Source organism: Dendropsophus ebraccatus, chromosome 8 (genome assembly GCF_027789765.1).
Source record: "Dendropsophus ebraccatus isolate aDenEbr1 chromosome 8, aDenEbr1.pat, whole genome shotgun sequence".
Lineage (NCBI taxonomy): Eukaryota > Metazoa > Chordata > Amphibia > Anura > Hylidae > Dendropsophus > Dendropsophus ebraccatus.
The window spans coordinates 29494256-29566344 of record NC_091461.1 but is presented as its reverse complement, the minus strand read 5'-3'; the positions used below and the strand labels follow the sequence as shown (position 1 = coordinate 29566344).

General features: G+C 46.1%; 3 protein-coding genes across 3 annotated transcripts in view; 1 reads left to right on the top strand and 2 right to left on the bottom strand.

The window, feature by feature from the left end:
- OAT (ornithine aminotransferase) overlaps nucleotides 1–4984 on the bottom strand; it is a 14494-nt gene extending 9510 nt beyond the window's left edge. Inside the window, exons 1-3 of the mRNA XM_069980085.1 lie at nucleotides 4673–4984; nucleotides 2758–2982; nucleotides 1960–2055 (exon numbers count right to left, since the gene is read on the bottom strand). Coding sequence (XP_069836186.1) covers nucleotides 1960–2055; nucleotides 2758–2982; nucleotides 4673–4871 — 520 coding nt within the window. The 5' untranslated portion in view covers nucleotides 4872–4984. The remainder of the gene's footprint in view (nucleotides 1–1959; nucleotides 2056–2757; nucleotides 2983–4672) is intronic.
- A 17948-nt stretch (nucleotides 4985–22932) lies between these two features.
- On the bottom strand, nucleotides 22933–41697 carry NKX1-2 (NK1 homeobox 2). Its single transcript, XM_069980084.1, has 3 exons — nucleotides 41676–41697; nucleotides 24464–24548; nucleotides 22933–23902 (listed from the first exon to the last, which is right to left on the bottom strand). The coding sequence occupies exons 2-3, from the start codon at nucleotides 24528–24530 to the stop codon at nucleotides 23310–23312; spliced, it is 660 nt and encodes a 219-aa protein (XP_069836185.1). The 5' UTR covers nucleotides 24531–24548; nucleotides 41676–41697; the 3' UTR covers nucleotides 22933–23309.
- On the top strand, nucleotides 41647–68269 carry LHPP (phospholysine phosphohistidine inorganic pyrophosphate phosphatase). The gene is made up of 7 exons (XM_069980080.1): nucleotides 41647–41811; nucleotides 65214–65401; nucleotides 65917–66070; nucleotides 66531–66594; nucleotides 66668–66760; nucleotides 67708–67799; nucleotides 67875–68269. Exons 1-7 carry the CDS (start codon nucleotides 41693–41695, stop codon nucleotides 67975–67977), a joined length of 813 nt encoding a protein of 270 aa, XP_069836181.1. The 5' UTR covers nucleotides 41647–41692; the 3' UTR covers nucleotides 67978–68269.
- Nucleotides 68270–72089: the final 3820 nt, after the last annotated feature.

The following is a 72089-nucleotide window of genomic DNA, read 5'->3' as shown; positions in this document are numbered from 1 at the left end:
CCTGTGTGCTACCCCAGTAGTATATAGACCCCCTGTGTGCTCCCCCAGTAGTATATAGCCCCATGTGTGCCCCCCACTTGGATATAAACCTCCTGTGTGCTCCCCCAGTTGTATATAGACCTCATTCTGCTGCCCCAAGTAGTATATAGAGCCCCTGTGTGCTGGCTAAAGTAGTATATAGACCCCTCTCTGAAGCCCCAGTAGTCTATAGCCCCCCTGTGTGCTCCCCCAGTTATATATAGCCCCTCTGTGTCTTCCCCGTTATATAGACCCCCGCTGTGCGCTCCCCCTCCCATATAGTATATAACACAATAAAACAAACACTTATACTCACCTGGGTCCGGGCATCTCCTCTTCTCTTCACTCTTGTGGCCACGCTCCCCTTGTCCTGGTGCCGATGCTCCAGTGATGTCACTGGAGCACCGACACCACAAGGACAGAGGGGCCACTTGTGACCGCAGGGAAAACACTTCCTGCGGCCACAAGAGTGACTGACAGGAAGGGAGCCAATGGCTCCCGCCCTGTCAGAGCTGCTGTATGTAATTGTGAGCGCTCATTATGAGTGCTCATAGTTACAGTTCAGATCACGGCAGCGAGCGGGGCAGTGGCCCTGTCTAGCAGTCTTGAGCACAAGAGAAGAGCAGGGCGTGGGGGCCCCCCTGGATGTTAGGGTCCCCAAGCGATTGCTTGGGGTGCTTGGTGCCAAAGACCGCTACTGGCTGCTGCCCCCTATATCGATGTCCCCCTGCAATGCTGCTGCCCCCTATATTGATATCCCCCTATATGCTGTAGAGGGGGAAAAACAAACAACTAATGACAAATAATGAAAAACTTATGGCAACGGATATTACTTTTATTAAGTAAAAAAGGATCGAAAACCTGACAACTGATGCCTTTTTGGCATCAGTTGTGACATCAGTTGTAGGCAGGTTCCTACAAAAAAACTAAAACGGACGCAACTTATATATGTAAACTAGGCCTAAGGGCTTAAAAGGTGTAATCTATAATTCAAAAAACACGGCATGTAGCAGATAGGATAGAGGAGTGTGTCTGGGGTGAGAATTCAGGAGGGGGTTCAAAGCACCAGGCACTACGCTAACACAGGACACATTTCGTCAGCCAGTTAGGCCTTATTCACATGTTCAGTGGTTTTTAAGGTTCAGTGGTTTTTAAGGTTCAATGGTTGAAGTCCGCTCTATACTGCCACAGTCTGAAAAAACATCTGTGTCAGTGTCTTTCACTGATCTTTTTAAAGGTCTGTCCTTGTGGTGTCGGTGCTCCAGTGACATCACTGGAGCACCGACACCACAAGGACAGAGGGGCCACTTGTGACCGCAGGGAAAACACTTCCTGCGGCCACAAGAGTGACTGACAGGAAGGGAGCCAATGGCTCCCGCCCTGTCAGAGCTGCTGTATGTAATTGTGAGCGCTCATTATGAGTGCTCATAGTTACAGTTCAGATCACGGCAGCGAGCGGGGCAGTGGCCCTGTCTAGCAGTCTTGAGCACAAGAGAAGAGCAGGGCGTGGGGGCCCCCCTGGATGTTAGGGGCCCCAAGCGATTGCTTGGGGTGCTTGGTGCCAAAGACCGCTACTGGCTGCTGCCCCCTATATCGATGTCCCCTTTCAATTGAACCAATGGCATCAGTGTTTTTCATGGATTGTATGGACATACACAAATGTCGGATCCGTACAATCTGAAAAACACAGATCTGACTTATGTGTTGACCTGTGTCTTGATTTTGACCTAGTTATAACAGGTCCTATTTTTGCTCAGAACAGATTGTGGATCAGTGAAAAACAAGGAACGTATGCATAGCCCAATAAAAGGCAATGGGCTATAAAATGGTCTGTGGTTACGGACAACTTCACGGATCGTGTGAATAAGGCCTGAGTGTTACAACTAGACCAGTCAGCTTTGCTTTGTAATGCACAATTGTAGTCGTAGTCAGATGATTTACCTGCAAAAATAATCTGAGCCTTGTACTTGGGTACTCCTTTCACTGTGTATGCCCACTTTCTTGCCAATTTGCAGGCAGTTTCTCCACCTTCAACACCTAAAGAGAAAAAGTCACAGGCTTAAATCAGTGCCAAACTACCTGGTCACATCCGGAGGCCCAATACATTCAAGTGCATGGCCGCTCCAGTCAAGTCTGCTCTTATTTTACATCTAACGTTCTGAGCCGTCTCAAGAAAAATGTAAGCACTTAAAAAGCTGCACAATATTGCAGTCTATTTCTTGCAGAAATCCAGACAACTAAGCAAATCTTGGCTCAGAGGACAAACTGCAATGCAGGGGTCCATAGCGCTGAAATACGACACAAAGGTCTGAAACTTGTATCCTAAATAGTTAACAGGAATATAATACAGTCTTATGAATGAGTTGAAACTAATCACTGTCTTATGCAGTGATGATCACCCCCAACAAAGTATTTTGCAAAAAACGGATGAAAAAAGGATGCATTTGCAAAAAAAAAAAAAAAAAAAAAAAAAAAAGGATCAAAACTGATCCATTTTTATTGACTGACACAAACGTAGCTGACACTAATTTTGTGTCCATTAAAAAAAAAAAAAAAAAAACGGATCCATTTTGATCCTTTTTTACAAAGAAAGTCAACGGAAAAACGGATGCACACAAATGCATCCGTTTTTTTAATGCGTTTTTCATCTTTCTTTGCAAAAAAACGGATTGCAGACACGCAGTGTGAACCTAGCCTTACCAGGAATACAGAAGAGTCATCTCTACTCTTTAATCTTACCTGTGTTCATTGGTAATACTTTGTTATAATTGAACAGCTTTGTGATATATTCCTCATACTCCCCCAGGACGTCATTGTAGAACGCTCTAGAAGTGAGGGTCAGCTTCTCCGCCTGAGACTTTAGAGCGCCGACTATTTTAGGATGACAATGTCCCTGGTTCACAGCACTGTATGCGCTCAAGAAGTCGAAGTATCTCCTGCCTTCCACATCCCACACGTATACACCTGAAAACAAAGCCACATGTTTAGCCAAATACTCATGAACTTAACAGAACTTGCCCAACTCATACATGCCTGGTCCCATATCTGCCATTAGAGAACCCCTATGGAATGAGCCATTGTCACCAAAATCTGTGGGTTTTGAATTAATATGTATAGATGCCTCCCCTCCTGTGTGTTAATAACTATTCATTTTTTATTTTTTTTTTGTATGGGGAACAAAGGCTGGGTTCACACTGCGTTTTTGCTGTCTGTTTAAGGCATAGCTTTAAAGCTATAACTTTGGCTGTCCAGGCATGATGGGAATTGTAGTTTTGCAACAGCTGGAGGGCTGAAGGTTCCCCATCCATGGTTTAAGGTCAGGATGTCAAACTCAGGGCCTCCAGACAGCAAATGTTTTAAAAATACAATTCCCATCATGCCTGGACAGCCAAAGCTAAAGCTTTGGCTGTCCAGGCATGATGGGACTTGTAGTTTTGCAACAGCTGGAGGGCCTGAGTTTAATACGTCTGGTTTAAGGGATACATTTATTGGAAAAAACGGATGCATGTGCGCATGTTTTCCCATTGACTTCCGTTTACATTTAAAAATTAACCAAAACGCATCAGTTTTTTTAGTGTATGCATTTTGATCTTGGGAGGTCAATGGAAAAACAGATACACACAAATGCAACAATTTTCTCCATTAAATAGTTTGAACCCAGCCTAATCCTGGCACATGCTTTCATACAACTCTGTATTGTGATCATCCCTCAGTAAGGCCTCCTAAAAATTTAGGAATAAATGTATATTTGTGGGGCGTGCACACAAACTGTCCAATCTGTGTCAAACTGTAGGGACACACCAGGGACAAGCTTAGCGCACGCATCTATCGGCTTGTTCTCGCAATCGGTTCACCCAGACCCCAACCCGTCAAAACTCTTCACAAGTTTCTAAAAAGTGTCAAGTTCTTAAAGTGATCGTGCCAGATTTCGACCAAAAAAATACTTTAACAGATCGATTCTAAAGACAGCAAATCCTGCACCCCGATCTGTATACGAATATTAAAGGGGTAGTGCAGAGTTTAACTTTTATTCACTAAATAACACACATTACAAAGTTATACAACTTTGTAATGTGTATTATGTAAGTGAATGGCCCCCTTCCCCGTGTCGTCCCCCCCCCCCCCCCCCGGAAGTGTGGTGCATTATACTTACGTATTCGCTGTCAATTGCGGCTGAGCAGCTGAAGACGCAGCAGAGGGGCGCCGGCATGAGGGATGGCTGGAGCAGTCCTCCCGAAGATGATGTCGTCAACCCAAGATGGCGGCCGGGGTTGACAGCGAATAAGTTTAATGCACCACACTTCCGGGGTGGGGGGAGAAGGGGGCCATTCACCTAAATAACACACATTACAAAGTTTGTAATGTGTGTTATTTAGTGAATAAAAGTTAAACGCCGCACTACCCCTTTAAATAAGCTAACGGCCCAAATGGAACTGCTAGGGAGATTTCTTAAGTGGCCTTATAGGAAGACCATTCATTATTATCCATAGCAACCAGAGCTCAGCTTTCATTTTACCAGAGCTTGTTCATATTTGAAAGGAAAGCTCAGATTGGTTGCTAAGGGCAACAAAGGACGTTCTTACCAGACAAGTTGTGTTCTAAATTTTTAAGGAATTCAGGTCAGACATGTAACTCTAGATTATAAAGAACAAACCTTCTCCTCTCTCCAGGGCCACAGGTAGGGGGTGGTAGTTGTGGGCGCCATATTTTGCTTCTCTTTCATAGACATAATCTGAGGTTAGCGCCTCCTCCACAGAGCTCTCTGTAGCCGCCGGTCCTGCCGAGCTCATGGAAGCCCTCAGGTTGCTGCACAGCGCACCCAGGGTGCGTCTCTGGACGAGCTTGGAAAACATTGTCAAGAGTCCAAGAAGATCCTAGAAGATTCCTGTGATATAGAATAGAGTCAGAAGAGAGCAGTAAGGGCAGGTGAATCCAAGTGCTATCCCAGCCCAGATACGCCGGCCTATAAATGTCCATGAGAACAGCCGACATCGATCGATATCAGGCTCCACAGAGCATGTCCGTGCCAAATAGCCACCTTCCATTCAAGCGCAATGATGACCATGAAAACACACCCAAAACCACATAGATAACCTCGCTGGGTCAACACTGCGGCACACGGAGAACAAACTGACTGGATGATGAAAATCTGTTTTGCAACCTATATCTTGGTATCAGCAGGGTTATCTGACCCTGGGTGTTTGCTCCGAAGATAAAATATTATTCGAAGGCCTGCACGGTCATATTTCTATATGGCCGCCCGTTACCTATTACATAAACCAGCAACATCACCATAGATGTAGCAGAGATGGAGCGGTCATTTAACGTTTGGCATAGTTCATGATAATTGCATTACAGATAATATTAAAGGGGTATCTCATTTGAGCTGACCTAGTTAAACGTCTAGGACTTGACAGCTCATTGTCTAGGTTAAAGACCACTACTCTGCTCTAAAGCAAAGGTGTGGCTGGGGCATATATAGCTATAATATAGATGTATAGAGATATAGGGGAACATTTATCAAGACTGGCATACAGTCTTAGATAAAGCCCCATTCTCCTAGCCAGATTCACTAAAAGGCACATGCTGTACTATAGCTTATGTGCCAGCCAAACGACTGCTTTTAGAGCAGAGTGGTGGCCAGTAACCTAGTAAAACGAGGTAAAGAGCAGTATATCAAAAGACGGAGGAAAGTTTGCTAAATAAATGTATTTGCTAAAATATGTAACTTGACAAATCCAGTATATTAGCTGAGATTGAAGAACCCCTTTAAGAGGAGCAATGGCAAATGACAAACTCCTGTTCTGCTACATAAGCCATTAGGTTTTCTTATGAAAACTAAGATACCTTTTATCAGACGAGATCTCCAAAATCTGCAGTCAAAGCTTCCTGATTCAGTATCTAGAGGTCACACCCAGTCAGTCATTTCCTTTAAAGTGACTTTTCAAACTATTGCAAAAAACTTAAAAGGCCGTATTACACGTAGTGAGGTAGAGCACACGGCATACATTTCTCCTCGAGCTAGATCTGACATATAGGACACCTGTATTCTGCCACACCTGGCAAACGTGATAACGCTAAAGGGCCCTATTACACATGATTATCGTGCAGAAAATTGATATATCGTTCGAATTTAAATGATAATCGTTCTGTGCAACTGCAGGCAACAATTGAAAAATCCTTAGTTTGTTGTTGATCGTTCATTTAGATTTGACCCTAAAATAATAGTTACTCGTTCGCTAATATTCCACATTCATTTGCTGTAATCCCGCATTTGTTCACTAATCGCTCAGTGTAATTCCAAGTCGTTCCTTCATTTGTTGGGATCAGATAAAGTAAACGATCGTAGTAAGGCTAGGTTCACACTGCGTTTTCAGCATCCGTTTAACGGATCCGTTTTTTTTAACGTCCAGAAAAATAGGGTCAGCAACGTTTTTTAGTCCGTTTTGGTCCGCCAAAAAAAACGGATCCGTTTTTTTTATAATGAAAGTCAATGGAAAAACGGATGCACACAAATTAATACGTTTTTTGCAATCCGTTTTTCATGCGTTTTTTGCAAAAAACGGATGCGTTAAACGGATGCTGAAAACGCAGTGTGAACCTAGCCTAACAATGGTAAATATTGTTCTGTATAAATATAGTAAACAATTTAAGGTCAACAATAAACAATCTAGTTTGTGATCATTTATTGCTAATCGTTAAAAATCGCTTCGTCTAATAGGTCCCCAAGCTAAAGGGAAGAGTGGATAGGAAGTTGTGGAAAAGAAGAAGAAAAAAAAAAAAGAAAAAAAAAAGTGAGGGGAAGAGTTTCCCTTTGAAATCTGATGCCAGCCATATTTGCATTAGGGACACTGACATGGCAATTTAATCTCTGTAAAAACATACCATCCCCGCTGCTGGATCCTCGCCACGCAGCGTATATTCCTTGGCACAGACAACACAAGCACAAAACTGCAATTCAGATTGGATAAAAACCACCACAACCCATGACACACCTTATAAGTGTCACGCAGGGTCAAAAAATGCAAAACATCTAGAGAACGTGCCAGAGTAACCTAAACCAAACAACTTCTAATCTCTGCAAACTGCGAGTGACTGCCATAAGCAAACTGAGAATTAAGGTGGACGTACACTTCAGATAGCCATTGGCCATAAATTACCTCTCCACTTTTCAGCACTCTTGCATATATAGTCAACTGTGCATGTGTTCTGAGTGAAGATAGGGAGTAAGCCGCTGCCAGATACCTCCAGTAGCAGCTTGCCTCCCATGCATAAAAGGATCTGGCATGTTCTTTTCTCCCTGACATTTGCCATTGGGGAAAGGAGGGATGCCTCCACATACAGATTATATGGTTGCCCAATCTCACCAAAATCACCAGATTCTACTGACATTCATTTGAAGTCTATGGTTTATGCTAAAAACAGCTGTAAGGATACAGGTCTCCAACAAACGACAGCACCTAGAGCAGGGATGGGGAACCTTCGGCCCTCAAGCTGTTGCAAAACTACAATTTCCATCATGCCTGGACAGCCAAAGTTTTGCAACAGCTGGGGGGCTGAAGTTTCCCCATCTCTGACCTAGCGAGAAAAAATAAAAATAAAACACACACACACAATTCTACGTTCTACCCAAATTAAGATATAATAGAATGAATTTAAAGGGGTTCTCCAACTTTACTGAAGAGGCCCTAAATATAACTGGAGAACCCCTTCAAGATGCCCTAAGACTGGCCTGGAAAACATGGATACAGCCATTGGCTGTATTCATGTTTTCCCAGGACTCCCTAGGGCTGCATCCAATGATAATTAAATGCTGCATACTCTGGTTAAGACGAACCCGAGGGTGCTTGGGATTCGTTCATGTCTAATCCGGAGTGAAGACCTGTAATAAGGGACCCAAATGCCTCATTGATGCCTATTCTGCTCAGCCCCATCAGACAGTAAATGCTTTGTCAGTATCAGTAGCAAGTCTGGCATTTCTCCAGGTGCTGAACTCCTCTGTATTACTTGCACGGTTATCTGCTATTTCTATTTGCATTGCTCTTTTATTACGTATGTGCACTAGAGATTGCAAAACCAGTCTGACTACAGGTGGTGTCTACGTGTGCTCCCCCAGGCTGGGCCATTGGCTGATGCAGCCCTCTCCTCCATGCACTCCTCCGCACAGTAGCCAGTCACCGCACGGACCTCCACACACCCACCCAACACACTCTACCTTGAACTTACCAATGAGAAAGCAATAAAATCTGTAATCCCCGAAGTTCACAGAGTTGCTGCCAAAAAGAATTAGTCAGTACGTGGCAGATGTGGTACAGGAGTCTGTATAGTGGAACGTTAGATGTCAAGCTGGCTGCTGAGAGTGCCAGTCTGGTATACAGAGGTGCCAGGGTCTCACCTTACCCGCTGCTGAATTATATTATAATGAACATACAATGGGTAGAAGTGTCAGGGTGAGCAAAGGATTCCATGACTCAGACAGATTTACAGTCACAGGGCTAGCCCTGGCATCTGAATTTATTATGTATGTTATAAGTAATAGTCCTGGATTAGGGCCCAACTTCTGTCCAGACGTGTCGGACACCTTACAGCAGGGATGGGGAACCTTCCCGCGCTCCAGCTGTTGCAAAACTACAATTCCCATCATGCCTGGACAGCCAAAGCGAAGAATTGTAGTTTTGAAACAGCTGGAGAGCCAAAGGTTTCCTTATCCCTGCCTTTCAGGCATCCAGTTTACCCCCATTACCGACCAGGCGACCACCCAACTTTTCCCAACGAGAGCCATGAATGGCAATTCTACCCAGTTAAAACACATGGAAAATAATGTGTTTAAAGTAGTCCAACTTAGGGTGCCTTCACACCTACACCCGCACGCCCAATCGCAGCACCGCCCACCCCCCGCACGCCCGACCGCAGCCCCGAGCATACATCACTTGCTCAGGCCGTGGCTGTGTGATCACGGCCTAAGCAGGTGATGTAGGCTCGGGGCTGCAACTTATTCCCTGCCCACTGTGCTTATGGATCCCAACATAATAGCTGCTCATGCCCATTAAAGTTGGCAGAATCTGCCAACCCTCTAATGTGTATGGGAACCTCCAGATTCTCCCCTAAGTTAGCTGAATATATTTTTCACAGATATTTCTGCCAATCCCCCATACACATACATGTACCCTGCATGCAGACAAAACCACTGCCAGGCAACCATTAGAACATCCCAGAAGGAAGCACACAGATAAGCACTTCACTCCTCAACTCCCTGCAGGAGGCGGCCTCCAAAGACTTGCCATTGACCTAAACTCAGCTGCATGCTTCTCCCAGCTCGTTCTATCAGACCCTGACTGATCCAGGACACAACCAGCACTGAGCAGGTCACTACTTTAGCTGGAGGTTCTCCCTCTATACACAGGACACTAAGCTGCACCCCATATTTTGCAGACATGTAGAACAGGAGCAAAGTCTATATTAAACATCTACCCCCACCTGGATTCTAGCCCTGGGCACCATCACTGCACACAAGGCTCTAATGATCCTGCGAGCTGCGCATCAGATGTATAGGGATTTACAGCACATGTCCCAGGTTTGCCTTGTGCCCCGTATTACAGCTTTCACAGTAAGAATCTTGTGAATGGCTTATAATATAGTAGTCCTGTTTGTTGGCATCACCTTATAAACAGACATTTTCCATTGGATTTAAAAAAAAAAAAACACACATCACAAGACAATACACCATTAGGCTGGGTTCACACTACGTATATTTCAGTCAGTATTGTGGTCCTCATATTGCAACCAAAACCAGGAGTGGATTAAAAACACAGAAAGGATCTGTCCACACAATATTGAAATTGAGTGGATGGCCGCCATATAACAGTAAATAACGGCCATTATTTCAATATAACAGCCGTTGTTTTAAAATAACAGCACATATTTGCCATTAAATGGCGGCCATCCACTCAAATTCACCATTGTGTGAACAGAGCCTTTCTGTGTTTTTAATCCACTCCTGGTTTTGGTTGCAATATGAGGACCACAATACTGACTGAAATATACGTAGTGTGAACCCAGCCTTAGGCTGTTTGTGAACACGCACCTACTACACAACACCCACATTTACAGAGAACTCAAACCTCATGAACCAATATTACTCATCACCCTGAAATTATCAAGCCTCCCAATACAAAATTGTGCAATTTCTTGTCCAAGACCTTAGGGAACTTTAACAGGTGACAAAACACTGAAACCCCATCTGAAGAAAGACTTACCAGACACATCCCTATGGCATTAGAAGACTATGGAATTTTAATTGTAAGTTTAACGCTACTACAATAAAATTGGTTGTATAAAAAGCTATATAAAAGTGCATTACGCATTCTAAATTTTAGCCAGTGTTCTACTCCAGAGCTGCACTCACAGTTCTGCTGATTTCAAAGCTTAAAGGGGGTATCCAGTTCTACAAAAACATGGCCACTTTCTTCCAGAGACAGCCACGCTCTTGTCTCCAGTTTGTAATGCTGGGTTTACACGGAACGATCATCGCTAAAATTTTCGCTATAACGATCGCATTTGAACGATAATCGTTCCGTGTAAACACAGCAAACGATCAAGCGATGAGCGAAAAACTGTTCATTTTGATCTTTCAACATGTTCTCAAATCATCGTCCGTCGTTCGCTAAATATTCGCAGATCGCTTCATGTAAACAGTCTTTTCAAAGATTCACCCTATGTGAAAGATGGGCTTAAACGATCTTAAAAACGATCACAATAACGATTTTTCATACGAATCTTCTAACGATTTTTCTCGTCTAAACGCTGATCGTTAAAACCAAATTGTTGCTTTAAAATAGTTAATCGTTCGATTGGACGAATTATCGCTTCGTGTAAACCCAGCACAAGTCAGTTCCATTGAAGTGAATGGAGCTTAATTGCAAACCACACCTGAACTGGAGACAAGATTGGTGCTGTCTCTGGAAGGAAGTGGCCATGTTTTTGTAGGGCTGGATAACCCCTTTAAAGCTCAAATGCGTGATGCACACAAGTTACTAGAATAAACTAAATGACAGTAAATTATTGAAGATCCCCATACACTTTATACTTCTGCCAAAAGTCGTCAGGTTCAGACATCAGTATAGTGCATGGGGCTCTCCCAAGACTTCAACAGTTAATGCTGGAGGAGAGACTGCCTGTCCCTTTGTTCTCAGAGAGATAAGCTGCAGCCAGAACTGCCTGGCTGCAGCTTTCCCCTCCCTATAGAGAACACAGTAACGTTCAGCTGTGCCAAGTGTTCATGCGTATGTGGAGGACAGATGTAACTCATTTGAGATTCTCATGTGGGTTCAGAATAATTGGATCCAGCGCCGTCAGCTCTGTGCTCAGCACCATGGACAGCACATTGAAATAAAATAGCTGTGCATCACAGGGAAGGTTTTCAGTTGTTAAGGAATATTGCAAATCAAGGCAATCTATTCCTGAGTCTTCTGTGATACATGCTACATGACCCCTTTTCAGTGAAATCTTTTCCTTCCGCCGGCTCCATAGACACCATTCAATGGGCCGGCTCATTCCGCATTCTGCCGAAAGAACTGACATGTCACTTCTTTTGGCGGAACGCGGAATCAGCCGGCCCATAGAATGGTGTCTATGGAGCCGCCAAAAAGGAGCGCGTCCGTGAGCGCGTACAGCCGGCGGAATTCCTCAATGTGAACCCACCCTTATAATTGAGCCCAACTGACACAGAGCAAGGAGAGGACCATGCTTAGTGCGGTCTTCTCTCGGCTCTCTGATCAGTATGGATCTGAACACTCAGACCCAGACCGGTCTAAACTTTTGACACGTTTATATGACATGTGAAAAGTTTTGTGAAACGACAGGTACACTTTAAATGTTCCCTTTTGTTGCTGAAATTAAAGTGTCCCCTGAGACTTGATGCCTCCTGTATGTATATACTAATAATTTCTAAGCATTGCCTAGTCCTGAATGCAGCGGGAGCAGACTATGAATGCACGCTGCTCCATTCACATGGGGACAAGTGACCTCCAATCTCCGGGTTTGACTACCGCTGAGACCACCCAAAGGAGCATCCCCTTTAGTCCTAAATGTCCATATGAAGCTCCTAGTCTCAGCCACAACGTCTGTTTGGTATCCAATACAGACATCTGTCAGACAGTCATGAGGTCCTCATGCACTTTTAGGCCATATTCACATGGCGTAATATTCCGGCCGCTCTGTGACCCGGCCGGATCTTCATTTCTGGTGAATTCAGATGCGGGTGGAGACGTGGCCGCTAGCGATCCCAGACGGAGTCTATACACTCCGGTTGGGATTCCATTCATTGCAATCCAACGTAGGTTGCGTATAAGTTACGGCCGTTGTTGCAAATTGCAACAACGGACGTGATTTATACACAAGATACGTGGTGTGAACATGGCCTTATAGTACATCTACACAAAGATTCCATATAATCCTTCGGCAAGTCATCGAAGCTCTTCTTGACAAGGAATAAATGCCAATTTAACCCTTTATTAGCTACATACAGAATAAGTCCTGCTAAGTACTATCAACAACAAGACACATTTACTAGCTTGGAAGAAGCTTCTAGAGCACGCTGGGACTTGCCAGACTAATAAACGTTGCAATTATTATGTATCACTACATCACTATGCAGGATGAGCCATGGAGCCACGTCACTGCCCATAGACTGGCACCAAGCCACACGTGGGAACCTCTTATCCAGCTATAGGCAGGAAGGAAGTTATACTAACATACAGATGGAGCAAACTTGGACTTGACATTTAACACATCATATGACTTCTGTATGTAACATCTGTATGTAACTTATGGTGCTAATTATCGTTCAAATTTTGCAATAACGATGGCATTTGAGCGATAATCGGCTCGTGTAAACACAGCGAACGATCAAGCGACGAGCGAGAAATCTCTCATTGTGATCTTTTAACATGTTCTCAAATAGTCGTTGGCTAAAAATTCTCAGATCGCTGCGTGTAAACAGTCTTTTACAGATTCATCCTATGTGTGAGATGGGCTTAAGCAACCTTAAAAACTATCGCAATAACGATACTAACAAGTTTTCTAACTACTTATTCGTCTAAATGCTGATAGTTAAAAGACCAAATCGGTGCTCCAAAATCGTTAAAACGATCAATTGGGCGAATTATCGCTCCGTGTAAACGGACCATTAGTGTCAGAGGGTTCAGAACAGTCAGCACTCCCTAACCTGGGGGAACACTACTACAGCTCCCATCATACCCAGGCAGCCATGATAGGAGATGTAGTTTTCTAACAGCTTCGCTTTGGCTGTCCAGGCATGATGGGAATTGTAGTTTTGCAACAGCTGGAGGGCTGAAGATTCCCCATCCTTGGTTTACAACAGCAATCTCCACCATGCTGGGCTTTGTAGTTCTATAACAGCTGGAGAGCCAGAGTTTGGAGCTTCCTTCCCATAGATCTTATGCACCATCATGGACTGTTTACTAGTTATAATGTGGGGGAGGGGTCAGTCCTAGTCTCAGATGTATATGTGAGGAATGTAAGTGAAGCGCCAGCACAGCAGCTTCCCTCTCTCCCTCCCAGCAGCACATGGGGATCAGATCACATAGATGCAGCCTAAATTCCACTGTATCTCACTATGTAACCAGATGGCACCATGTAATATACATGCAGCATCAGCCAGTGATCACATGATGCCCGGGTAACACGATGCTGCCCACTGCAGGATGATGTAATGCCATGCCGGCAGCTCGGGCATCTCTCCCCTCCCCCTCAGTACCGCTGCCCCCTCCTCCCCCATCACAGGGGCATCATCCCACGCCCGCAGTGTCAGTAATCCTCATCCCTGCACCCATCCATAATCCGGGGTCACTCACCTGACACAATCACACAGCTGAAAAAGCGAGACCGCGCCCCCTCTCGGCCTATTTATGTATAATCCCCGCCGAGTGACGTTCCGCGGGATTTGTTTCTGATTGGTCGCATCTCTCACGCATTGGCCAATCACGTTCTTCGGTAGAGCCATCTCCCTCCATCCGCCCCCCCCCCCCACACCGAGTGACAGATGTGGGCGGGGCCGAGACGGGGCGGAATGTGCAGAGCTCGGGGTTCTATTACTGGAGCCGGCACCACGTGACTGAGCTCCCTCTCACTGTGTGTCAGGTGCTGAGCACAGACTGCTGTACTGTATATAGTATATACTGTCCTGTCTGTGGCCAGCACCACGTGACCAGGCTCCCTCTCACTGTGTGTCAGGTGCTGAGCAGGCTGCTGTACTGTATATAGTATATACTGTCCTGTCTGTACTCTCTCTAACCATACTACTATTTTTATCGTGTCCAGTCACAGATATAGGGTAGCTTCACACGTACCGTATCGCTGCGTATTTAACGCGCGTGTTTGGTGCGATTTTTACATGCGAGTTTAGATTTTTCACATGAAAATCATGTGAAAATCAAAACTCGCATGTAAAAATTGCACGAAACACGCAGCGATAAAAACGCAGCGTTAAATACACAGCAATACGGTACGTGTGAAGGCACCCTTAAAGGGGTTATTCAGCGCTACAAAAACATGGCCTGAGACAACACGACTCTTGTCTCCAGGTCAGGTGTAATTTGCAATTAAGCTCCATTCACTTCAATGGAACTGAGTAGCAAAACCTCACCCAAACTGCAGACAAGAGTGGTGCTGTCTCTGGAAGAAAGCGGCCATGTTTTTGTAGTTCTGGATAGCCCCTTTAATAAGGGCCTGTCACCCCCGGTGCCGGGTGACAGGCTCCCGACCCCCGCTAGAACCCCTCATACTGATTTGATCGCACCAGGTCCCGCTTCTCCGGCCGGTCCCGGGACGGAGATATCCCCGCGGGAAGCCCGGTGCGCGCGCAGCTGAAGAGAGTCTGGCGCTCATAGAGAATGAATGGAGCGTCTGACTCACCATTCATTCTCTATGAGCGTTGGAGCTACCTCAGCGGCGCGCGCCGGGCTTCCGGCGGTGATACTTACCAGAAAGCCAGGTCCAGTCTCCTTAAGGCAGATTTTCGGACTTGTGTTGGTTGTATAAAAGAGACTAAACACAGGAATTTCGTCAAGTACAGAGAGACACAGCTCAATGTGTCCATCAATCACATGACTGCCTCCTCTCTGTGAGCGCTCAGGTGGCCTGGGATACACACAACATCCTGTTTTCTCACTGTTTCCTGTTTTTTGAGAAAAAAAAGTCAGAAAACAGGAAGTGCCGTGTTTCCCATGATAACAAAAAAATAAATAATGAATGTATATTGCAAACTTGCTTTATATCACATCTACTGTTGATTTAGACTTTAAAAAGTGGCACTTTAATAACCAACTGAGTGTTGCCACGGACACCCCCCCCCAATTGGTAACGCCCAGTTGGTTATTCAATTATTGATTTCTAGGAAGAATAACAGAGGAACGGCACATCACAGAGATATAAGAGAAGATGTTTCAGAATTTATATTTTATAGACATTACACATATGTGCTAAAACAGACAGGTCAGGAGTGGTGACCGGTCCACTTTAACCCCTAGATGAACCTGGGCGTACCCGTACGTCCAGCGGTCGCTAGGGGTGTTCAGAGTGGGGGCGCTGTGGTCCCGGGTGCCACTTGTACCCCGGGACCGCAGCTATTAGCAGGCACGGTCCGATCGCCGTGCCCGCTAATTAAGTATTCAGATGCAGCTGTCAAAGTTGACAGCTGCATCTGAATACTTGATTTCCCCACTCCCTGGTGTGGCTGAGCATAGTTATGACGCGGCAGAGGGGGCCGGCATAAGGGACAGCAGGAGCGGGTCGGCCGGCCTCCTGAAGACTACATCACTGTCAGAAGACAGCGGACGGGGGTTGACACGAATCAGGTATGTATAATGCACTACACTTCCACGGACGGGGGGCGGGGAACACGGGGAAGGGGGCCATTCACATACATAACATACATTACAAAGTTGTATAACTTTGTAATGTGTGTTATTTTGTGAATAATTTCTTAGTGCCGGACTACCCCTTGATGGAATGAGCAAGGCAGATGTGGGCACATACATGCAGCGCTCTCTGTCCGGGGCGAGAGGGGTTACAGCTATGGAGAGATTACCTCCACAGTCCTGTCCCCTGATGTAAGCCCCAGCCTGAAGTGGATCTGCTATGATTTGGAAGGTGAGGGAGACTTCCTGAGTCAGAGTACAGGGCTGTAGACCCAGCTATGCAGACCATGCCCCTCCCCCACTCGCCCTCCCACCCAGTACAGAGAGCTCTTAAAGGGGTTATCCAGCGCTAAAAAACATAGCCACTTTCCCCCTACTGTTGTCTCCAGATTGGGTGGAGTTTTGAAACTCAGTTCCATTAAAATAAATGGAGCTTAAGTGCAAACTGCACCTGAACTGGAGACAACAGTAGGGGAAAAGTGGCCATGTTTTTGTAGCGCTGGATAACCCCTTTAAACCAAGTCACAATTTTGAAAAACTGTGAGCTCTTGGGAAGGGGGCGATTCACAGACATAACATACATTACAAAGTTGTATAACTTTGTAATGTGTGTTATTCTGTGAATAATTTCGGAGCACCGCACTACCCCTTTAAGAAAATTTGTAAATGGGTTTATTAGCCAAATAAATGAATTTTTATCATGAAAAAGCAGTTTGAAGCTCACCCCCCTGTCTTTATTGTTCTCCTATGGAGAGAGGAAAATAGAACACCAAAACAGGACAACAAAGGGTTAATCTACAAATACATCACCGGGCTATCTTCTCTGACAGTCAGCAGTGACCTGTCTGACCTCTGAATACCCTGTCACCCAGCTCCTGTTTGTGTAATCCTTTGTTTTTAGCTCTCGCTGCCGACTCATGTCCCTCCTCCCCCTCCCCTCTCTATAGAACAGACAGGGTTGTGTCTGATGCAACAAGTCACAATTTCCTGATATTTTGCAGTGGATGACAGAAAGGAGAGGAGGGGGGGGGGGCCTTGGAAAAGTCTTTTTAAAGGCAGATAATGGCATATTTGCCTAATAAACCCAATTATAAAGTTTCTTAAAATCGCCTGGACTATTGATTTCTGGAAAAAAAAACCAAGGTACCTCTGTATTTAGGTTTGAATTTTTTAACAGCCATCAAATAAAATAAAAGTTATTCATGTTACATATCTTTTTGATCGTACCAACTTGAAAAACATATATAAGAAGTCAGTTTTACCCCAGGGCAAACGGCGTAAAAAAATAATAATAAAAAAATAAAAAAATATGTTGTTTTTTTTTCAATTTCACCACACATTGAATTTTTTTCTGGTTTTACGTGTACTTTATGAAAAAATTCAGCCTGTCATTGCAAAGTACAATTAGTGGCACAAAAAATAAGGGCTCATGTGGGTTTCTAGGTGAAAAAATGCAACTGCTATGGCCTTTTAAGAACAAGAAGGAAAAAAACGAAAATGCAAAAATTGAAATTGGCCGGGTCCTCTAAGGGTTAAGTCCCTTTTACATGGGCTGATTATCAGGAGAATGAGCAGTCATAGGCACATTGGGGGAGATTTATCAAACAAAGTGTAAAGTGAAACTGGCTCAGTTGCCCCTAGCAACCAATCAGATTCCACCTTTCATTTCTCACAGACTCTTTGGAAAATGAAAGGTGGAATCTGATTGGTTGCTAGGGGCAACTGAGCCAGTTTCACTTTACACCATGTTTGATAAATCTCCCCCATTGTTCAGAGGGATTGGCGCCTGTAATCTGGAGCCCACACACAAGCCACATCTATTTACACTAAGCCACGCTTCCTTATTAGGCCAGGTGTCTAATGTGGCTGAAACCACGCCCCCATGTGTTCACTGATAGCCAGGCAGCCATTGTGTCTTTTATCGCGCACCCAAGTTGACAATTGTTACCGTAGTTTCCTAGTGATTTCCTAGTGTTCTGTTAGAGGTCAGTCCGTGTTACAATACCACCCAAGGGCAGCATGGACCCAGCAAAAAAGAGATAAGATAAGGTTAGCAGCACTGCGGCTGAGGACGTGGAGGTGAGAACGGCTTAAAGGGGTTATCCAGCGCTAGAAAAACATGGCCACTTTCCCCCTACTGTTGTCTCCAGTTTGGGTGGGGTTTTGAAACTTAGTTCCATTGAAGTAAATGGAGCTTAATTGTAAACTGCACCTGAACTGAAAACAACAGTAGGAGGAAAAGTGGCCATGTTTTTGTAGCGCTGGATAACCCCTTTAAAGGGATTTTCCATTATATCTTCTGTATGAATACTGTGAGGTATCAGGACCTCATTGCTACCCCTCAGTGTATAAACATCAGCCCAGATCATGTGGGTGTTACAGTTAGGCTGCGGTCACATGTCATGGAGTCCAGCTCCCCGCTCTGTGTCAGTGAAAAGAGTCAGGCCCATAGACTTTCATTATAAATCCGACTGATCAAAAGACACAAAGCTGCAATCCTCTCTTCACTTGTTCTTACAATTGGTGAGGGTCTAAACTCCCAGACTCGGACCCATCCAAAGTTTTGACTTCTTCTCTTTTCATATCCTGGCTTTGTATTCAGTAATTGCCATTAAAAACCCAAATGTCTGGACAAAGCCATAAATTTAATAATAATGAACAATGTCAAGATGCAAATGATAATAATAACAGCAGCGATAAAAGGATAAAATTATTATCTGGAAAGATTCTCCATGCACAGAAGGTAGAACCTGGATGATGTAGAAGTCCCCACAATGTCTCGCTATCAAAGCAGGCCTCCATATCCTGCTTTTGTCTTATAGCGGATATTTCTTTTTGAAGTATTCAGATTCTTTTTTTGTATGTATAATATTATTTAAAGGGGAACTCCGGCAAACCTTTTTCTCTTTAAACCAACTGGTGTCAAAAAATTATATAGATTAGATTTGTAATTTACTTCCATTTAAAAATCTCAAGTCTTCCAGTACTTATCAGCAGCTGTATGTTCTGCGGGAAGTGGTATATTTCCAGTATGACACAGGGCTCTCTGCTGACATCTCTTTTCCCGACAGGAACTGTCCAGAGCAGAAGAGGTTTTCTATGGGGATTTGCTGCTGCTCTGGACAGTTCCTGACATGGACAGAGGTGACAGCAGAGAGCACTGTGTCACACTGGAAAGATTACACCACTTCCTGCAGGACATACAGCAGACGATAAGTACAGAAAGATGAGATTTTTAACTAGAAGTAATTTACAAATCTGTATAACTTTATGGTACTAGCTGATCTGCCACTAAAAAAAATTACCAGAGTACCCCTTTAACATTATTGGCTATTTTGTATATTATTATTATTATTATTGATATATGACATGTAGTTTCAAGTGTAACACAAAAGTAATTACAATTGGTGATATATACAGTATATTAGAGATGAGTGAACAGCCATAGACTATATTCATGTTTTAATTCTATATATATATACAGTGGTACCTTGGTTTAAGAGTAACTTGGTTTAAGAGCGTTTTGGTTTAAGAGCTCACTGTTTTTCAAAATTGTAACTTGGTTTAAGAGCATTGCTTTGGTTTAAGAGCTCCCTGTACTGGGTGGTAGGAAGAGTGGGGGAGGGGCATGGCCTGTATAGTGGGGTCTACAGCTCTGTACTCTGACAGAGGAAGTCTCCCTCACCTTCCAAATCATAGCAGATCCACTTCAGGCTGGGGCTTGCATCAGGGGACAGGACTGTGGAGGTAATCTCTTTATAGCTGTAATCCCTCTCTCCCCGGACAGAGACACTGCATGTATGTGCCCACATCTGCCCTGCTCATTCCTTCATGCTCCCTACAGTCTCTGTCAGTCCTGGTTGGTCTATGCTGAACACACACTCCTTCCCCATTGCTGTCTTGTGACCACACAGACCTCTGATAGCCACCCTGCTCCTCTATTCTAGCCTGTTGTACTACACTACTGCATTATGGGGATCTGCATTTCCATCCTGTATCTACAAACTGCTGCTGTTTTTCAGGTTTATGCAGTTACTATACATTATACTCCACATGCTGATTGCTATACTGTACAGTAACTTATAATATCATATACTCAGCTGTTTATAAATGTTTTATTTGTTTTATATGTTATTCAGAATATAAAAATCATTATTTTTGGGGTGTAGAACAAATTGTTTGCATTTCAATGATTCCTTATGGGAAAAATTTGCTTTGGTATAAGAGTGGATTTGGATTACAAGCACAGTCCCAGAACCAATTATGCTCGTAATCCAAGGCACCACTGTATATATAAATACACATTTTATATATATATATATATATATATATGTGTGTGTATTTATATATATAGTATATATCTGTTAGTAAACTTGTATCCTCATCTACTGCATAACGAAATGTTATAGATCTCCAGAGTCCTCTAGGTAGGAGGAAGAAGAGGTGGTGAGATACCCGCCCTTCATTCCACATGCCTGGGCATGAGGGCCGCCTGGACACATAAAGGATGAAAGTTTATGGACTTGAAAGCTCATGCACCGCACTCTGCTGCCTGCCGGTGACATTGTGATCCGGCTAAAGGAGAACTTCCATGTATTTTATGTAGTTATTTTAATTTTACAACTTTTCAAGCCATATTGTAACATAATAAACCTATATTTTTATAGGTTCTTTTTTAGGGTGTACAACCTTTTATCTCTATTCAATTCTTAGGGGAAACAAGTTAAAAGGGATACTCCGGGCAGGAGGCATTTATAAGTACGGCCAGGTGGTAGATGAAGACAATGACATCCACTTACCTTCCCGCCTCTAGCGATGGGACCTGCTTCACACTGCTCCAATCCCCCAGTCTCTGGCAACTCACGTCTCAAAGGGAAATAGAGATGTGATGTTGGCAGACCCACTCAGCCATTCAGAGGTTGAACCTGCTGGGTCGAAAGGTTGCCACTATGTATGTTGCTTGATAAAGTCCACGGAATTGATTCTACTGAATGCTGTCGGGTTACTTAGTACTAAACATTCTAGAGGCACATCAAAAGTTGGTCAGATGTCAAATCAGTCAGGGTGTGAGGGCCTTATTAAACAGAGCGATAATCATAATAGCGATAATAGGGCAGATTATTGGTCCATGTAATAGAGACAACAGTCAGCCCACAGAACGATTCCCAGCCAACAGCTGATGATTGAACAAACAGTTTACATTACCTGTTCAAGTTCCCGGTCTTCTCCTGCACACTGTATGCATCCCGGCCCCGCATGCTGCAGCTTCAGAGCGGCCTGTCTGAGCTGACAGGTCGCCCTAAAGCTGTAGCGTATGGGACCGTGGAGGAAACAGAGGGCAGAAGAAGGACGGGAGCTAGGACAGGTAATGTAAACGGTTTGGGCAAGGACTACACGGACATTGCTAAGATGTCCATGCAGCCATTGCTAAATGATTATCGGGCTATGTAATATAGACTCAGTAAACAAGCACCGATCTAGCAGTTCGGCACTTGTTTACAGTATTAATCGGGCCTTCATTGGCACGTCTAATAAGACCTTACAGTGAGCAGGAGTCCGAACACACAGGACCAAACCATCACATTTTTTTAAAACGTCACTAGAAAAATCACAATAGTTTTTTTTTTAAGTGACAGGGACACTTATAGGCTATGTTCACACTACGTAAAAGTACGGCTGTCGTTGCCCATGGCAAGAATGGACGTACTTTTGGCGCGGTGGAACAAAGCCTTACTTTCATTGGGATCCCGTGCGGTGCCGCAAATAACTGACACGTCAGTTTTCTGCGACCGCAATTCAATGAATTGCAGCCGTAGGAAACCCTGTCAGCTCCGGCCGCTCGCTCCATAGTATGCAGGGGGAAGCTCTGATGCAGGCGCACGCTGATGCGCCGCATCAGAGCTCTGTGGCCGGACAGATCATCCGCCCAGTACTTAGGTACCAGCCGCGATGATCCGGGCAGAGACCAGCCATTCCGTGATCCGGGCGGGGTCACGGAACGGCCGGATGTTCACGTTGTGGGAACATAGCCATATACTATAACACAAGGGGTTAAACTCATAGCCCTCACAGCCCTCCAGCTTTAGTGTTGGCTGTCCAGGCATGATGGTAATTGTAATTTTGCAACAGCTGGAGAGCTGCGAGTTTGACACCTTATGGTCCTTTTACACGGAACGATTTATCGTTTAAATTTGCACGATAGCGATTGAATTCGAACGATAATCGTACATGTAAATGCAGCGAACGATCAAGCGACGAGCGAGAAATTGTTCATTTTGATCTTTTTTTAACATGTTCTCAAATCATCGTTGATCGTTCACAAAAAATTCGCAGATCGTTCCGTGTAAACAGTCTTTCAACGATTATGTGTGAGATAGGCTTAAGCGATCACAAAACGATTTTTCCGTACGATGTATCGTTCCGTCTAAACGCTGATCGTTATGAAAAAAAACATTGTTCATTCAAAATCATTATTAATCGTGCGATCGGGCGAATTATCGCACCGTGTAAAAGTACCATTAGTCTTACATATAATAATTTAGAATTATTGGGGGAGATTTATCAGACATGGTGTAAAGTGAAACTGGCTCAGTTGCCCCTAGCAACCAATCAGATTCCTCCTTTCATTTTCCAAAGAGTCTGTGAGGAAAGAAAGGTGGAATCTGATTGGTTGCTAGGGGCAACTGAGCCAGTTTCACTTACCATGTTTGATAAATCTCCCCCATTGATTTTATTTACTTTCACCTCTAGAAGCCATGAAGGTGCATTTGCTCGTACAATATACTGTATAATGTGTGCTCTTTCCGATCTCCTATTACACCCTGCCTTTAGCAGGGTGCAGTAGGTGCACTAAGATGGCTTCAGTAGATCCTTTGACCTTTCCATACACCACTCACTCCCAGCATATAGCACACTTACACAAGTTTTATACTTTAATATTAATAAATGTATATTTACAAATGTCAATATTTCCCAGAATTAAGGCTTGAAAATGAGACTCATCAAGTCTGATAAGTATGTAGTAGTCTTCCTCCCGCTGTGTCGCTGAAATGGCTTGTCTATGTATGATGCAACTATGGTAACACCATGAAAGTGCAGAGAGCTATTCCTTCTCACATGACATGGGAGCGTATACTGTATATCGAGATATGGATCGACTGTCCATCAATGTCTATTAGAACTATGACAGAAACTGTCCCTTCACTTCTATTAGCAATAGTTGACGGCTTCAAATTGTGAAACTACAACTCCCAACGTGACCAAACAGGCCAGAGGATTGGTAGTTGTAGTATCACAACAGCCAGGGAATGCCTATAAGTTAGAAGATGACATCAACGTTTAGTGATGACGTCATCAGTGGGCAGGGCCATAGAACGCTGCCATGCCAACTGAATTCACAAGCTGGGGAAATGGGCATGGTGGCGTCAGTGAGAGATTACTGGAGGACGGAGAGAGGAAAAGTCTTGGGAACGGTGGTAAGTGGTGGTTTGTATTGGGACTTATATGGGGGATCTGTGCAGGACAGGGGTAGGATGGAAATGATGGGACAAACTGTTGACCAGGGCTCCTTGGACAATTGTGAGTGCTGCATCCTCTCCCCTCCGAACTCCCTGGTGGTTGCTGCTTCTTCCACTTAGTTCTTCTGTTCTGGAACCAGATTTTGACTTGGGTCTCCGTTAGGTGAAGGGTCAATGCCAGACTCAGCCTCTCACACACCGACAAGTAGCGGCTGCTGCGGAAGCGGCTCTCCAGTGCCACCAGCTGTTCATAGGTAAATGCAGTACGGGCCCGGCGGGGCTTAGAACTGACCAGAGGAGGCCGGAGGTCTTGCTGGGCCTCCCCACTTACTGACTTCTCCTCTTCTGCCTCCTTCATCCTGTGCACAGTAGATGTTCCGGCTTCGTCTCCAGGTCCAGGAACAATATCGACGGAGGAGAAGTGCATATCTGGGGAAGGTGGAAAAAAAACAATTAGTGGAGTTCTTGGAAAATAGCTGGTGCTAAGACATTATACAGAGGACTATAGAAAGATGTCATTCAGACTATATGCACTTCAAGGCTATGTCCACACAACGCAAAAATAAGGGCAAAATACGGCCGTATTTAGATAAATACGGCCTGAAATAATGATGATGTTCTTTATGGCCTTATGGTGCGTTTACACAGAGAGATTTATCTGACAGATTTTGGAAGCCAAAGCCAGGAATGGATTTGGAAAGAGGAGATATCTCAATCTTTCCTTTATGACCTGTTCCCTGTTCATAGTCTGGTCCTGGCTTTGGCTTCAAAAATCTGTCAGATAAATCTCTGTGTAAACACACCATAAGGCTATGGTCACACAATGTACTACTTTGGAAAAGAACAACCGTTGTCCATTAAAACAACGGCCGTTCTTTTGATAATACAATGATATGCATTGAAATCAATGGAACAACAGTCGTTTTTGCATTTCATTGCAGTATGAAAAAAACCTACTGACAGCACTGAGGATGAAGGTATGTCTCTTACCTTGATCCTCAGCGCCGTTCCTGTGCTGTTTGTAGTGTAAGCATTGATCCACCGCCGGCCAGCCCATCTCTTCTAATGATTATCACTGGAACAAGCCATGGGTGGGCCAGATCAGTGCTCTGGAGACGGTAGCCCCGCCCCCAGTGCTCAACACGGCCTTGCCGGACTCACCTTCATCCTCAGTGCCCCGTGCGCAATAGGGAGCTAGCAGCAGGTCAGATTTGTCTAACCTGCTGATAGTTCCCCTTTAAACACATCATAAAAAGTATAGAAAATATAGATATACAACAGGTATTGCTTAATTTATACTGTAGTTTCTCAGTACACAATAAAAAACCATTATCATAGCCTCATCCTGCTAGTGATATTGAGCATGGCAGATGCAAATATTCATTTAGACCATGCAGTTCCTCATTACACCACTAGGTGCTCCTCATATACCCAGTTCTACACTGCATATTGGATCAAGGGCTTCAAATCTTCCATAGAAACACATGCATTTTATAGTCACCTCTGGATGCATTTATTATTATTATTATTATTATTATTATATATAGATATTTATTTAAAATTGGGAAGCCTTGGGATTTGGCAGCATTTTTTCGGAAGGATTCTCATGGTTAATGGAGCCTGCAGGAAACCATGCACATAACTTTGGATATTTTAAAAGGGTGGCAAAACCATGGCCCAGGAAGCCCCACCCCCCTGCAGGAGCAAGTGACGTCACTCATGCAGAGCAGGGAGCGGAGTGCTGGGGGACTAGAGGAACCACACAGGTGAGTTAAGTATAGATTTTTTGTTTTAAATACAGATGAAGGGAGTAGTGGTATGATGATGAAGGGATAGGAGGATACTGAAGGGGGTACTGGTATGATGAAAGGGCATGAGGGTGATGAAGGGGTAGTAGTATGATGGTGGAGGGGCAGGAGGATGGAGGGTAGTAGTATGATGGCGGAGGGGCAGGAGGATGGAGGGTAGTAGTATGATGGCGGAGGGGCAGGAGGATGGAGGGTAGTAGTATGATGGAGGAGGGCAGGAGGATGAAGGGGGTAGTAGTATGACGATGAGTGGCAGGAGGATGAAGGGGTAGTAGTATGATGGTGGGGGGGCAGGAGGATGAAGGGGGTAGTAGTATGACGATGGAGGGACAGGAGGATGAAGGGGTAGTAGTATGATGGTGGAGGGGCAGGAGGATGGAGGGTAGTAGTATGATGGTGGAGGGCAGGAGGATGAAGGGGGTAGTAGTATGATGGTGGAGGGGCAGGAGGATGGAGGGTAGTAGTATGATGGAGGAGGGCAGAAGGATGAAGGGGGTAGTAGTATGACGATGAGTGGCAGGAGGATGAAGGGGTAGTAGTATGATGGTGGGTGGGCAGGAGGATGAAGGGGGTAGTAGTATGACGATGGGTGGGCAGGAGGATGAAGGGGGTAGTAGTATGATGGTGGAGGGGCAGGAGGATGGAGGGTAGTAGTATGATGGTGGGGGGGCAGGAGGATGAAGGGGGTAGTAGTATGACGATGGAGGGGCAGGAGGATGAAGGGGGTAGTAGTATGATGGTGGAGGGGCAGGAGGATGAAAGGGTAGTAGTATGATGGTGGGGGGGCAGGAGGATGAAGGGGGGAGTAGTATCATTATATGGGGTGCAGCTGCATCATATGGGCACAAACTACCAGTGTATACAGTCAGTAAGTAGAGTGCTATCTCTGGGCCACAGCCTGTTCTAAGTGGGTGGAATATACTGAGGACCCGATACTGGGGTGTGTAATATACTGGCGACCTAATACTGGGGTGTGTAATGCACATTTTGTGTTGTTCTGACTGTAAAATTGTAACTGTAAAATTTGTGTGTGTGTGGGGGGGGGGGGGGGGGGGGGAACGTGGGTGACAGGCCACACCCCGCAAACCACACTCATGATAGGCCACGCCCCACCGAGACCACACTCACAATAAGCCACACCCCTTGTTGTCAACACTAATGTGTCCCTGGAAAAAAATTTCAAATGTTTGCAACTATGTTAGGGTAAGGTTACACTTGGCTCTACAGAGCTTGGATACAGTCCTAAAAGGCTGCAGAGTGTCATATAGAACTTTTCCAAGCAAATACCATTTTTAGATTGAGGCTAACCAAATCCAAAGGCTGAAAGGACTAAATCAGACAGAATTTTGGGAGGCACAGGGAACCTTCCACCCTCTAGCTGTTAAAAAACAACAATTCCCATCATGCCTGGACATGTGTAGAGATGATTGAACCTCTTCTGAATCCCAACGCTCTGCATTTAATTACCGGTGGCTGAAGAAGTTGGATGCAGCCCTAAGACTGCCTGAAAAACATGGATACAGCTATAAGCCATAGGCCATAGGCAATATCCATGTTTTCCGGGACTCCCTAGGGTGGCACCCAACTTCTTCAGCCACCAGTAATCACATACAGAGCGTTTGGGTTCAGCATGTGAGGTTCGCTCCTCTCTAGTTATACTATGATACTGCAGTTCAGTCCCATGCATTTCAATAGAATTAAAGGGATACTCCACCAAAAAAATTTCTTTCTACTCAACAGGTGCTAGAAAGTGCCAGAGAATTGTAGTTTACTTCTATTAAGAAATCTTCCAATTCTTAACAGCTGCTGTATACAAGTTACAAATCTATATAACACCAGTTGATTTGAAAGAAAAAAAAGTTTTGCTGGCGTGCCCCTTTAAGCTGCAATACAATACATAACCTAAGGACAGGTATGATGCAGCTTTTTTTTAAATCCCTGTTTATTGGATGAGGTGAGCCCACTGTGACTGTTGCCTAGGGGTACACATTAACCTAGAGATGACCCTGTATAGCAGGGATGGGGAACCTTTGGCCCTCCAGCTGTTGCAAAACTACAATTCCCATTTGGCTGTAAAGGCATGATGGGAGTTGTAGTTTTGCAACAGCAGTAGCGCCGAAGGTTCATGTAAACTTTATTTTTCTAATTAAATTCTTTTTTTTTTTTTAATTCGGCTGTAATTTTTTTCTACCCACCCATATCCCTTCTCAGTGTTGAGGAAGCGGACGGGGCATGCTGTGACTTGGAGTTCCACATAGCCGCACATGCCCCTTCCCCAGCACAGTCTATAGCCATTGTACAAGTGTTCCAGCAGTGACCTGTGGCTCTGACACACAGTAGACAGGGGGAGCGCAGACTGACGGGTTTTATTAGCCGGGGTTATTAAGAAGAAATTGCTGGCTTCCGTGCCCTGATGAAGTGACCGGGCAGTGATTAGATCGATAGCTGTCATCTCTCTAATACAGGGGCTTCTCATCAGACAGGAAGCCTGTGCTCAGAGATAGGCAGCCACCAGTAATGGGATATTGATCTCTGCCAGGGACAAGCAGTCTTACAACTAAACCTACTTGCCCCGTCTTCCCATAGGGGCCAGAGCAATTACTGGGGCCCCGGGCTATGAGTCATCAGCAGGTCTTATTCATCGCCTTCTCACCTTATGCTTAGTGACGTCACCAGGTGAGGGGTTACAAGGGCTGCGGATGTTTGAGAGATAATCCAATAACTGCAATCCTAATGGCGGCAAACAAAAGAGTGGCGGAAAAACTATAGCAAAAATACTCATACTCATCACAGTAATATATATATATATATATATATTAGTTATGGAGACCCTGTTCAAGGGTCCTCCAGGTGGGTCTTATACGCAGCATTTGGGATGGGGATACAGTTGAGATACCCCAAGAGACGCTCTTTTGGCACAAGTTTATGGGCATAGTCGTCCCTAACAAACATATACAAGTCCATCTATCTATAGAACCTTTGCCTATATATTTTAACATATACCCCCCTATTAGAAGCATTAGCCTCATCCGATCTGAGCAGATGCAGACAATGAGTTAACCGCAATAACCCAACGTTCCGAAACCACATATATGCAAAGAGGTTCTGCAGCGACTGGATTTTTTTCCATACTTTGCATCCCTCTAAATGGAAAGTTCTAACTAGCGACCGAACAATTAACATTCTCCGACCGCATGGATCCATTTTGTCGCCGAGGTCGCGCAGGTTAATGCTACGATTCCTCTTCCTCTATCAGACATGTAAACGATCACATGACGAAGATGATGATGATGATGATGATGAAGGTCACTTTAAAGAAATCAATGGGCAGCAATCTATGCAAGCCACACAATAGCCGGACGGGCAACCAAAGTCACCGATAAATTGGAAGTTTGTACGATACCAGTTTTTAGTTTTACAAAAGTTGAGTCTCAGACTACAAACTTATTAGAAAAAACAAGACATGTACTCACCTGCCCCCTCCTCCTCCTCCTCCTCCTCCTCCGCTGTCTTACTCTCCTTAGCTTGACTCAAGATATCCGCAATAGAGAAAGGTGTATGAAGATGTTTCGGAGCAGAGTTCATCTTCTCGTCCCCGCTGTCACAGTTTAACATCCCCATAATGTTCCAGGTGATATCGGATGCGTCTTAAAGGATCCTTACAATACCTTGTGGACGGACTAGGGATGGGATGACAGTCAGGATGATCTCCGCAGCCCCTCAGTGTCTTCTATGCATGATGACTACTCTTTATGTGAGATAGGAGCCTCAGGCTTCATGGGCATCCCATAGAGGAGGAGACAGCAGCCACGAGAAACCGAGGGGAGGAGAAGGCACTAAACTGGAATGACAACAAGCAACAAGACAAGGGGAGGAGAAGAGAAGTCTATTTATCGCTGGTACCCAGTCCATTTATTTGTCCTTGGTGTCCTACTATTGTCTTCTTTCATAGCCACAATTACCGTGCACTTACACTACCCCATCCTGTCATTCGCCTCTTTCATCTCCCATCTGCCCAGCATCTCAATCATCTATTTAATTCCTCATCCATTTGGCCTCACTTTACAAATTAGTATTGGTTGGTTAGTTATAATGTGAATTTCAAGGTAAAGATTAAAACGGCCATTAACAGATCATTGTTCTCCGGTTATAGATTGATGGGGATTTTTTTTTTTTTTTTTTTTTTTTAATAATTCAGAAAGCAAACAAAGACGCGAGAGGATTTATTAGTCATACAATGTCAAGTGATGCTCAAGTGAGGTGGATGGATGGATCGGTGTCAAGGATGGGAAGAGGGAAATGGAGTTTAAAAAAAATAGTTTTAACAAAGTGGAACTTATGCATAGAAGTAAAAAAAAAAATGTCCAGCAGAAATCTGTGCAGAAGTCGCATCCGAAACTACAGCATGTCAAGATTTTTCCATTGATTTGAATAGGGAAGTTTTAGGCTTTGTTCACACAGTATTTCTGTCAGTATTTTTTCAACCAAAACCAGGGGTGGAACTGACAGGGCAAAATTATAATAGAAAGATTTGCACAGTTTCTGTATTTTCAACCCACTCCTGGTTTTGGTTTTAAAAAAAAAAAGACTGACAGCAATACTACGTGTGACCATAGCCTATATCTGCAGTGTTGTATATTTGGGTGCAGATTTGCTGAGGATTAGGTTGGGTTCACACTACGTTTTTGCAAAAAAAAAAAAAAAAACGTTTTTTTTTTAAACGTACACAAAAATAAGGTCAGGTACCTTTTTGTGTACCTTAAAAAAAAAATGCATTTTGATCTGTTTTTTTTTTAGTAATTGACGTTAATGGAAAAACGAATGCACACAAATACGTCTGTTTTTTCATCCGTTTTTCTGTCTGTTTTTTGTATAAACTGATGAAAAAAAAGGGGTTGTCATAACATTGTTTGAACCAGCCTTACAGATTTCAAATACATTGACTTGTGAATGTACCCTTAGGGCGGGGGGTTAAAGGGGCCGGGTCCTATACATGGGACCCATTCAGCTTCACACAGTACAGAATCCGCAGCGGGTCTCGCTGCGAATTCGCAGCAAGAAATCCGCTGCGGATCCGGTACGTGTGAACGTACCCTAAGGGTATAAACACACACACCATATAAGCAGCGTATTTACTGCTGCGATACGCAGCAGATTAGATCTAAATAACTGAACACAGCATCAAGTCTTCACCATCAAATCTGCTGCAGATCTGCTGCGTATGCGGTGTGTGTGTTTGTACCCTTAGGGTACAAACACACACGGCATATACGCTGCGTATTTACTGCTGCGATACGCAGCAAATACGCAGCAGATACGCAGCAGATTAGATCTAAATAACTGAACACAGCATCAAATCTGCACCACCAAATCTGCTGCGTATACGGTGTGTGTGTTTGTACCCTAAGGGTTCAAACACACACGGCTTACACGCTGCGTATTTACTGCTGCGATACGCAGCAGATTAGATCTAAACAACTGAACACAGTATTAAATCTGCTGCGTATCTGCGGTGTGTGTTTGTACCCTTAGGGTACTATTACACCAACAGATCTGACGAAAGATTATCTGCCAAAGATTTGAAGCCAAACCCAGGAACAGACTATAAACAGAGAACAGGTCATAAAGGAAAGACTGGATTTCTCCTCTTTTCAAATCCACTCCTGGGTTTGGCTTCAAATCTTTGGCAGATAATCTTTCGTCAGATCTGTTGGTGTAATAGTACCCTTAGAGTATGTTCACACGAGCAATGTTAGGTGCAGATTTTCTGCAATGATCGTATATACACCCACATTTTGCATGGAAATTTTGTAGGGGCATAAAAAATACCCTTGGATTACGAGCATAATTCGTTCCGGGGCCGTGCTTACAGGGCCGCTTTAACCAGAGGGCACATGGTGCACGTGCACCGGGCCCGCTGGTTAAAGGGGCCCCCCCGAGCAGGCCGGCCGTTGCTATGTGCGACCAATGCGGTCGCACAGGGCTCCGGCCACCAGCCTGTCAGGGGGGAGCGCCATGGATGGGTAATCTACTTACCCCCTCCATGGCGCCCCCTGCAGGGCCCCCCCCGTCCGCCGCTGCCCCCGTCCGCTGCTGCTGCGGCGCTTCAGCGCTGCAGCAGCAGCGACACTGACAGAGAGAGAGCCATTGGCTCCCTCCCTGTCAGTCACTCTTGTGGCCGCACTTCCTGCGGTCACAAGAGGCCGCACTCTCCCTCTAGCGGCCGACGTCACTGGAGCGTCGGCGCGAGGGTAAGGGGAGTGCAGCCTCTTGTGACCGGAGGAAGTGCGGCCACAAGAGAGAAGAGAAGAGGAACGCGTGGACCCAGGTGAGTAACAGTGTTTGTTTTTTTCAATGTTATATGGGAGGAGGAGCTATATACTATTGGGGAGCACAGGGGGCTATATACTATGGGGGAGCATAGGGGACTATATACTACTGGGGAGCACAGGGGTCTATATACTATGGGGAGCACAGGGAAGCTATATACTATGGGGGAGCACAGGGGAGCTATATACTACTGGGGAGCACAGGGGAGCTATATACTACTGGGGAGCACAGGGGGCTATATACTACTGGGGAGCACAGGGGGCTATATACTATGGGGGAGCACAGGGGGCTATATACTATGGGGGAGCACAGGGGAGCTATATACTACGGGGGAGCACAGGGGACTATATACTACTGGGGAGCACAGGGGTCTATATACTATGGGGAGCACAGGGAAGCTATATACTATGGGGGAGCACAGGGGAGCTATATACTACTGGGGAGCACAGGGGAGCTATATACTACTGGGGAGCACAGGGGGCTATATACTACTGGGGAGCACAGGGGTCTATATACTATGGGGAGCACAGGGAAGCTATATACTATGGGGGAGCACAGGGGGCTATATACTATGGGGGAGCACAGGGGGCTATATACTATGGGGGAGCACAGGGGAGCTATATACTACTGGGGAGCACAGGGGAGCTATATACTATGGGGGAGGACAGGGGGCTATATACTATGGGGGAGCACAGGGGAGCTATATACTATGGGGGAGCACAGGGGGCTATATACTATGGGGGAGGACAGGGGGCTATATACTATTGGGGAGCACAGGGGAGCTATATACTATGGGGGAGCACAGGGGACTATATACTACTGGGGAGCACAGGGGTCTATATACTACTGGGGAGCACAGGGGTCTATATACTATTGGGGAGCACAGGGGGTCTATATACTATGGGGAGCACAGGGGAGCTATATACTATGGGGGAGCACAGGGGAGCTATATACTACTTGGGAGCACAGGGGACTATATACTACTGGGGAGCACAGGGGTCTATATACTATGGGGAGCACAGGGAAGCTATATACTATGGGGGAGCACAGGGGAGCTATATATTACTGGGGAGCACAGGGGAGCTATATACTACTGGGGAGCACAGGGGGCTATATACTACTGGGGAACACAGGGGAGCTATATACTATGGGGGAGCACAGGGGGCTATATACTATGGGGGAGCACAGGGGGCTATATACTATGGGGGAGCACAGGGGGCTATATACTATGGGGGAGCACAGGGGAGCTATATACTATTGTGGGAGAGCACAGGGGGGGCTATATACTACTGGGGAGAGTGCACAGGGGGGCTATATACTAATGGGGGAGCGCACAGGAGGGCTGTATATAACTGGAGGAGCACATGAGGGGCTATATACTACAGGGACACCTTAAAACTATGGAGGCACAGAGGGGTATTACTATGTAGGGGTACAAGGGACCTAACTACTGTATGTGTTGGAGCCTAAAATATTTGTCTGGCAGATTCTGGAGAGAAGATTCACAGCCAGGGGAAGACTTCAAGGTGGCCCAGGCTGGATGGAGAGAAAAAGAAAAGGTGACAGACTCTGATTGGAGAAGACGCCCCCGGTGAGTCACTGGATGTAACTGCACTCTGTTATAGGATTGTAGTGTTAGGGGTCATGATGTGGCGGTATTATGTAATGGTATCATTGGTGATAACTTTCTGTTTTGTTTAGTGCAGTTTTTATGTAATATATAATCACTGTATGGTGGAAATAGTGTTATAAGGTAACTACTGTATGTATTGGGGCTCTTGATACAGTGTGGGGGCAAATTCAGTACATTATACAATGTGCCGAAAGGGAAGGGGGGGCCCACTCTTGAGGGCTGTGCACTGGGCCCACCAATGTATTAAAACGGCCCTGCGTGCTTATATTCCAAATCTACTCTTAAACCAAAGCAAATTTTCCCATAAGAACTCATGTAAATGTAGACAATTGGTTCCACACCCCAAAAATAATAATCTTTCCTTCTGAATAACAGTCAAAGCAAATGAAACAAACATTTACAAACAGATGGATATATCATATTATAAGTTACTGTACAGTATAGCAATCAGCATGTGGAGTATAATGTATAGTAAGGGCATGAACCTGAAAAAAATTGTAGCAGTTTGTAGATACAGGATGGGACTGCAGATGGGACTCCCCATAATGCAGTAGTGTAGTACAACAGGCTAGAATTACCCCCACTGTCCTGTCCCCTGATACAAGCCCCAGCCTGAAGTGGATCTGCCATGATTTGGAAGGTGAGAGAGACTTCCTGGGTCAGAGTACAGGGCTGTAGACCCCACTGTGCAGACCATGCCCCTCCCCCACTCACCCAATACAGGGAGCTCTTAAACAAAAGCAAGGCTCTTAAACCAAATCACAATTATGAAAAATTGTGAGCTCTTAAACCAAAACGCTCTTAATCCAAGTTACTCTTAAACCAAGGTACCACTGTATATCAATAGATTTAGCAGCATAATGCACAGCAATAATGGGGAAATTCTGCTATACGTCTGCAGCATGTCCGCAGCATGAATTGATACGGTGCAGATTTCTAATCCTATGATAGAGAACTGTCAAGTATGGGCAGCCGCTGTGTCATCTATTTAATCATAAAACTGACCAGTTCATCAGAAGACTTTGGCATGTAAAGCATTAATCCTACTCTATGGCCAGTTTCCCACATGTCAATTAGCAAATGTGACCGAAACCAGGCCCCCACGTGTTCAACAATGACCGTACATGACATTACCCATAATCCCGTAGAGCTGTGCAGGGTTACTGCAACTCTGCTCCCATTCACCTTAATGGGAGATTAGCAGGAGCTGTCTGCTTTTAGCACTGCCGACAGCTGATTAGTGAGGGTGCCAGGTGTCAAACTCCCGTCAATTAAAAAAGAAAAAAAACAACACAGAAACACCCTTTAAGGGGTTATCCAGCACTACAAAAACTTGGACACTTTCTTCCAGAGACAGCACCACTCTTGTTTCTAGTTCAGGTGTAGTTTGCAATTAAGCTCCATTCACTTCAATGGAACTGAGTTACAAAACCTGCACCCAAACTTGAGACAAGAGTGGTGTCATCTCTAGAAGAAAGGAGCCATGTTTTTGTAGCTCTGGATAACCCTTTAAGAGTACCTTCTTAAAGGGTTGTCCAGGGAGAAGAATACAGCTGAAGACTTCTGTTTCCAAGTGCTTAAGAGGTTATGCAGTGCTACAAAAACATGGCCACTTTCTTTCAGAGACAACACGACTGTTTCACGACAACACGATTCACTTCAATGGAACTGAGCAGCAAAACCCCGCCCAAGCTGTAGACAAGAGTGGGGCTGTCTCTGGAAGAAAGTGGCCATGTTTTTGTAGCGCTGGATAACCCCTTTACCTCCTGTTATTCTATGTTTCGAAAGTATCCCTTCCAAGACATAGAGGGGCGGGTCTAAATCGCTGAAGGCGATGAGGAGCACTGAAGCGGACAATCCCCTTTAAAGTTATACAGAATTAGAAAAACATGGCCACTTTCTTTCAGGAACAGCGCCACTCTTGTCCTCAGTTTGTGCGTGGTATTGCAGCTTATTTCCACTGAAGTGAGCCAAGTTGTAATACCACACACACACACACACACACACACACACACACACACACACACACACACACACACACACACACACACACACACAAACTGAAGACAGGGGTGGTTATAGTAGTGTTGCTTAAACCTGACCTGCTAAAACTCAGCTCTGATGTTTGGAAGTATAAGGAGGTCGGTGCTGCAGCACTGACAGGGATAGAGGTGTCACACAGATAAAGTTATAAAACAAAACATGGACTAAGAGTATATTAACCCCTTACTACCCCTCTGTCAGGGCACTATATGTGGCTACCACCATCTGCATCTGTCTATGCTGTGCAACAAGGATTAGAAAAACAATTTTAACTCTTTATTATCATATCAGACTTATTTAAAGGAGAAGCGATTTATAAAATCCAGCAGCCAGGAGGGGCAAGGGGAAATTATTTACAAGTACAGACTTACCTCTCCTCAAGCCTGCGGAAAACTGTGGGAGTGGCCACGGGACCCCCGCAGATGGACTGGCTGCTCAGCCAATCAGTGACTGGAGTGGTGTCCGTCCCAGTCTATCAGCCGGGTTGAAAAGTGTCAGCGCCGGAGCCCGGCAGGGTTCTTGTGGCCAGTCCTGCCCTCACCACGGGCACAAGGAGAGGCAAGTCCGTACTTGTAATCTATTCCCCCTTGCCAGCTGCCTGATTTTATAGATCGCCAGGCTTCTTCTTTAAGGGTACAAACACACACACCGTATACGCAGCAGATACGCAGCTAATACGCAGCAGATTTGATGCTGTGTTCAGTTATTTAGATCTAATCTGCTGCGTATCTGCTGCATCTCTGTTGTGTATTTGCTGCGTATCGCAGCAGTAAATACGCTGCGTATACGGTGTGTGTGTTTGTACCCTAAAGGGGTTATCCAGTGCTACAGAAACATGGCCACTTTCCCCCTACTGTTGTCTCCAGTTTGGATGGGGTTTTGAAACTTAGTTCCATTGAAGTAAATGGAACTTAATTGCAAACCACATCTGAACTGGAGACAACAGTAGGGGGAAAAGTGGCCATGTTTTTGTAGCGCTGGATAACCCCTTTAAAGTTAGAATGCTCCTTTAAATCAGCAGATTGGCAGGATTAGAGCCCAACCAATTTGATATTAATGGTCTATTCTAAGAATAGGTCATCAAAACAAAAGTCTTGTGTAAATCCCTGGTAGCTTCACACGTACCGTATCGCTGCGTATTTAACGCTGCGTTTTTATCGCTGCGAGTTTGGTGCGATTTTTACATGCAAGTTTTGATTTTCACATGAAAATCATGTGAAAATCAAAACTCGCATGTAAAAATCGCACCAAACACTCAGCGATAAATACGCAGCGATAAATACGCAGCGATACGGTGAAGGCACCCTAAAGAGGATGTACCACCAGGCGCCCTCATGGGGAAGCTGATGCCATGGTCCATTTTTCGAACCGCGGCCCGGTTCCCGTGTACAGCGCCGTTCTTATCCAGCGGTACCGGTCTGGTGCTAAAGCACTGGAGGTCGGCCGACCAGCCCGCCCCCAGTGGAAGGGAATTCCCTCCTCTCTATGACGAGGCTCCATTAGAATCAAGCGTCATAGAGGGGAGGGAATTCCTTCCCACTGGGGGATTCCTTCCCACCGGCCCAGTACTGCTGGATAGAACAACGGATAGAAAAAACGGACCGCAGCATCGGCTTCCCCATGAGGGCGTTCTATCGGTGAGTTAAATTCAAGAGAATGTACCTGGTGGTACATCATCTTTAAGAAGAAGCAAAATGTGTATTTGCTTGTTTCCTCTGCACCAGTACATGGTGGGGATAGTCCTTTCGCATGCCCTGCCGCAGAAACGGTGTGCCTCATCGTAAAACATCTGACATGTCATGTTCTAGTGATCGGTCCCTGAGCACAGTCCTGTTCCAGGTCATGTCACAACATTCAAAGGTGAACCTTCCCTCTAAATCAGACATCTTATACAAATCAAATAGATAACATGGATTGGTCCTGACTTATTATACAGATTTCATCTTAATACAGTGTACACCACATCTGCTATATAAAAGTGCGGTGTCCACTCTACCAATAAAACATATAAACAAAATCTACGGTTATAACTAGAACCCGTCACCTGACTGCGTCTATCTCTACCAAGGCTTTATAAGGGTCATGTGATTGAGGTACCTACACGATTACTCCTATATTATCAGTTTTATTACTGTCTCTTATTTTATATTTCCTCCCGTCTTTATGGCCATTAATATTCTGTCCTTGTGCAGCCTTTAAATTGCTTTGATCCAGGGTGTGTATCACCCCCGACCTGTCCTGATGACTCCGGCAAGCGGAAATCAATACTCTCAGCGTGTGGCTGGCTCTGATAAGGCAGCGCGGCGCGGTTTGGCCTTCAGAGGTGCAGCTGGTTGGATGTATTATTAGACATCAGGCCCAGTAACCGGCATTGTGGAGCTTGTACCTACATGAAGAATAATAAGCAGCTTTCCATCACCTCACCTGGAATTCAATGTACTGTAGACATCTGCGGAGATCACCCTTATTATTATACCCCCGGGACACTTGTATAACCACAACAGGAAGCCTTCTTACTTATAGGGTCTAAGTTGCATAGACACAGGCAAAGTAGACAATTCTTGTCCCTATTCAGACTTGGTGATTATGCATTATACCTGTATATTACATGGCAATGTTGGAAAGAAATCCACTGGTAAATTGAATTATCAGCGGCATGTTCACACTAAGGAATAGGCAATGAATTGCAAGCAGAATCCACATTTAATTTTACCCGTATTCTGTCTGTAAAATATGTACAGAACAACGTCCCTTTGTGTTCAATGGGATTTCCACTCTGCTGTTTACATGACGGAATTTACACATGGAATGTTCCCCCGTGGATCCACATTGAGATGTCAATTCTTTGGGTGGATTCCACTAGAGAAATCCCATAGAAGTCATTGGGGCTTTGAATTTCCGCTTTCTGCTCGCATTCTGTTCAAATTCCGCCAGAGGAAATTTCAAGCAGAAAACTTTCCTATTCAATTCCTCACCTATTCATCATAGTGAACATAGGGGGAGATTTATTGAACATGGTGTAAAGTGAAACTGTCTCAGTTGCCCCTAGCAACCAATCAGATTCCACCTTTCATTCCTCACAGACTCTTTGGAAAATGAAAGGTGGAATCTGATTGGTTGCTAGGGGCAACTGAGCCAGTTTCACTTTACCCATGTTTGATAAATCTTCCCCTTAGTCCGTTATTATTAAACTATTAGTGGAGTCAATGGATTGATAAATGGCCTATAGACATTGGGGGACATTTATGAAGATCGGTCACAAATTAGGCCCCACCCCCAATTACCCCGCCAGATTCACTAAGAGGCGCACACCGAAATCTACACCGAGCAGGCGTAAATCATGGTAAATCTGGTGCAGAAGTAGGCCACGCTTCCTCTCTGTGCCCCTCCGCCCACCCATTAGGCAAAGGGGGGGGGGATAAGGCAGGCGTACGCCACGGAGAAGGTAAGCATCTGTATCTTCTCCATTGTGCGCCATGGGCGAAGGTTTCACAAATTTCCCCCATAGTGTACTGAATAACGGACGTTGTTTGTGCGGACGTCAAATTAATGTCCATGACCATTATTAGTGGACATTATTTTTAGTCGTTCACACAGTTTTCACTGTCTTTATTACTAAATTCAATGGACCTTAAGGGTGCGTTCACACCTACAGGATCTGCAGCAGATCTGCAGCTGATTTGATGCTGTGTTCAGTTATTTAAATGAAATCTGTTGCAGAAAATCAGCTGCAGATCCTGTAGGTGTGAATGCACCATAAAGAAAGAATCACACCTAAAAGGGCCTGAGCTAGAACAATGTACCAACAGCTGTCACTGTACTTACGGGTGCCAAAACCGCAAAATGACAGATGTGATTTTGAGAGAAAAAATAACTGAGAAAAAAAACGTTGTGAACATAGCCCAAACTGTAACAATTCACAATGGAACCACATGAAGTTGTATTCCCCCATACATAGAGACACAGAAAGAACTGTAAAGGTGATGCTACAACCAACGATATGATATCACAATACATTCTACGTGGTGGAAGTAATTGTCATAATATACAGACAACCTATACTACTATATAGCCATACTGTACAATGCATTGCTCATAAGCCACAATAAAAAGGTTACATATAGAAAACTATAATTCGCTAAACTTATAGTATAGCCAATCCATACCGCCTTGTTGGAGGCGCTAAGGACACCTTTTTAGCCTCTGACAACTTAAAGGCAACCAATCACGCCGAACATGCCCCTAATGATACATCACTCCGCACGCTTCCCAAACATCCCCCTATACCCTCCGTGCCCTCCTTGTTTACACCGTAATCTTACCTTTCTGATGTCCCGCGCTGTATGGTAATTAGGTGTAAGTAGTCACGGTGGGCGTATGTAGTCACGGTCCTGGGCGGTTGTGAGCGCTGTAATCACGCCCAGAGGGACGTGATTGAAAGACCTGCGCTCCACTGACGTCACCTGGAGCCTGCGTTCTACATCAGCGGTGCGCCGACGTCTTCAGCACGCTGTGCATGCGCGGTACATCAGCGTCTTCACCCACCGTACCGCGCATGCACGGCGTGCTAAAGACGTCGGCGCGCCTCTGAAGTGGAACACAGGCTCCGGGTGACGTCAGTGGAGCGCAGGTCTTTCAATCACGCCCCTCTGGGCGTGATTACAGCGGCCAGGACCGTGACTACATACGCCCACCGTGACTACTTACACCTAATTACCATACAGCGCGGGACTTCAGAAATGCAAGATTACGGTTTAGTCAAGTAGGGGAGGGAGGGGGATGTTTGGGAAGCATGCTGGGTAATGTACCAGTACATTTCCTTATCATTGGGGGCATATTCGGCATGATTGGTTCCCTTTAATAGGAGCCTATGGTTGCATCCAGGGTGTGTGCCCGGAGCTTCTCCTATGCATGTGCCAAATGTGTATCACCTAATCATAGTGGGAACATAGCCTTAGTGTCATCTAATCATAGTGAGAACATAGCCTTATGGTGTGTTTACACAGGCAGATTTATCTGACCAATTTTGGAAGCCAAAGTCAGGAATGGACTTGAAAAGACAGTGAATCTCAGGCTTTCCTTTATGACCAGCACCCTGTTTATAGTCTGTTCCTGGCTTTGGCTTCAAATTCTGTCAAATAAATCTCTCTGTGTAAACGCACCATCAGTGTCTTCTAATCATGGTGGGAACATAGCCTTAGGCTGCCTTTACACAGAAGGATTTATCTGACAGATTTTGTGAAGCCAAAGCCAGAAATGGATTTGAAAAGAGGAGAAATCTCAGTCTTTCATTTATGACCTGATCTCTGTTTATAGTCTGTTGCTGGCTTTGGCTTCAAATCTTTGGCAGATAATCTTTCTGTGTAAATGCACCCTTAGTATCATCTAATCATAGTGTGAACATAGCCTTAGGGGCCTATTCCACGGATCAATAATTGGCCGAATCAGCCTGATTCGGCTGATTATCACTCCGTGGAATAGAGACAACGATCAGCCGATGATCGTGTCATCAGCTGATAGTTCATTTAGGTTCAGACTTAAAATCATCGTTCGCCACCCGCGCATCACTACGTGGAATAGCGGTGCGCGGCGGGCGACCGACAATCTCACAAGCACCATACATTACCTGTCCAGGCAGCAGGTCCCGCGCCGCAGCAGCTTCGGAGCCGTCTGTCTGAACTGACAGACCACTCAGCCAATCACTGGCCGGGACCGGGAGAAGGAGAAGACCTGCGCCTGGACAGGTAATGTATGAAATAAGTCTCGCTAAACGATTGTCGGGCCGTGGAATAGGCCCAGTAAACGAGCGCCGATGTAGCCGACCTGTGGCTGTACAATTGTATCTGCAGCAGCTGGACAGCCGCAGGTTGGGGAACATGGCCTGAGGATTACAAGGTATAACTTTTTATGTAGATTCAGACATGGAATAGGCTCAGTTATTAAAGATAATCCAAGTCCTAGCGGGAAATGTATAAAATAAGTGATTTATCACAGTGTCAACTACGGCACATACATCCCAGCTACATCAATTGGGCAGATACTGCTGAGGTTAATTCAGATGGGTATTTGGAGGCCAAAATAAGTTCCTAACAATAAAATACATAAATAACTATAAGAACATTTATTTCTTCTTCTCTCTTTTTTTTTTTTAACTAAAAAAAAAATAAATCTGTTTCTAAGGTCACACCCGATTGGTTAACACTATCTTGTAAAATTTTATGTGTTGATTCAGTAAATATTTGAATTCTTAATAAAAAAAAAATAACATTTAAACACAACTATAGAGCAGATATATAAAAACAAAGTTCTGCTCCCGGACTACATGTCCCATGGTGCTCCGCTCCTGTCTACGTCATAGGTGGGCGTGGTCCGCCCTGCTACTTCTTACTGAAGCAGCTGTCGGAGATGGCGTCCTGGGCGAGCGGGGTGCGGGCGGTGCTGCTGGACGTCAGCGGTGTCCTGTACGACAGCGGTGGCCCGGCGGGCGGTACCGCCATTCCCGGCTCCGTAGAAGCCGTCAACAGGTGCGGTAACGGCTGCTAGACGAGGAGGCGTGGCTTATAAGTTTTCGGGCGTGGTTTATGACAAGAGAGGGCGTGGCTTAGCTCGTGAACTTTCAGGACATGCTTTGTTATGTAACCTGATGTAGCAGGATTTATGTGATGCCATAGTTTACATTCCCAATAACGTTTTTGGTGGAGTCGTCCATATGTATGGGGAGTACACCGATTGAAACAGAAAACTTTTAAATCAACAAAAACGCAGAGTGTGAACACAGCCTGTAATTCAACAACAATAGTAGCTGCACAATCTGTCCAGCAGAGATTGTTCTCTGATCCCAGGGGAGTGTTCACACCTGCGGGAGTCACATGTTGCAGATATTTAAGGATCCAAAGTAAAACTCCAATGCTATTCAGCTCTTGTTATACATGGAGATTATGCCTGGAAGAAATGTAGATAGTGTATTGTGTATAGTGTGCGCTGATTGGTGGCAGTGGGAACATGCCGGCGGCTTACACTGCAACTTGTGTACAGAATAAGTGACACAAGATGAGCAGCTGATGGGAGAGAGCCAGAGGGAGACATCACTGCGCTAAGAGAGGAAGAGAACCTGTGTGTGTGTGTGTGTGTGTGACATCACTGCGCTAAGGGAGGAAGAGAACCTGTGTGTGTGTGACATCACTGCGCTAAGGGAGGAAGAGAACCTGTGTGTGTGTGACATCACTGCGCTAAGAGAACCTGTGTGTGTGTGTGTGTGTGTGACATCACTGCGCTAAGAGAACCTGTGTGTGTGTGTGTGTGTGTGACATCACTGCGCTAAGAGAACCTGTGTGTGTGTGTGTGTGTGTGTGTGACATCACTGCGCTAAGGGAGGAAGAGAACCTGTGTGTGTGTGTGTGACATCACTGCGCTAAGAGAGGAAGGGAACCTGTGTGTGTGTGACATCACTGCGCTAAGAGAGGAAGAGAACCTGTGTGTGTGTGACATCACTGCGCTAAGGGAGGAAGAGAACCTGTGTGTGTGTGACATCACTGCGCTAAGAGAACCTGTGTGTGTGTGACATCACTGCGCTAAGGGAGGAAGAGAACCTGTGTGTGTGTGTGACATCACTGCGCTAAGGGAGGAAGAGAACCTGTGTGTGTGTGACATCACTGCGCTAAGGGAGGAAGAGAACCTGTGTGTGTGTGTGTGTGACATCACTGCGCTAAGGGAGGAAGAGAACCTGTGTGTGTGTGACATCACTGCGCTAAGGGAGGAAGAGAACCTGTGTGTGTGTGACATCACTGCGCTAAGGGAGGAAGAGAACCTGTGTGTGTGTGTGACATCACTGCGCTAAGGGAGGAAGAGAACCTGTGTGTGTGTGACATCACTGCGCTAAGAGAACCTGTGTGTGACATCACTGCGCTAAGAGAACCTGTGTGTGACATCACTGCGCTAAGAGAACCTGTGTGTGTGTGTGTGTGTGACATCACTGCGCTAAGGGAGGAAGAGAACCTGTGTGTGTGTGTGTGTGACATCACTGCGCTAAGGGAGGAAGAGAACCTGTGTGTGTGTGTGTGTGACATCACTGCGCTAAGAGAGGAAGAGAACCTGTGTGTGTGTGACATCACTGCGCTAAGAGAGGAAGAGAACCTGTGTGTGTGTGACATCACTGCGCTAAGGGAGGAAGAGAACCTGTGTGTGTGTGACATCACTGCGCTAAGGGAGGAAGAGAACCTGTGTGTGTGTGACATCACTGCGCTAAGGGAGGAAGAGAACCTGTGTGTGTGTGACATCACTGCGCTAAGGGAGGAAGAGAACCTGTGTGTGTGTGACATCACTGCGCTAAGAGAACCTGTGTGTGTGTGTGTGTGACATCACTGCGCTAAGGGAGGAAGAGAACCTGTGTGTGTGTGTGACATCACTGCGCTAAGTAAGGAAGAGAACCTGTGTGTGTGTGACATCACTGCGCTAAGAGAACCTGTGTGTGTGTGACATCACTGCGCTAAGGGAGGAAGAGAACCTGTGTGTGTGTGTGACATCACTGCGCTAAGGGAGGAAGAGAACCTGTGTGTGTGTGACATCACTGCGCTAAGAGAACCTGTGTGTGTGTGACATCACTGCGCTAAGGGAGGAAGAGAACCTGTGTGTGTGTGACATCACTGCGCTAAGGGAGGAAGAGAACCTGTGTGTGTGTGACATCACTGCGCTAAGGGAGGAAGAGAACCTGTGTGTGTGTGTGACATCACTGCGCTAAGGGAGGAAGAGAACCTGTGTGTGTGTGTGTGACATCACTGCGCTAAGGAAGGAAGAGAACCTGTGTGTGTGTGACATCACTGCGCTAAGGGAGGAAGAGAACCTGTGTGTGTGACATCACTGCGCTAAAGGGAGGAAGAGAACCTGTGTGTGTGTGTGACATCACTGCGCTAAGGGAGGAAGAGAACCTGTGTGTGTGTGTGTGTGTGTGAGACATCACTGCGCTAAGGGAGGAAGAGAACCTGTGTGTGTGTGACATCACTGCGCTAAGGGAGGAAGAGAACCTGTGTGTGTGTGTGACATCACTGCACTAAGGGAGGAACAGAACCTGTGTGTGTGTGACATCACTGCGCTAAGGGAGAAACAGAACCTGTGTGTGTGTGACATCACTGCGCTAAGGGAGGAAGAGAACCTGTGTGTGTGTGACATCACTGCGCTAAGGGAGGAAGAGAACCTTGTGTGTGTGTGTGTGACATCACTGCGCTAAGAGAACCTGTGTGTGTGTGTGTGTGTGACATCACTGCGCTAAGAGAACCTGTGTGCATGACATCACTGCGCTAAGAGAACCTGTGTGTGTGTGTGTGACATCACTGCGCTAAGAGAACCTGTGTGTGTGTGTGAGACATCACTGCGCTAAGAGAAGCTGTGTGTGTGTGTGTGTGTGACATCACTGCGCTAAGGGAGGAAGAGAACCTGTGTGTGTGTGTGTGTGTGACATCACTGCGCTAAGTGAGGAAGAGAACCTGTGTGTGTGTGTGACATCACTGCGCTAAGAGAAACTGTGTGTCTGTGTGACATCACTGCGCTAAGAGAACCTGTGTGTGTGTGTGTGACATCACTGCGCTAAGAGAACCTGTGTGTGTGTGTGTGTGTGTGTGTGTGTGACATCACTGCGCTAAGAGAACCTGTGTGTGTGTGTGTGTGTGACATCACTGTGCTAAGAGAACCTGTGTGTGTGTGTGTGACATCACTGCGCTAAGTGAACCTGTGTGTGTGTGTGACATCACTGCGCTAAGGGAGGAAGAGAACCTGTGTGTGTGTGTGTGTGACATCACTGCGCTAAGAGAACCTGTGTGTGTGTGTGACATCACTGCGCTAAGAGAACCTGTGTGTGTGACATCACTGCGCTAAGAGAACCTGTGTGTGTGTGTGTGTGACATCACTGCGCTAAGGGAGGAAGAGAACCTGTGTGTGTGTGACATCACTGCGCTAAGAGAAACTGTGTGTCTGTGTGACATCACTGCGCTAAGAGAACCTGTGTGTGTGTGACATCACTGCACTAAGAGAACCTGTGTGTGTGTGTGACATCACTGCGCTAAGAGAACCTGTGTGTGTGTGTGTGTGTGTGTGTGTGTGTGTGTGTGACATCACTGTGCTAAGAGAACCTGTGTGTGTGTGACATTACTGCAGGAACCTGTGTGTGTGTGTGTGACATCACTGCGCTAAGTGAACCTGTGTGTGTGTGTGACATCACTGCGCTAAGAGAACCTGTGTGTGTGACATCACTGCGCTAAGAGAACCTGTGTGTGTGTGACATCACTGTACTAAGAGAACCTGTGTGTGTGTGTGTGTGTGTGTGTGTGACATCACTGCGCTAAGGGAGGAAGAGAACCTGTGTGTGTGTGACATCACTGCGCTAAGGGAGGAAGAGAACCTGTGTGTGTGTGTGTGACATCACTGCGCTAAGAGAACCTGTGTGTGTGTGTGACATCACTGCGCTAAGAGAACCTGTGTGTGTGACATCACTGCGCTAAGAGAACCTGTGTGTGTGACATCACTGCGCTAAGAGAACCTGTGTGTGTGTGACATCACTGCACTAAGAGAACCTGTGTGTGTGTGTGTGTGTGTGTGACATCACTGCGCTAAGGGAGGAAGAGAACCTGTGTGTGTGTGTGACATCACTGCACTAAGAGAACCTGTGTGTGTGTGTGACATCACTGCGCTAAGAGAACCTGTGTGTGTGTGTGTGTGTGACATCACTGCGCTAAGAGAACCTGTGTGTGTGTGACATCACTGCGCTAAGGGAGGAAGAGAACCTGTGTGTGTGTGTGTGACATCACTGCGCTAAGAGAACCTGTGTGTGTGTGACATCACTGCGCTAAGGGAGGAAGAGAACCTGTGTGTGTGTGACATCACTGCGCTAAGGGAGGAAGAGAACCTGTGTGTGTGTGACATCACTGCGCTAAGAGAACCTGTGTGTGTGTGACATCACTGCGCTAAGGGAGGAAGAGAACCTGTGTGTGTGTGACATCACTGCGCTAAGGGAGGAAGAGAACCTGTGTGTGTGTGACATCACTGCGCTAAGAGAACCTGTGTGTGTGTGACATCACTGCGCTAAGGGAGGAAGAGAACCTGTGTGTGTGTGTGTGACATCACTGCGCTAAGGGAGGAAGAGAACCTGTGTGTGTGTGACATCACTGCGCTAAGGGAGGAAGAGAACCTGTGTGTGTGTGTGTGACATCACTGCGCTAAGAGAGGAAGAGAACCTGTGTGTGTGTGTGACATCACTGCGCTAAGAGAGGAAGAGAACCTGTGTGTGTGTGACATCACTGCGCTAAGGGAGGAAGAGAACCTGTGTGTGTGTGACATCACTGCGCTAAGAGAGAGGAAGAGAACCTGTGTGTGTGTGGACATCACTGCGCTAAGGGAGGAAGAGAACCTGTGTGTGTGTGACATCACTGCGCTAAGGGAGGAAGAGAACCTGTGTGTGTGTGACATCACTGCGCTAAGGGAGGAAGAGAACCTGTGTGTGTGTGACATCACTGCGCTAAGAGAACCTGTGTGTGTGTGTGACATCACTGCGCTAAGGGAGGAAGAGAACCTGTGTGTGTGTGTGACATCACTGCGCTAAGGGAGGAAGAGAACCTGTGTGTGTGTGACATCACTGCGCTAAGGGAGGAAGAGAACCTGTGTGTGTGTGTGACATCACTGCGCTAAGGGAGGAAGAGAACCTGTGTGTGTGTGACATCACTGCGCTAAGGGAGGAAGAGAACCTGTGTGTGTGTGACATCACTGCGCTAAGGGAGGAAGAGAACCTGTGTGTGTGTGTGTGACATCACTGCGCTAAGGGAGGAAGAGAACCTGTGTGTGTGTGACATCACTGCGCTAAGAGAACCTGTGTGTGACATCACTGCGCTAAGAGAACCTGTGTGTGACATCACTGCGCTAAGAGAACCTGTGTGTGTGTGTGTGTGTGTGACATCACTGCGCTAAGGGAGGAAGAGAACCTGTGTGTGTGTGTGTGACATCACTGCGCTAAGAGAGGAAGAGAACCTGTGTGTGTGTGACATCACTGCGCTAAGAGAGGAAGAGAACCTGTGTGTGTGTGTGACATCACTGCGCTAAGGGAGGAAGAGAACCTGTGTGTGTGTGACATCACTGCGCTAAGGGAGGAAGAGAACCTGTGTGTGTGTGACATCACTGCGCTAAGGGAGGAAGAGAACCTGTGTGTGTGTGAACATCACTTGCGCTAAGAGAACCTGTGTGTGTGTGTTGGTGACATCACTGCGCTAAGGGAGGAAGAGAACCTGTGTGTGTGTGGACATCACTGCGCTAAGTGAGGAAGAGAACCTGTGTGTGTGTGACATCACTGCGCTAAGAGAACCTGTGTGTGTGTGACATCACTGCGCTAAGGGAGGAAGAGAACCTGGTGTGTGTGTGTGACATCACTGCGCTAAGAGAGGAAGAGAACCTGTGTGTGTGTGACATCACTGCGCTAAGAGAACCTGTGTGTGTGTGACATCACTGCGCTAAGGGAGGAAGAGAACCTGTGTGTGTGTGACATCACTGCGCCAAGGGAGGAAGAGAACCTGTGTGTGTGTGACATCACTGCGCTAAGGGAGGAAGAGAACCTGTGTGTGTGTGACATCACTGCGCTAAGGGAGGAAGAGAACCTGTGTGTGTGTGTGTGTGACATCACTGCGCTAAGGGAGGAAGAGAACCTGTGTGTGTGTGACATCACTGCGCTAAGGGAGGAAGAGAACCTGTGTGTGTGACATCACTGCGCTAAAGGGAGGAAGAGAACCTGTGTGTGTGTGTGACATCACTGCGCTAAGGGAGGAAGAGAACCTGTGTGTGTGTGACATCACTGCGCTAAGGGAGGAAGAGAACCTGTGTGTGTGTGTGACATCACTGCGCTAAGGGAGGAACAGAACCTGTGTGTGTGTGACATCACTGCGCTAAGGGAGAAACAGAACCTGTGTGTGTGTGACATCACTGCGCTAAGGGAGGAAGAGAACCTGTGTGTGTGTGACATCACTGCGCTAAGGGAGGAAGAGAACCTGTGTGTGTGTGTGTGTGACATCACTGCGCTAAGAGAAGCTGTGTGTGTGTGTGTGTGTGACATCACTGCGCTAAGAGAACCTGTGTGCATGACATCACTGCGCTAAGAGAACCTGTGTGTGTGTGTGAGACATCACTGCGCTAAGAGAACCTGTGTGTGTGTGTGTGTGTGTGTGACATCACTGCGCTAAGGGAGGAAGAGAACCTGTGTGTGTGTGTGTGACATCACTGCGCTAAGAGAACCTGTGTGTGTGTGTGTGTGTGACATCACTGCGCTAAGAGAACCTGTGTGCATGACATCACTGCGCTAAGAGAACCTGTGTGTGTGTGTGAGACATCACTGCGCTAAGAGAACCTGTGTGTGTGTGTGTGTGTGTGTGACATCACTGCGCTAAGGGAGGAAGAGAACCTGTGTGTGTGTGTGTGTGACATCACTGCGCTAAGTGAGGAAGAGAACCTGTGTGTGTGTGACATCACTGCGCTAAGTGAGGAAGAGAACCTGTGTGTGTGTGTGACATCACTGCGCTAAGAGAAACTGTGTGTCTGTGTGACATCACTGCGCTAAGAGAACCTGTGTGTGTGTGTGTGTGTGTGTGTGTGTGTGTGACATCACTGCGCTAAGAGAACCTGTGTGTGTGTGTGTGTGTGTGTGTGACATCACTGCGCTAAGAGAACCTGTGTGTGTGTGTGTGTGACATCACTGTGCTAAGAGAACCTGTGTGTGTGTGTGTGACATCACTGCGCTAAGTGAACCTGTGTGTGTGTGTGACATCACTGCGCTAAGGGAGGAAGAGAACCTGTGTGTGTGTGTGACATCACTGCGCTAAGAGAACCTGTGTGTGTGTGTGACATCACTGCGCTAAGAGAACCTGTGTGTGTGACATCACTGCGCTAAGAGAACCTGTGTGTGTGTGTGTGTGTGTGACATCACTGCGCTAAGGGAGGAAGAGAACCTGTGTGTGTGTGACATCACTGCGCTAAGAGAAACTGTGTGTCTGTGTGACATCACTGCGCTAAGAGAACCTGTGTGTGTGTGACATCACTGCGCTAAGAGAACCTGTGTGTGTGTGTGTGACATCACTGCGCTAAGAGAACCTGTGTGTGTGTGTGTGTGTGTGACATCACTGTGCTAAGAGAACCTGTGTGTGTGTGACATTACTGCAGGAACCTGTGTGTGTGTGTGTGACATCACTGCGCTAAGTGAACCTGTGTGTGTGTGTGACATCACTGCGCTAAGAGAACCTGTGTGTGTGACATCACTGCGCTAAGAGAACCTGTGTGTGTGTGACATCACTGTACTAAGAGAACCTGTGTGTGTGTGTGTGTGTGTGACATCACTGCGCTAAGGGAGGAAGAGAACCTGTGTGTGTGTGACATCACTGCGCTAAGGGAGGTAGAGAACCTGTGTGTGTGTGTGTGACATCACTGCGCTAAGAGAACCTGTGTGTGTGTGTGACATCACTGCGCTAAGAGAACCTGTGTGTGTGACATCACTGCGCTAAGAGAACCTGTGTGTGTGTGACATCACTGCACTAAGAGAACCTGTGTGTGTGTGTGACATCACTGCGCTAAGGGAGGAAGAGAACCTGTGTGTGTGTGTGTGTGTGTGTGACATCACTGCGCTAAGTGAGGAAGAGAACCTGTGTGTGTGTGACATCACTGCGCTAAGGGAGGAAGAGAACCTGTGTGTGTGTGTGACATCACTGCACTAAGAGAACCTGTGTGTGTGTGTGACATCACTGCGCTAAGAGAACCTGTGTGTGTGTGTGTGTGTGACATCACTGCGCTAAGAGAACCTGTGTGTGTGTGACATCACTGCGCTAAGGGAGGAAGAGAACCTGTGTGTGTGTGTGTGACATCACTGCGCTAAGAGAACCTGTGTGTGTGTGACATCACTGCGCTAAGGGAGGAAGAGAACCTGTGTGTGTGTGTGTGTGACATCACTGCGCTAAGGGAGGAAGAGAACCTGTGTGTGTGTGTGACATCACTGCGCTAAGAGAACCTGTGTGTGTGTGACATCACTGCGCCAAGAGAACCTGTGTGTGTGACATCACTGCAGGAACCTGTGTGTGTGTGACATCACTGTGCTAAGGGAGGAAGAGAATCTGTGTGTGTGTGACATCACTGCGCTAAGAGAACCTGTGTGTGTGTGTGTGTGTGACATCACTGCGCTAAGAGAACCTGTGTGTGTGACATCACTGCGCTAAGAGAATCTGTGTGTGTGACATCACTGCGCTAAGAGAACCTGTGTGTGTGTGTGTGACATCACTGCGCTAAGAGAACCTGTGTGTGTGACATCACTGCGCTAAGAGAATCTGTGTGTGTGTGACATCACTGCGCTAAGAGAACCTGTGTGTGTGTGACATCACTGCGCTAAGAGAACCTGTGTGTGTGTGACATCACTGCGCTAAGAGAACCTGTGTGTGTGTGACATCACTGCGCTAAGAGAAACTGTGTGTCTGTGTGACATCACTGCGCTAAGGGAGGAAGAGAACCTGTGTGTGTGTGTGTGACATCACTGCGCTAAGAGAACCTGTGTGTGTGTGTGTGAGATCACTGCGCTAAGAGAACCTGTGTGTGTGTGACATCACTGCAGGAACCTGTGTGTGTGTGACATCACTGTGCTAAGAGAACCTGTGTGTGTGACATCACTGCAGGAACCTGTGTGTGTGACATCACTGCGGGAACCTGTGTGTGTGTGTGTGTGTGTGTGACATCACTGCGCTAAGAGAACCTGTGTGTGTGACATCACTGCGGGAACCTGTGTATGTGTGTGTGTGTGTGACATCACTGTGGGAACCTGTGTGTGTGTGTGTGTGTGTGTGTGTGACATCACCGCGGGAACCTGTGTGTGTGTGACATCACTGCGGGGACCTGTGTGTGTGACATCACTGCGGGAACCTGTGTGTGTGACATCACTGCGGGAACCTGTGTGTGTGTGTGACATCACTGCGGTAATGTGTGTGTGTGTGTGACATCACTTCGGTAATGTGTGTGACATCACCGCGGGAACCTGTGTGTGTGTGTGACATCACTGCGGGAACCTGTGTGTGTGACATTACTGCGGAAACCTGTGTGTGACATCACTGCGGTAATGTGTGTGTGTGTGTGTGTGTGTGTGTGTGACATCACTGCGAGAACCTGTGTGTGTGTGACATCACCGCGGGAACCTGTGTGTATGGCATCACTGCGGTAATGTGTGTGACATCACTGCAAGAACCTGTGTGTGTGACATCACTGCGGGAACCTGTGTGTGTGTGTGTGTGACATCACTGCGGGAACCTGTGTGTGTGTGTGTGTGTGTGTGACATCACTGCGGGAACCTGTGTGTGTGTGTGTGTGTGACATCACTGCGGGAACCTGTGTGTGTGTGTGTGACATCACTGCGGGAACCTGTGTGTGTGTGTGTGTGTGTGTGACATCACTGCGGGAACCCGTGTGTGTGTGACATCACTGCGGGAACCTGTGTGTGTGTGTGTGTGTGTGTGTGTGACATCACTGCGGGAACCTGTGTGTGTGTGTGTGTGTGTGTGTGTGTGACATCACTGCGGGAACCTGTGTGTGTGACATCACTGCGGGAACCTGTGTGTGTGTGTGACATCACTGCGGGAACCTGTGTGTGTGACATCACTGCAGGAACCTGTGTGTGTGACATCACTGCGGGAACCTGTGTGTGTGTGACATCACTGCGGGAACCTGTGTGTGTGACATCACTGCGGGAACCTGTGTGTGTGACATCACTGCGAGAACCTGTGTGTGTGTGTGTGTGACATCACTGCGGTAATGTGTGTGTGTGTGTGTGTGTGTGTGTGTGTGTGACATCACCGCGGGAACCTGTGTGTGTGACATCACTGCGGGAAACTGTGTGTGTGTGACATCACTGCGGGAACCTGTGTGTGTGACATCACTGCGGAAACCTGTGTGTGTGACATCACTGCGGTAATGTGTGTGTGTGTGTGTGTGTGACATCACTGCGAGAACCTGTGTGTGTGACATCACCGCGGGAACATGTGTGTGTGTGTGTGTGTGTGTGACATCACTGCGGGAAACTGTGTGTGTGACATCACTTCGGTAATGTGTGTGACATCACCGCGGGATCCTGTGTGTGTGTGTGACATCACTGCGGGAACCTGTGTGTGTGACATCACTGCGGGAACCTGTGTGTGTGACATCACTGCGGAAACCTGTGTGTGTGACATCACTGCGGTAATGTGTGTGTGTGTGTGACATGACTGCGAGAACCTGTGTGTGTGACATCACTGCGGGAACCTGTGTGTGTGTGACATCACTGCGGTAATGTGTGTGTGGGTGTGTGACATCACCGTGGGAACCTGTGTTTGTGTGTGTTCACCATCCGTTCCGCCAAAAGATACACCGAAAACCTACTCCAGTCCTCAGCTGGCGTAGGTTTTCGGCGGTGCGCACCGGAGCGCATGGGGTTTATGTAGAGGCAGTCCGCTTCTACATAAATCCCCGTAGCGATGGAGATGCGGGGACATTCTTAAGTCCGGCGTAAAAAACGCTGGACTTAATAAATGTCCCCCAGAAAGTCTATGTTCACTGCTGAAATTGAGTGGCTGGCCAACATTTAACGGCAAATAAAATCTGTTGTTTTAAAATAACGGCAATTATTTGCCATTAAATGACGGCCATCCACTCAATTTCAGCAGTGTGTGACCATAGCCTTAGACTGGGTTTACATTGCGTTCATGAAATCTATTTTATGCAGAAAAAAACAGTTGAAAATAACTGATGCATTTGTGTGCATCTTTTTTCATCCGTTTTTCCATTGACTTCCATTATAAGGGTAGCTTCACACACACCGTATCGCAGCGGATTTTCTATCGGATTTGATCTAAATAACTCAGCACAGCATTGAATCTGTTGCAGATCCGATGTGTGTGAAGGCACCCTAAGAAAGGAACAGATCAAAATGCATCCTTTGCTTGACCACGTGTACTCTAAAAATCAGATGCGTTTTGATCCGTTTTTTGTATTTTTTTTTTTTACCCTTTTTGTTTAATTAAAGTCAAAAGAAAAACAGATCAAAATGGATGCACACAAATGCATCTTTTTTTTTTTTTTTTTCTGCATACGATGGATTACATAAACGCAGTGTGAACCCGTCCTTACACCTGTGGATGGTGCCACAGACATTTTGCCTTGGTTTTGCCCCGCTTGTATCTCCCCCTTTGGGTCATCTTGCCTGGCACTATGATATTGTTCTCAGTTCAGAAACCCTGCAGCCAGATGTTAAGGCGGCTGAGTATATTATGTTACTGGCCTGTTATGGCGGCTCAGGGTTATGGTATACATGTGGGTACAGTGCGGTCAGGTGGCAGCTATACTTAGTCTGTGTCTATATATAGAGGCTGGTGACAGCACAGTTTACTACCGTGTAGCTTTAATGCACATATATACCCGGTTGGTGGAATACTTACACTACAGTATGGTACAGGGACAATGGGTCGTAGGGTGGCTTGTGTGAACCCCAATATTACTGGGGCCCTGAGGCCTACTTGGCAAAACGACATTGGTAAATAGCGAAAAAAAAATATTTTATCTTTCCTACTTAGTACCGCTCTAAACTCTCTAACATTGTATAGTAATAAAATGTTAATAACCGCTTAATGGTGCGTTCACACCTACAGGATCTGCAGCTGATTTTCTGCAGCAGATTTCATTTAAATAACTGAACACAGCATCAAATCTGCTGCAAATTTGCTGCAGATCCTGTAGGTGTGAACGCACCCTAAGGGTGCGTTTACACGTACAGGATCTGGAGCAGATCTGCAGCAGATTTGATGGCCCAGAATTAATTTGCTTTGAATCTGCAGCTTCAAATCTGCGCCATCAAATCTGCAGCAGATCTGCTGCAGATCCTGTATGTGTGAACGCACCCTCAGAGTGCGTTCACACATACAGGATCTGCAGCAGATTTGATGCTGCAGATTCAAAGCAAATCAATTCTAGGCCCTAAAATCTGCTGCGGATCTGCTGCAGATTCAAATCTGCGCCATCAAATCTGCTTAAGATCCTGTACGTGTGAACACACCCTCAGGGTAGCTTCACACGTACCGTATGGCCGCTGTTTTTTCGCAAGAAAATCACAGATCCGCCCCTGTGATTTTAGATGCAGAAAAATCGCATGAATTGAACTGCGTATTATGAGCGTTTTTTATATATACATAATACGCAGGTCAATTCATGTGATTTTTCTGCATCTAAAATCGCAGGGACGGATCTGCGATTTTCTTGCGTAAAATTAGCAGCTATATGGTACGTGTGAAGCTACCCTCAGGGTAAATTCACACAGGCGGATTCGCCAAGGATTTAACACTGCTAAGTCACAGCTAAATCTGCTGCGGATTCCTCCCATGTGAATTGCAATGTGATTACATAGTCGCAGTGGGATTGTCATCACGCTGCCAGTATGTAAGTCCCGGCCCCATTAACCCCCACCGCTCCAGATGATACGTATCATTACCGGCACCACGATCCGGCCGCGTCTGAGGTTCCCGACTCCCGGAGGTCCTGCGCAGCCAATCAGTGCACGGCCCCGCCACAGTCACTGATTGGCTGCACGGGACCTCTGGGAGCCAGGAGCCTCAGATGCGTCCGGATCATGGAACAGGTAATGTATCATCCCAGGCGGCGGGGGTTAATGGGGCCGGGACTTACATACTGGCAGTGGGATGACAATCCCACTGCGAGTATGTAATCACATTGCAGTTCACAAGGGAGGAATCCGCAGTGGATTTAGCTGCGATTTCGCAGCGTTAAATCCGCTGCAGATACGCCCGTGTGAATTTACCATTAAGGAGTTATCCAGGCTTAGAAAAACATGGCCGCCCTTTTCCAAAAACATCCCCACTCTTGTCCCCAGTTTGAGTTTCTGTAACTTGAAGTGAATAAAACTGAATTGTAATACCACATGCAACCTGAGGACAGGGGTGGCACTGTTTTGCCAGAAAGTAACTTTTTTTTTCTCCTTATACTAGATAAACCCTTTAACAGTGTCACAACCCTCTCTCTATCTGTCAACCTAAAGCCCTTTATATGACTTGTGTATGTGATGTCATCAATATCGACGCACCTATATTGGTCACATGACTGCTTTCAGTTACCGCTTGGAAACGGGAAAGCGAGATAGGGGTCACTGTACGTAAAATCCCAGACAGCTTTGAAGATAACTTAATGTGTTAACATGATCACACCTAGGTATGGGGCCCCGTAGGTCAGGGGTAGGTCAGCTTCGCTTTGGCTGTCCAGGCATGATGGGAGTTGTAGTTTTGCAACAGCTGGACAGCTATAGGTTGACATAGTTGATGGCCTTTTTACCTTGTTGTGTGTGTGTTGTATCTGTGTAGTGACAAGTGTACTGAATGACTGTTTTCATTAGGAAGTGTGCCGCATCAATAGAGAACAGAAGGAGATGACCTTCTCCTGTGCACTCAGCAGGGCTCCCCCCTCGCATATGAATAGCGGGCTGGGTGGACATTTACAGCGTATTCTTGTAGTTCTTGCGCACAACGTCTGTCTCAGGAACCTGCAATAAAGTTCTGACAGTGACGAGAGAAGTGAGCAGCTGCCGGCGGGGGTCCGCCAGGTCTCCTACCGGGCAGAACAAGACATTGGTTTTCTACCATGTACTCATAGATAACTCATAAAATAATTCCGCACCATAGGAGGCCGTCTGCCCGCGGTGGCCAGCCTGGAATTTACACACCCTGCTATTTGCCTGTAAACTCTTTACTAAAGTTTTTTTTCGTTCTAGCCCCCTTACAGTTTAATGACGCCATGTTATATAGAGGTGCATAGAAAACATGTTATATAGAGGTGCAGAGAATACATGTAATATAGAGGTATAAATACACAAAAGACATGTAATATAGAGGTATAACCACACAGAAGACATGTTAGGGTACGTTCACACTGCGGAATCCGTGTGGAGACTTCAAGCGGATTCCACTGTGCGGCCTCCACTTGACGTTCCGCCCATCCCATAGACTCAACAATATTTGCCGGCGGATTCCGCCGTCCGCCCAAAGAATTGACATGTCAGATCTTTGGGCGGTTAGCGGAATTCACCAGCAAATATCATTGAGTCTATGGAATGGGCAGAACGTCAAGTGGAGGCCGCACAGTGGAATCCGCTTGAAGTCTCCACATGGATTACATAGTGTGAACGTACCCTTACATAGAGGTATAACTGCACAGTAGAGGAGAGAGACACATAAAGGTTATAGCACAAAATGACAAACATATATAGTGACATAATAAAGAAGTGATACATGTCCGAAATCCTGTCCATAGCACAATGGGGGAGACTTATCAAACATGGTGTAAAGTGAAACTGGGTCAGTCGCCCCTGGCAACCAATCAGATTCCATCTTTCATTTCTCACAGACTCTGGAAAATGAAAGGTGGAATCTGATTGGTTGCTAGGGGCAACTGAGCCAGTTTCACTTTACACCATGTTAGATAAATCTCCCCCATTGTCCGTAAATATAGTCCGTGCACGGAAGGTGTGAATGTAGCCTAAGCATTTGCAACAGTTGTATATAGTCATTTCCCCTGTACTCATGGTTTGCTACACAGGCTGTTTGGGCTGCGATCACATTTGTGGTTAAAGGGGTACTCTGGTGAAAATCTTTTTCTTTCAGATCAACTGGTTTCAGAAAGTTATATAGATTTGTAATTTATATCTATTAAAAAAATCTCAAGTCTTCCCATAGTTTATCAGCTGCTGTATGTCCTGCAGGAAGTGATGTATGACACAGTGCTCTCTGCTGCCACCTCTGTCCATGTCAGGAACTGTCCAGAGCAGTAGAGGTTTTCTATGGGGATTTGCTGCTGCTCTGGACAGTTCCTGTCTTGGAAGACTGAAGATTTTTAAATAGGAGTAAATTACAAATCTGTATAACTTTCTAAAACCTGTTGATTTGACCCTATTAAAGTAAGTGGTGTCCATCAGGTGTCTTTTTTTTTTTTTTTTCAGCTGCCTAAAGGCTATGTGCACACTGAGGAAAAGGCGAGGAATTCAGCTTGAAATTCCTCCTGTAAAATATGTACAGAGCAAAGTCCCATTGTGTTCAATGGGTTTTCTGCTCTGTTGTTCACACTGCAGAATTTCCGAGCAGAATTTTCTGCTGTAGATCTGCTAGAGAAATCCTATAGAAGTCAATGGGGGGCTTAAATTCTGCTTGAATTCTGCCTGAAAACTTTCTGCTTCAATTCCTCAAGAATTCCTCAGTGTGCACATACCCTTAAGGGTACAAACACACACACCGTATACGCAGCAAATACGCAGCAGATCTGCAGCAGATTTGATGCTGTATTCAGTTATTTAGATCTAATCTGCTGCGTATTTGTTGCGTATTTGCTGTGTATCGCAGCAGTAAATACGCTGCGTATACGGTGTGTGTGTTTATACCCTAATATGTACTCTGATGGTGTATATGGGTCTTCTTACCATTTAGGATATTTGCATTAGCTTTAGGCTGGGCCTACACAGCCGCTATGTTCCACCTCTTCATCACTCATATGAGTAAATGGGATCTCATTGTCAGGAATCAGCATTTAGCCCCAACCTACAAGTTACCTGTCAGGAATGCACTTCTGCTGATTCTCTCCATATAACACCTCTTCCCCCATCAGTGCTGATTGTTACTGATGAGCCCATTGTGTCTATGTAATGATGGAACAGATGCTGATCACCATGCAGATCCCTGTCAGCAGCCATTAATGATTACATAGCGCACCGGCATTCACCAGGTAATTGTTCTACCAACACAGATGTTTTGTGGAAGTCGTAAAAGATCAGAAGAGATGATTGTCTGCTGGAATTAGGGCGACATTAACCTCCTGCCATCCGGAGCGGAGCATAGCAGGAGGCCCGAGCGGCCGCTCTGAGGTACCAAAGTCTTCGTCCTCTTTTATTGCCCTTCGTTTATTCTTCCTTATTGACAAGTGATTTTACGTTTTAGGGAAACCCCTGGGTTTTACTGATAGTGAGGTGGGATGATTGCATTTAGGTATTTGCAAAAATGCTGGGGGAATTTATCAATCAAGGGCTTATCCAGCACTACAAAAACATGGCCGCTTTCTTCCAGAGACAGCACCACTCTTGGCTCCAGTTTGTGTGCAGGTTTTGTAACTCAGTTCCATTGAAGTGAATGTAGCTTAAGGGTACGTTCACACTTACCGGATCCGCAGCTGATTTTCTCTTGTCTCCAGTTCAGGTGTGGTTTGCAAGTAAGCTCAATTTACTACAATGAAACCAAACTCACTAAGGGTACAAACACGGCTTATACGCTGCATATTTACTGCTGCGATACGCAGCAGATACGCAGCAGATTAGATCTAAATAACTGAACACAGTATCAAATCTGCTGCGTATCTGCTGTGTGTGTTTGTACCCTTAATCTGGAGACGAGAGGGGAAAAACTGGCCATGTTTTTGTAGCGCTGGATAACCCCTTTAATTGCAAACCACATCTGACCTGGAGACAAGAGTCGTGCTGTCTCTAGAAGTAAGTGGCCATGCTTTTGTAGCACTGGATAACCCCTTTAAGTCTAATAACTGTCTAATTTTTTTTTCTAACCCCCAAAAATAAATGTCCAAAAGCAGTGATATATTTCATCCTTAAAACAACACAAAAAAAAAACTAGGTATGCCCCCTGCTGTAATAGTGTATTAGTACATACCTGCTCCCCCTGATGCACTCAAGACGTTGCCGTTGCTGTTGATCCACAGACGTGCTAGATACAATAAAACGTCATGTTTTTTTTTCTTGCTAAAGTCAGTGATGAAATGTTGGTGAAAGCGGACAAAATTCACGTGAACTTACTGTAAATTTGCTCATCTCTAGTGAAAAGTTGCCCAATTCTACCAATTTTGATCTGTTGAGTATTGAGGCCTCCCAAGTCTACCCGTACTGATGTAGAGAAGAAAGACGGACTGAGCATGTTGCATTTCCGCTTTCTGACTATTTTGTTTCAGGGGCATAAGGTTTTTTGTTTTTTGCCCATGTCATACACAATCACTAGTGCACCAGAGCCATCTGTTTCTTTCTAGCATAGGTTTCAGTACTCTGAGCCATGTGAAAGCCATCTCGACCCACAGGAAATCAGTGCTTAAAGGGGTTATCGAAAACATTTAAAGGGGTTATCCAGCACTACAAAAACATGGCCACTTTTCCCCCTCTCTTGTCTCCAGATTGGGTGCGGTTTCAAACCCAGTTCCATTGAAGTAAATGGAGCTTAATTGCAAACCACACCTGAACTGGAGACAAGAGAGGGGGAAAAGCGACCATGTTTTTGTAGCGCTGGATAACCTCTTTAATATAAACCTGCTGTTTAATATAAAAGATAATAAAGAGCCTATGCTTATGATTGGCCTGGCAGGCTGTCACTCTGGAGACAAGCTCATCTTGTGGTCAGTAGGAGACACTGCAGGAGGAAACCAGGGGAGCGCAGAGAGGTAAGTATAGGCTCTGTATTACTTTCTGTATAATGAGGCGGTTTGTTGCGCTGGGGGCGAGGGTTACCCCCCTCAGTGCCTAATCTGCCCCAGCCCCTCCTAGCTAATATTACCATAGCAGAGCAGTACAGAGCGCTGCCCCAATATTCATTGCGGATCCATGCACTGTGGGTGGTAGTCCAGGGGCGTAACTAGAAATGGCTGGGCCCCATAGCATACTTTTGATTGGGGCCCCCCCCCCTCCCTCGATCGATCGATCGACCACTACGCCATCAACACACTCAGCTCTACACAGGTTCTGTACACCAAATACATTACAGTGCAGTTATATCAGGTGACTCACAGGGGACGTCTTCTCTGATCAGAGTTCTTCCCTTTTCATTTTCTTCTCCATCTGTCCTGGGCCATTATGAGAACTTCTCCGAGCCACGAATCCACAGAATCTGCCAGACAAACATATTAGGCTCCTTATACTGGCACCATCCTCATCTCTATACACACTGCACATCTGTATTGGCCACTTTACACCCTCATTTAGTTGGTAGCCCTAACACTATGTGAGCCCCTTATAGTATATGCCCCTCTGTGTATTCTCCCTTACAGATGCCCCCGTGTTAGCCCCTTATAAATGACCGCCCTGTGCTTTCCATCCCCCTCATAGATGGTCCCCCATGTTGCCCCCCCTTAAAGATTCCCCTCATGTTGTCCCCCTATAGATGCCCCTTATGTTCTCTCCCTAGACATGGCCCCCTGTATAATCCCCCTATAGATGGCCCCTTGTAATATCCCCCATAGATGCCCCCCCCTGTATTATCCCCCATAGATGCCACCCCCCTGTATTATCCCCCATAGATGCCCCCCCCCCCTGTATTATCCCCCATAGATGCTACCCCCTCTGTATTATCCCCCATAGATGGCCCCCTGTATTATCCCCCATAGATGCCACCCCCCTGTATATCCCCCATAGATGCCCCCTCCTGTATATCCCCCATAGATGATACATAGATGTATCATCCCCCTTTGCAAAGCAGATTTAAAAAAAAAACAACAACACAACTCACCTAACTCCCCCGTCGGCTGTCTTCTCCGCTTCTCCCCAGGGGGCTTCCTGGGGGGTGTCCCGTGGATTCCAAAGCAGCACTGGTACCGGAGTCAGCGTCCGCCCGGGCTGGTACTTCCGGGTCACGGAGCGTCTGTGCCAGAAGTACAGGCCGGTGGGCGGACTCTGACCTGTGCTGCCGGGGTTGGACTTAATGACAAGGGGGGGGCCCCTCGCGCGTCCCGTCCTATTTCCGGCAGCACAGGTACCAGAGAGCTCAGAGTCCGCCCCCCGGCCTGTACTTCCGGCACAGACGCTCCGTGACCCGGAAGTACTAGCCCGGGCGGATGCTGAGTCCGTTACCAGTGCTGCCCCCAGGTACCAGGACACCCCCGGACCCCAAACAGCTGCAACACCCGGGAGGCCTGCTCGGCCGCCGGGTGCTGCAGACTATTGTCAGCTCCGGGGGCCTGCGCCACGGGCCCCCTGATGCGGCTGGGCCCCGTAGCAGCCGCTACGGCTGCTACGGCGGTAGTTCCGCCCCTGTGGTAGTCCCTTCCCCAGTGCACCAAAACACTTAGGGCCCTATTACAAGGAGTGATAATTGGCCAAATCAAGCCGATTATTGCTCTGTGTAATAGAGACAACGATCAGCCGATGACTGGCTGATCGTGTCTTTATCTCTGGACTTAAAATCAGTGGCCGCCAACTGCGCATCACTACGTGTAATGGAGATGCAAAGCTATTACATATTACATCTCCACACTCCTGGTCATCTCCTGCCCTCTGCTTTCTTCCCGGTGCCGCAGCTGCAGCTTTAAAGTGGTCTCTGAGCTGACAGGACGCTCAGCCAATCACTGACAGGGACCGCCATGGCCAGTAATTGGCTGAGCAGTCTGCCAGCTTGGACAGGCTGCTGTGAAGCTGCGGCGGCGCCAGGAAGCAAGCAGTGGGCAGGAGAAGACTGGGAGCGTGGAGAGGTAATGTGTAAGGGTCCATTTACACAGAAAGATTATAAGATTATCTGCCAAAGATTTGAAGCCAAAGCCAGGAATGGATTTGAAAAGAGGAGAAATCTCAGGCTTTCCTGATCTCTGTTTATAGTCTGTTTCTGGCTTTGACTTCAAATCTGTCAGGTAATCTTTCTGTGTAAATGGACCCTTACAGTTTAGGGCAAGGGCTGCACAGACATCACTAACGATTAGAGATGAGCGAACCTGGAGCATGCTTAAGTCCATCCGAACCTGAACGTTCGGCATTTGATTAGCGGTGGCTGCTGAAGTTGGATAAAGCCCTAAGGCTATGTGGAAAACATGGATATAGTCATTGTCTGTATCCATGTTTTTCAGACAACCTTAGAGCTTTATCCAACTTCAGCAGCCACCGCTAATCAAATGCCGATCGTTCGGGTTCGGATGGACTCGAACCCAAACCCGGTTCGCTCATCTCTACTAATGATATATATTCAGCCCTTGCTAAATGATCATCGAACCATGTAACAGGCTAAGTAAACGAGTGCCAATCTAGCAGATCGGCACTCGTTTATTTTAATAATCGGGACGCCCCTCTAATAGGACACTTATTCAGCATATGAAATAAACAGCTGTATGGACATATCGTTCGATGCTTCTAACCTGCCGATAGTTTCCCTTTAAAAAGATTCAGAAGGCTTTTATTAATGTAGCTGAAAGAAATGATGACATGTAGTACACTCTAAGTTAAAATTTGGCCTTCAAGTACAGATCAATTAGACCTTGTCTGCCAGAGCCACTGGAGCTGTTTTCCTCGTATACTCCAGTGCGGGGGTGCACATGTTGGGAGTATTCACCAGAACACCAGAGAACAGATGTTGGCTGGGTCCTCTCCTCCGTCGCCCTCTGCTCACTGTTCTGAGAAGGTCGCGCAGTCATTTATTAGGGATAATTGGTCCCTCGTATGCTTTGCTCACCTGCATCATTACCCTCTAAGTGCGCCACGCTTCGCTGGTGGATTAGGAACGTACGCTGGGATCGCCGTATCTCTTTAGCCAAATGGCCTCATTTGAAAGAGAAAAGCTGATGTTATGAAGGGCAATTACACATTAAGTGTTATGTGTGGTTTTCATCTGTCTGATGGCTGCAGACAAGCCGTAGAGCTGCGGTTAACCTCGAGCTGCTGAGACTTGAGGTACCACAAGGGCTACTGTATACTCAACCTCACCGATGACTTTGTCCCCGTAACTAAATGTTCTTCAATCATAAAATGTGCAGAATAGTTCGAGGCTCATAGATAAGTTTTTTTTCGTTAGTTGTTACATGTTTATTATTATTATTAGAGTGCCTGCTGTATGTCATTGAGTGTTTTCTTGGGCTTGACAGGCAATAAATGCAGGCACCCATATGCTCATATGTACAGCCAAAGGCTGAAAGAGGTTTTCTAGGATATTTCAATTGGTAGCCTGTCCTTAGGACTGACCAGTGGTGGTCAGACCCCCAGCAACTCCCCTTCACAGGCAAGAACCTGCATACACAGTGAATGGAACCAGAAGCAGACAGCGCCGTACATCGCATAGTGACCATGTGGGTTTACTGCAGCTGAGCTACAATGGTGGTTGTAGTGTGTTGTACTGTGGCAAAAAGTGACTCAATGGGGTACCACCAATACTTTGGACAAGTAATCAATTGCAATGTCCAGGAAAACTTCTTAAAGTGTCACTGTCGTGTTTGTTTGTTTTTTCCCCAGAAATTAATAGTCCAGGCGATTTTAAGAAACTTTGTAATTGGGTTTATTAGGCAGATATGCCATTATCTGCATTCAAAAAGACTTTCCCCAGGTCCCCACCCCCCACCTCCTCTTTTTCATTCACTGCTCATTAGAGATGAGCGAACCTGGAGCATGCTCAAGTCGATCCAAACCCGAACTTTCGGCATTTGATTAGCGGTGGCTGCTGAAGTTGGATAAAAGCCCTAAGGCTATGTGGAAAACATGGATATAGTCATTGGCTGTATCCATGTTTTCCAGACAACCTTAGAGCTTTATCCAAGTTCAGCAGCCACCGCTAATCAAATACCGAACGTTCGGGTTTGGATCGACTAGAACCCGAACCCGGTTTGCTCATCTCTACTGCTCATTATTAGGAAATCACAACCATTTTACATCAGTCGGACCCTGTCTGTTCTATAGAGAGGGGGGGGGGGAGGAGGGAGATTAGTCGCCAGCAGAGAACAAAGGATTACACAGTGGGAGCTGTGTGAAAGCCGTATTCAGAGGTCAGAGAGGTCGGTGCTGACTTCAGAGGAGATAGCCCAGTGATGCAGCTGTAAATTAACTCTTTGTTGTCCTGTTTTGGTGCCTCATCTCCCTCCACTCCACCCCTCCCCTCTTCATAGAGAACAATGAAGATGGGGGGGAGAGCTTCAATCTGCTTTTTCATGATAAAAATGCCTTTTTCGGCTAATAAACCCAATGTAAATCCCCTGTACTATTGATTTCTGCAAAAAAATAAATAAATAAAATAAACGACAGTGACACGTTAAAGTCCAGAAACAGATAATACATAGTTTTGTATACTTTTGGAGACCTCCACTTAACACTTTATAGTCATTTAATTAAACAGTTTCCCATGAGGCTGTGCTCACACATGCAGTAACGCAATGAAAATGCAACGTGAATGCATAAATTTAATTGCAGTAATTGATCATTTTATTGCAGTCCTTTGTTGCGTAACGCAATGAAACTCCGAAGAGGTTGAAGCCTCATATATTGCGGAAAGCAATCGTTTAGCAAGAGCTGCATGGAGATAGTTAGCGATGTCCGTGCAGCCCTTGGCCTAAATTGTTATACGTTACTTCTCCTCGCTCCCGGTCTTTTCCTGCCCTCTGCTTTCACTCAGGACACTGTGGCTGCAGCTTCAGCCAATCACTTGCCAGGACGGCCGCACCGGGAAGCAAGCAACGGGCAGATGACCGGCAGTGCGGTGAGGAAATGTATAACAGTTTATTCAGTTGTTAGCCATGGTGTCAGATCATTTGACACGATCAGCTGATCGTTGTCTCTATTGTACAGAGCAATAATCGCCCATGTTTGGTCTATTATCGATCCGTGTTATAGGGGCCTTAAAGTGTACCTGTCGTTTTGAAAAACTTTTTCTATGTCAAAAGTTTTGATCAGTCTGGGTCTGAGTGTTCAGACACCATATCGATCGCTAGATCAATTGATGTTAGAGATTTTCCATCAATGCAGTATTGAAAGAATACTCCTTTTGTCTCCCCTGTCAATCAATGCAAATCTGTGGTCTTCGGTGATGATGTCATGTTACATGATAGCTAGACAGAGATCTCTCCATATATACATGGTCACAAATGTATGTGCATTTACTGAATTGTATTTCCCTGCCTTCTTCATCAGGATACGGAACTCTGGTTTGAAGTTGAGATTCTGCACCAATGAGTCTCAGGCCACAAGGGCTCAGTTTGTCCGTAAACTGCAGAAGTTTGGGTTCAACATATCCGAAGACGAAGTAACAGCTCCAGGACCGGCTGCAAGGAAACTGATGCTGGAACGGGGACTGCGCCCTCACTTACTGGTCCATGACGGTGGGTGGAAAGCGTATCCCACCCGCATATGTACAAGAATGATAGTAATAAATAAAAGATCTAACCCCATACTATTCCATAATATAGTGTTATATTACACATAGCACCTTTTATTTTCTGGTCATCCAGCAGGCCCTTGATATTTTGGAAAAGTGTGACAACGCCTTGTTTGTGTGTGTGTGTGTGTGTATATATATATATATATATATATATATATATATATATATATATATATATATAATATAAAAAATGCCGCAGCATTTTTTTTTATATATACGCATATACCCAGGATCCGGGTTAAGACTGCGGGCACCCACTAACTTATCTGAGTGCTGCAAGGAATTTTTCTTTATATATATATTGGTGTATCACGGGGTGTCAAACTCTCAGCCATGCAGGCATGATGGGAATTGTAGTTTTTACAACAGCTAGGCAGCAAGTTTGACACCCTAGGGGGGTGTGTGATATATATATATATAATGATGTCTATGTGTTTATCTCCCTTCTTGTTGTAGATCTCTTCCCTGAATTTGACTCCATTGATAAGACCCAACCCAACTGTGTTGTGATCGGAGACGCTGCTGAAAACTTCTCCTATCAAAACCTCAACCGAGCCTTTCAAGTATTAATTAGCCTGGAAACACCAGTGCTCATATCTCTAGGGAAAGGGTAAGTGGTTCCAGGGCGTTATATTATAATCCTTAAAGGGAATCTGTTAGCATCTGGACCCAAGGTGCTGACAGTGTAGTATAGGTGTGTGTCCCCTTGTGTGCATGGTCCCTGTCTACAAAGCCTCCTTGCAGTAGATTTTTTACAAACAAACTCTAACCAAGTGTCAAAGAGGAGTAGTGGATTGACTTGTGCCGCACCACTTCCTCCTCCCCGTTTTCGTGCCTATTTACCTATTAGCTTTTGTAGTTTTGCAACATCTGAAGGGATGCCCCCCCCATTCAGTCGTAGAAGATATGTAAAGGTAGAGCTGCCCTTTAACATTGCTGTAATTGAACACAGCTGCATTGGCTTTATGTGTCCTTCATGCAGACTGTTTTCGGATGTGGTAAGCATACATCCAAGTATATGTGTATAAGAGCTGCATTCAGCATCATATGTATAACTCTATGTATTTCAGGCGTTATTATAGGGAAAACCATGGCTTGATGTTAGATGTGGGGGCCTACATGAAAGCTCTGGAGGTATGTATAGCTTTAATGGCATCTGTACACAGTGGGCAGAGAACTGTACTGATCCCTCTTCTTTCCTGGTCAGTACGCCTGCGATGTCACAGCCGAGGTGGTGGGAAAACCTGCCAAAAACTTCTTCCTGTCTGCACTGGATGAGCTGGGAGTTCAACCACACGAGGTAGTGTACCAAGGTGGAAAGTGGGCAGGCGATGTACACAGGATAGATATCCATGCCTTAGTCTGGTCTCAAATGGAGCAGTTTCCAATGGAAGGTAACTGTATAAGTTTACCAAAGGCGATGTGAAAAGTAAGAGTAGGGGTACTAATGCACTGGTGTCGCATGAGCAGAAATGAAAAAAACAGCAACACAGCAAGGGATGGGTTAACTAAGACTAACACTGCACTGCTGCTGCTGAGAGGGAAGCCCAGATTTACCTTTTATTTTATTTGATTTATTTTATGGAGAATGGAAACTGTCTCTTTTCCTCTCCATCACAGAGCACTTACTAACCCCCCAACCCCACTTCCTGAGTTTTGTCTTGCTGTTGCCAGAGACATATTTCCCCTAGAAACAGCCAGTGGACAGCAGATCGCAAAAGGAGAGACACCTAGAGGGCAAATGTTTAATTCAGTTTTTTGGGCATAAGGAGTCCTTTTTGGTAAATGCAGTGATTTACAGAAATGTTAGTCGATTGCAAAGAGGGGAAGTTGATTGGAACAACAGGGACCATTTAAAGTTTCTGGTTTATTTTTATACATTTTAAAGGGGTACTCCAGAAAAAAAGTTTTTTTCTTTTAAATGGTGTCAGAAAGTGCCACAGATTTGTAATTTACTTCTATTAAAAAAAAATCTCCAGTTTTCCAGTACTTATCAGCGCTGTATGTCCTGCAGGACACAGTGCTCTCTGCTGCCACCTCTGTCCATGTCAAGAACTGTCCAGAGCAGTAGCAAATTCCCATAGAAAACCTCTCCTGCTCTCCAGATTTTTGGTGGAGTACCCCTTTAATTCATCTTCAGGCTTTGGCTTTCCATCTGTTATACAACTACAACTTCTTGTGTGCCCTCATAGCCACAGGTTGGACATCACAGCCCTGTACGATATATAATATTATCTTGAATTGCAGGCTGTAATGGTTGGAGACGATGTGGTTAATGATGTTGGAGGAGCACAAAGCTGTGGGATCCGTGGTGTACTTGTCCGAACAGGAAAATACCGGTAAGACCAATGGGAACCAAGCCTGTGCACTGTTTTGCATATACCTGCGTGTATGACAAATGTCTTCTCTTCCAGGCCTAGTGATGAGCGCCACCCTCAGGTGACTGCTGACGGATATGTGGATAATCTGGCCCAAGCAGTGGATATTCTCCTGGCTTCTAGGACTTCTGACCACTGACCTCACTCCATCCTCCATGGCCTCTAATAGGAACAACAATGTGGGTTCTGTTTTAGAAAAGAAAAAAAAAATCTTTGAAACATTAAATCGACTCCCTGTAAACACACACATTATTTTTGTTAACAGTCGTAACATTGTTAGTTTTTTTTTCTCCATTTAGGCTCAAGGGGAACATAATAGAAATAACTAAACAGGGGGGGGGGGGGACTGTACTTTTAAAATTAAAGGGCCTGGACACTTCCCTACGGTTATTTCATTGGTTTAAAAAAATTCTCTTAAAAATTCTACTAAAAAAAAAAAAAAAAACACAGTCTGACCCAGTTCATAATGTTTAACGGTGTAATCCTTAGCATTCACTAGAGGGCTAAAAAGAAGGTAAAAAGTGCTGACTAGTCCTTAGAGCAGAACTTTTTTTTTTTTTTTTTTTTTTAACAACCCCTTTATTTCAAATCAACTGGTGCCAGAGATTTGTAATTTACTTCTATTAAAAAATTTTTATGTCTTCCAGTACTTATCAGCTGCTGTATGTCCTGCAGGAAGTGGTGTATTCTCTCCAGTCTGACACAGTGCTCTCTGATGCAACCTTTTTCCATGTCAGGAACTGTCCAGAGCAGTAGCAAATCCTCATAGAAAGTCTCATCTGCTCTCCAGACTGGAAAGAATACATCACTTCCTGCAAAGCATACAGCAGCTGATAAATACCGGAAGACATGAGATTTTTTAATAGAAGTAAGTTACAAATCTCTGGCACTTTCTGGCATCGGTTGATTTGAAAGAAAGAAAAAATGGTGAACTACCCCTTTAAATTGTCTGTAGATTATGATATTATAAGTTCTTGTGCTCTAGCAGTTGTATACAGAAGCCATAAATCTTTATAAGGAGGCACCGGACCAGGAACCACCTTGCTTTTCAGTACTATATGGGTGAAGAAATAGGTGATTTTCTTTTTCTCCAACATTTTGGACTGTAACTTTTCTAATGGAAATGATTCCTGTTGTAAATGAAGAATCTAATTATTTGTTTGGGAACTGAAATTAATGTTAGAATTATGTAATGAACATTAAAAGAACTTACAAGAAATATATGAGAACAGCACCTGTGACATATAAGTGTTTTTTTTGTGGGGTTGGGGGCATTTCCCCTCTAATATCTTACAGACACCCTGTAATGTGGATTTCCATAGCACTCGGGAGCCAAATAAAGGGGATTTTAGTACTTTCACTGCTGTTACACAGCCCCTGAGTATCTCCTCCATGGTGCACAGCTACAGTACTTCCTATTCTATCCATTTCAGGGGGCTGGACAAGAGCAGGCCTTTTTTTCAGCAGTACACACATGGCTTCCTTTCCCTTAATTCACTGGCCAATCCCAGCACATACTCCTCTCTGCTATACCATCTCAGTGCTGGAGAAAGTGCACTAGACTGAACAGACTGGTACTGTGCTGAGCTGATGATTTACACTGTAAAGGACTAGATGGGCATGTGGATGGAGATGGAGTTACTGATGCACTGGGGTTGCCAGGTGCTATGTGAGCAGAAATGGAAGAAACAGCAGCATCACCGCAAGGAAGGGTACAGTAACCACTGAGCTTACACTACAATACTGTGGATATACAGCAGTAGGTACACTGGTATTTCCACCAGGGACAGCTGCCCTAAGCATTTTGAGTGGCGAGAAAGGGAAGCCTTGATTTACCTGTGAATATCCATCTACAGCGCTCTGCACATCAACTAGATGTTAGAAGGAGTAAAGGGAGCAGGCAGGGATGCAGACTGTTAGGAGGAGGAGTGGAGGGAGCAGGCAGGGATGCAGACTGTTAGGAGGAGGAGTGGAGGGAGCAGGCAGGGATGCAGAATGCTAGGAGGAGGAGTGGAGGGAGCAGGCAGGGATGCAGACTGCTAGGAGGAGGAGTGGAGGGAGCAGGGCAAAGGATGCAGACTGCTAGGAGGAGGAGTGGAGGAAGCAGGCAGGGATTTTGATCAGGTATGGGGGTGGAGTGGAGGAAGCAGGCGGGGATGCAGACTGCTAGGAGGTGGAGTGGAGGAAGCAGCAGGGATGCAGACTGCTAGGAGGAGTGGAGGGAGCAGGCAGGGATGCAGACTGCTAGGAGGAGGAGTGGAGGGAGCAGGCAGGGATGCAGACTGCTAGGAGGAGGAGTGGAGGGAGCAGGCAGGGATGCAGACTGCTAGGAGGAGGAGTGGAGGGAGCAAGGCAGGGATGCAGACTGCTAGGAGGAGGAGTGGAGGGAGCAAGGCAGGGATGCAGATTGCTAGGAGGAGGAGTGGAGGGAGCAAGGCACAGATGCAGACTGCTAGGAGGAGGAGTGGAGGGAGCAGACAGGGATGCAGACTGCTAGGAGGAGGAGTGGAGGGAGCAAGGCAGGGATGCAGACTGCTAGGAGGAGGAGTGGAGGGAGCAGGCAGGAATGCAGATTGCTAGGTGGAGGAGTGGAGAGCAGGCAGGGATGCAGACTGCTAGGAGGAGGAGTGGAGGGAGTAAGCAGGGATGCAGACTGCTAGGAGGAGGAGTGGAGGGAGCAAGCAGGGATGCAGACTGCTAGGAGGAGGAGCGTAGAGAGCAGGCAGGGATGCAGACTGCTAGGAGGAGGAGTGGAGGGAGCAAGGCAGGGATGCAGATTGGTAGGAGGAGGAGTGGAGGGAGCAGGCAGGAATGCAGATTGCTAGGTGGAGGAGTGGAGAGCAGGCAGGGATATAGACTGCTAGGAGGAGGAGTGGAGGGAGTAAGCAGGGATGCAGACTGCTAGGAGGAGGAGTGGAGGGAGCAGGCAGGAATGCAGACTGCTAGGTGGAGGAGTGGAGAGCAGGCAGGGATGCAGACTGCTAGGAGGAGTGGAGGGAGTAAGCAGGGATGCGGACTGCTAGGAGGAGGAGTGTAGGGAGCAAGCAGGGATGCAGACTGCTAGGAGGAGGAGTGGTGGAGAGAGCAGGCAGGGATGCAGACTGCTAGGAGGAGGAGTGGAGGGAGCAGGCAGGGATGCAGACTGCTAGGAGGAGTGGTGGAGAGAGCAGGCAGGGATGCAGACTGCTAGGAGGAGGAGTGGTGGAGAGAGCAGGCAGGGATGCAGACTGCTAGGAGGAGGAGTGGAGGGAGCAGGCAGGGATGCAGACTGCTAGGAGGAGGAGTGGTGGAGAGAGCAGGCAGGGATGCAGACTGCTAGGAGGAGGAGTGGAGGGAGCAGGCTGGGATGCAGACTGCTAGGAGGAGTGGTGAAGAGAGCAGGGGAGTAGATAATCAGGCCATGTGGGCCAGCCATCAGCCGATAAATGAGCTTATGTGATCTTTTGTGCAGCAATTCAAGAATGCATGTAACACTCCTCCCCCGCCCCGGGCAGCATCTGTAATTAGATGCTGCGAGCAGGGGAGCTGTACTGATTTGCTCCGCGCTGTAATGACAGAGAGTCGCACGACTGATTTATTACAGCGCAGCGCATATCTGTACAGTTCCCCCCTTCCAGCAGCTGATTACAGATGCTGCCCGGGCGGGGGGAGAGTCCATTACAGGCATTTCACGTCTGTGATCCGTGAGGAACACGGAACATGGGAATGCAGCCTTAGCGTGCCTTTACACAGACAGATTTATCTGACAGATTTTTTTTAAGCCAAAGCCAGTAACAGACTATAAACAGAGAACATGTCATAAAGGTAAGACTGAGATTTCTTTTTTTTCTTTTTCAAATCCATTCCTGGCTTTGGCTTCAAAAATCTGTCATATAAATCTCTGTGTAAAGGTGCACTAAATCATTGTCATCTGAACCGAATAGTAAACAGTAGACGCCTGGTCGAATATAGGAAAATTAAAGGGCACATAACCAAACCAGTGATGGTTCATACGGCCTGGCCCACAACTGATCAAGCACACCGATCTGCTAGAGTAGCGCTTTATTACAGGTGCAAATTAGCCATGCACTGCACACCAACATCACATCTACAGCTCTGCACACCAACATCACATCTACAGCTCTGCACACCAACATTTCATCTACAGCTCTGCACACCAACATTTCATCTACAGCTCTGCACACCAACATTTCATCTACAGCTCTGCACACCAACATTTCATCTACAGCTCTGCACACCAACATTTCATCT

What these genes read in the sequence shown, in the direction of transcription:
- NKX1-2 (XM_069980084.1), bottom strand. Translation starts at nt 24,530, where the DNA reads ATGGGCTGGCCGGCGGTGGATCAATGCTTACACTACAAACAGCACAGG. An exon ending in GAACGGCGCTGAGGATCAAG is followed by an intron (nt 23,903 to 24,463) that starts GTAAGAGACATA and finishes CACCTTCCCCAG; the next exon opens with ATATGCACTTCTCCTCCGTC.
- LHPP (XM_069980080.1), top strand. Translation starts at nt 41,693, where the DNA reads ATGGCGTCCTGGGCGAGCGGGGTGCGGGCGGTGCTGCTGGACGTCAGC. An exon ending in TCACTTACTGGTCCATGACG is followed by an intron (nt 65,402 to 65,916) that starts GTGGGTGGAAAG and finishes TTCTTGTTGTAG; the next exon opens with ATCTCTTCCCTGAATTTGAC. An exon ending in CCTACATGAAAGCTCTGGAG is followed by an intron (nt 66,595 to 66,667) that starts GTATGTATAGCT and finishes TTTCCTGGTCAG; the next exon opens with TACGCCTGCGATGTCACAGC.